The sequence below is a fragment of the Balaenoptera acutorostrata genome, chromosome 18 (assembly GCF_949987535.1).
Source record: "Balaenoptera acutorostrata chromosome 18, mBalAcu1.1, whole genome shotgun sequence".
NCBI lineage: Eukaryota > Metazoa > Chordata > Mammalia > Artiodactyla > Balaenopteridae > Balaenoptera > Balaenoptera acutorostrata.
The window spans coordinates 1,687,550-1,759,234 of record NC_080081.1 but is presented as its reverse complement, the minus strand read 5'-3'; positions in this window follow the sequence as shown (position 1 = coordinate 1,759,234).

Genomic DNA, 71,685 nt, shown 5'->3' with positions numbered 1-71,685 from the left:
CAGAAGCTCAGAGAGGTAGAGCCACTCCCTGGAGTCACACAGCTCATCAGAGGCAGACTCTCAGTTCTTGAAGGGTCCAGACACCAGGCGCCTCCTTCCAGGCCTGTCCTGATGCCTGACCCACAGTTGGTGGGACTCGTGTGCTCGAACAGAACCGAATTCATATTCTCATCCCAGTTTTGCCATTTGAGCAGGTCACTGAGCCTCTTTGAACCCCGTTTCCCTCTCTGTCAGGTGGCGACGGTCGTCCCAGAGGCCTCGGGGGGGAGCGGCAGCGGGAGAGGGGCTGCGGTGGGCCTGAGGCGCCGGCTCAGCCGGGGAGAAATCCAGGCGCCTGGGGCTGAGGTCTCCGTCGGGCAGCCGCCCAGCGGCAGAGACACGGGGCGGGGCTGGGGCGCGGGGGTGACTGGCGACCATTTACTCTGGGCTCCCGCCGTGTGAAGACGGGGCGTCTGTCGTCCGGTCTCCTCACAACCAGCAGCGCGGGATGAAGACTAATCTTATTTTATCCTCGCCTCTGTGATTGATAGTCACGGAAACGGGGGCTCAGAGACAGGAAGGAATGTGCCCAAGGTCAGGGCCGGGTCCACCCAGGTGGACCGACCTCAATCCCGTGCTCCGGCCGTCGGTGTGCCGAGACCTTTCAGTACGCCCGGGTGACCCCTGCTGTGATGCCAGGTTCACTCTTCAAGTCCCTTTTTATATTTTAGGAGAAGTTTAATTTCAGTTCTTAGGTGAAAAAAAATGCTTTCTCTTTACACACACACACACACATACTTCACTCAGTCTAAAGTACGTTTTCCTGTCCCTTGGCCTGGAGGCCACGTGTGAGATAATGCATACAATGGCCTTGAGAGTGCACGGATTTGCAGTATGTCACCTGAAATATTTGAAAAATAAGACTTTAACTTTCACGTTTTGAATGGAAGAATGAAGCTGCTAAAAAAGGAGATCCGCTAAATTTTACAGAACCAAAGGTGTGGATCTACAAATCAGATCTATTAATACCTGTGGGGTCCATGAAAAGCCCCATTTCTGCGCTTCCTTGGGGATGGGGATGGGGCAGTGGGGTTCCCTGCTTGCTCTAAACGCCCAGAGTCCTTCCCAACAGGGACCTGAGAGAAGCTGGGTCCTGACACCCGAGTCACCCACGGGAGTCGGGAATCATGCAGCTGGCCGGCATAGGCTATGCACCATCCCTGGGGAACTGAGAAATGGGTCGCTTTGATCATTTTCTGTGGCTCAGACGGGGCACCCCATGGGGTGGGCGCCCAGAAGCTTGCCATTGCCATCGCACGCTCCCCAAGGCGCACACACTCAGCTCTGCCCCAGAAAGCCTGGTGCCCGGCTTGTTGGGAAGGGAACGCCCTGGCTGCCAGGTAGACAGGTGTGTGCCAGGCGAGCAGCACTAGTTGAGTGCCCCCTTCTCTTCCGACCCCAGCACTGCCCCGGCGTTCAGATGGGGGAGGTGCGCGCGCCTGTGTACGTGTGTCAGTACGTTTATAAAGATCCCGCGTCCCGGTCTGTGTACGTGTCTGTGCATCTATCCCTGGACCAGGTCCCTGTCTACGTATGTCTATGATGTCCTTGTGCTGGGAACGTCGGCAGCAGGAGGATATTCCTCCAGCCCTGGCGTGTCTGTCACTCCTGGTCATTCTTGATGTCCGGGGCGCCCACCCCCTTGGTGTAGGGTTGGGTCTACAGGTGCCCAGGACACAGACTCACTCCTGGGGTCCTGCAAGCGCAGCGTCCGTGCTGTGTGACCCTGGGAGTAGTCCCTCCCTAAACTCTGCTCCCTGGTGCCTGTGATTCTCACTCTTGTGTAGGTGAATCTCGGGTGAATCCAGATCAGAACAAAGGTTATGGTTCACGGCCAAATTTTAAGTTGTAGTTGTTAAATTCTACCGCAGAGGCAGTGTCGAAATCTGCTATCTAAGACATTGACTTTCAAAAGCCAGAGTACTGAGAGAGAAGAGATTCAGGGGAAATTCTGCAGAATTTCCTGCAAATCCTGTCGAAGATGAGAGGCCACAGCAGCCGGGGATGGAGTGACCCCAGGGACTCCAGGGATTCGGGAATAAGTGTCCAGCCCTCGTAGAGACCAGGGAGGGTGCTGCAGAGCTTAGGTGTGGCGGGTCTAGCCGCCCCGGGGCTGCAGAGCTGGGTGGGCTGGCGTCCAGGGCGGGAGGTGGAGGAGCAGCCACTCGCTTAGCAGACAAGGGGTGACCGCGGGAGGGCCCAGGGCAGCCTGCCAACCCGGCCTTGAACCTCGAGCCCCACGGGAGCTGTGCCTCGCAGGCCACAGACCCAAAGGGCTCCAAGCCAGGCTGCGAAGCACGCAGGAACCTTCCACTGACTGCAGGCGGGAAGGGCGAGAGACGTGAGCCTGGGGGTCCCATGGCTGGGGAGCCTGAGGCGGTGACGTTTACCCTGGCAGAGGCCAGCGGGGATGCCGGCCAGCCTAGGATCGGCTTTGGACACCACGGAAGGACACCATGGAGATCCTGGCATCAGGTGACCTCCTGGAGAAGGCGGTGGGCTCCAGTGACCAGTCACGGAAGGACCACGTGATCTTTAATTGGCAAAATTAAGTTTTCTGCTATTGGGGCAAATGCGGCCAGTGTGACGTGTTTCTTTTCAGTTGTGGACAAATAGCATCCGCATGTTTCCACGCATCTTCGAGGCCGCGACTGTGATATTTGCCCCACCTGCTACACTTGGCAAGGAGTTTGGGCAAATGGGTTTTGCACCTGCCCGGTGCCCACCTCCCCGTCGGAAATGGAAGGGGCCACTCGTAAGGCAGTCAGGTGTGTGGATCCCACTGTTAAACTCACACGTGGTCCAAGTGGACCTAAGACGCAGGACCCCCAGGGCGCCCTGTGGCCATGGGCGTATTTTCCGGGGAGCTTCCCCGCAGAGAGTGAGCTCCTGAAAGGCGGCCCAGGGCCTTCTGGTGGAAGCAGCAGGGATGGAGGGAGCCCCAGCGTGGGGGCCAAGGCTGGGGGACGGGTGTGAGGGTGGACCTGGGGCGAGGGGGCTGGGAGTGGCAGGAGGGGAGGGGGCCACGTTCCCCGGAGGGGCCGTCGGGCCTGGGGACCCTGAACCCCGTAAAAACACGAACGCCATCGTGGCCAGCGCCTGCTTCCTGCTGCGTTTGTCCGTTGTTTATGCTTTCACTCGAAAAGCGCTTCCCAGCGTCCACTCTGGTGCCGTGATGGTCACGGGGCTGGTGGCCCCGAGTCACGGGACCCTCCTGGCAGCCACTGTGCTCGGGCAAGGCAGACCCAGGAGAAAGCAGCCCGCCTGGGCGGCGCTGGGGTCCACGCCGGGGTCCCGAGGAGACGGGCTCGGCTGGGAGCAGGGACTTTCAGCCACTTTATACGTTTGGGCAGCAAAGGAAAGCTCGCAGGGTGGAGCCCCGCTCTGTGCAGGCAGGAAGGACGTGATGAGAGATGCATTTCTCTCTGCTTGTTGCAGGGAGAACGGGGCCCTGGTGCAGGAAGGGGGCCAGTGGCGGCAGGAGCTGTCCTGCAACACAGGAAGGTGTTGAAACCTGTTGTCCACACAGGCTTTGTTTCCTATTTTTGTTCTGATAAAAATGACGTATCACCACTGCAGACGATCTGGAAAAACTGTGAGTGTAGAAGGAGGAGAGTAATCACCTAAAGTGACACCTGCCAAACACGACTGCTAACATCTGGTGCATCTTCTTTGAGTGTCTGTGTCACAATGTGTGTGAGCAGCTGTGTCTACTGTTTGCTGTTTGCACTGCCCTGTTTGTCAATTAGAAAGGAAATCTTTCACTTTGGACTGAAAATCCAAACTTTTATCCTTTTGTCCAACTGAGAACTCGTCTTAATTTATTAGGGGAGATTCTAATTGGTGAGTGTAGAGCAACACCCTGTACCGAGGCCTGGTCATCTTTTTAAAGCCAGTCATTGAGAAGCGACTGGTCCATGAAAATGACTTCTATGACACAAATGACTTCTAAGTACTTTTCCCATCGCCCTGGTGTGGAAAGGGAGGAGAACAGGATGTAGTACCGGCCCTGGGGTGTCCCGGTGTCCTGGCCGTGGGGTTCCATCGCTCACACTTGCGCTGTGGGGTCCCCTACGTTTGTCCCTGTGATTTTATGGTGTGGGTGCTGGAGACACCTGCGTGGGACTCCAGCCACCCCAGAGCTGTTGGGAGACCCTCTTGGCCGGAGGAAGAGTGAGAGAGACCAGTGGGCTCAGGTAAACGGCTCTGGGGATCCGGCCCAGGCCGTGGGGTTTGCAAAGGCTTTTGCTGTTAACCCTGGAAACGAGCCCATTTTTGGATTGTTTGTTCGTCAGGAGTGTGTTCAAATCCGTGCTCCTGGCTCCTGATTTATTGTCTTGAACCTGGGACGCAGTGCCTGGGGAATAAGGACAGGGTTCCCTTTGGGAACACGGGGCCTCGCTGCTACTGGGAGTCAACGTCCGGGCGAGAGCAGCCGGGCTCAGAACACGACATCTGTCCTTTTACTCCCCTTCATTCTGGAATCACAACCCCTAATGTAGGCAGATTAAATCTCTGTACTTGATTTTTCAAAAAGTGAATTTTCTTGAATTGCCACCAGATGTCAGTAAAATCCCTCCTAAAATAAACGGACAGCTGGGCAGGTTGATCCCTGAGAAGGCGGCGACCTGGGGAAGCTGATCCTCGGTGAGGCGGGGGAAGGCGGGGGTTCTGCTTTCACGAGCTGCGCAGCTGGCCCCGGGCCCTGGGGTGGGCCTGCCGTCCCGAGAGCTCCCCTGACTGGTGGGTTGCGGGGCTTTGGGTGGCCGCCTGCTTGTGCAGAAGCCACAGCCTTCGGGGAGACATAGTGACAGCCCTTCTACCAGGGTTCAGACCCTTTGCTTTCGGGAAGCTTGGGCCCTTTACCCCGGGCTCGGGGCTGCAGGGTGAGGGACAGCGGCCCTGCCTTGGGGCCATGATGCTCGTTCATGCGACGGTGGAAACCACGCGGGGACCTGCCAGGACCGCTCTGCATGGGGTGGGGACGGCGCTGGGGTGGAGGAAGGGGCTGGTGCTTGAGGAGGAGATGGAAGGACCCACACTCGGCGTCAGTGTTCTCCCTTTGCTTTGGAAACTGTGAGGGGCTCCGGACCGCTCTGTATGGCTCTCAAGGCGTTTCCACACACCAGTTCCATCGGGAGCATGTGGGTGGCATCGATGCATCGATACTTTGTTGTTGACGCTGATTCTAGAAGCTCCAAAGTGGCCAGGGGTCGGCTGGGCGGCGTGGGTTAGGGGAGCGGGCAGCGTGGTGGTCAGGACCACGGGCTTTGCCGCAGCTCAGAGTCGGGGCCAAACCCTGGCTGCCAAAGTTTACTCGGTCACCCAGGGCAGCTTAGGTATTCCCCAGCTTCGCTGTGTCTGAAATGGCGACAGTAGTGCCTCCGTCATCTGGTCTGAGGCAAGCGTCCTGGCAGGCGTGAGCAGAGCGCGGTGAGGACAGGAGTCGAGCAGGGAGGGCCTGAGGGAGGGGGGGGTGGAGGGGGGCCCGCGCTCAGCGTCCCCGCCGGCATCTCTGCGGGCCCTGCGTCTCAGGGGCAGGTGAGTCCATTCCGTGGAGACCTGCAAACTTGCACCTGTGCGTTTATCTCCGCAGAGAAGACTCCCCAGGAAGCGGGCAGCCCTGAGTGGCAGAGGCTCGGGGAAGGTGGCAACGGGAGAGAAGCTGCCTCAGCTCCACTGAGCACGTTTTGGGGGCCACCGCACAAGTCCTGCTTGAGACCTGCCCCCAGACCCGGACTCCACGTGGAGCGGGCATCCCCGGGGGGCACGGGAAGGAGGGCGCTGCCTCAGGGCTGCGAGGATGGGATCCCAGGGGCCCAGGGAGGCCCCGTGACAGTTCTGGTGACAGGGGCGCTCACTACGAGGTCGCTGGCCGTCTGGGCCCGGGGATGCTGAGGAGGGACCTGGACGACCACCTGAACTGCAGGGTCAAAGTATTTTAGGAATAATGTAACGTATCACACACACACACACACACACACACACACACACACACACACACACACTCCAAAGGCTTTTTTCTCTTGCTTTTATCACATTTTGATTTCAAACCTGCAGAGTTTTCTTTTTCTTATATTTTTTAGGAAGGGCAATCTTTGTGCCTCTGCTATTTTTTTCAATAAATTACAGTAAAGACTCCATTCTCAATTTTTTCCTTTCCTTTGGTGATTATAAGGCATTTTTTTGAGATGAGAGAAGATCTTCTCTTCCAGTTTTCTATGAAGTTTCAGATTCTTGCGTGTGGGGCCTTTGGTTTCCCAGGCCCGACTGCATCAGGATCACCATCAACCCTGGAGGTGAGGCCTGGGCGTTGGTGTTTAGAAGTGTATTGGGGTGACTGGGGCTGCTGCTGGGGCCGGGTCCCCGACCACGCGCGGCTGAGGGAACCGCGCCCCTGAGAAAGGACTGCGGTGAGCGTGGAAATCTATTTGCGAAGGCGGCCCAGAGTGAAGGGGGGCCCGTCGGCGTCTGGATCGAAGGCAAGCAGACTCTGCTGCTGTGCTGGTGCGTCACCTGCGCCACCTCTTTATCCCTGAAAACGTAAAAGCACCGGGTAACCAGTAGCCTCCAGAGTTCCCTCTTGTCTCCTGTTTCCTGATACAGAGACGACGACCCACGTGTGACCCCCCACAGGGGCGTGTCTGTCTCTCTAAGCCTCATGCATGGCTCCTAACAAGCCCAGGCTGCACTTACATCTCTACCCGTGCCAACATTCCAGGTGTCTTAGGGAAAGGTTTATTTCAGATTCTGGTCAAAAAACAAAACCCCTAACCATGTCCTTGTCACTTTCCGAAAAACTGTTTCTCCCATTCTTAGTTAATTTATTTTATGACAAATATTATTTATTTTCATTATAGAAAATTCACATTTTAAAGAGGGAAAATCACAAAAATAAAAATTTATCCTTCCTAATGATACCCACTTTTGGAGGCCATCTTTTAAGACTTTTTCCTATGTGCATAACGCTTTGTTATCAATAATGGTATACTTGCCAGTCTTTTTTTTTTAATTTAATTTTATTTATTTTTTTATACAGCAGGTTCTTATTAGTTATCCATTTTATACACATCAGTGTATACATGTCAATCCCAATCGCCCAATTCATCAAACCACCACCACCCCCACCACTTTCCCCCCTTGGTGTCCATACGTTTGTTCTCTACATCTGTGTCTCTATTTCTGCCTTGCAAACCGGTTCATCTGTACCATTTTTCTAGGTTCCACATATATGCGTTAATATACGATATTTGTTTTTCTCTTTCTGACTTACTTCACTCTGTATGACAGTCTCTAGGTCCATCCACCTCACTACAAATAACTCAGTTTTGTTCCTTTTTATGGCTGAGTAATATTCCACTGCATATATGTGCCACATCCTCTTTATCCATTCATCTGTCAGTGGACACTTAGGTTGCTTCCATGTCCTGGCTATTGTAAATAGTGCTGCAATGAACATTGTGGTACATGACTCTTTTTGAATTATGGTTTTCTCAGGGTATATGCCCAGTAGTGGGATTGCTGCATCAAATGGTAGTTCTATTTTTAGTTTTTTAAGGGACCTCCATACTGTTCTCCATAGTGGCTGTATCAATTTACATTCCCACCAACAGTGTATGAGGGTTCCCTTTTCTCCACACCCTCTCCAGCATTTGTTGTTTGTAGATTCTGATGATGCCCATTCTAACTGGTGTGAGGTGATACCTCATTGTAGTTTTGATTTGCATTTCTCTAATAATTAGTGATGTGAGCAGCTTTTCATGTGCTTCTTGGACATCTGTATGTCTTCTTTGGAGAAATGTCTATTTAGGTCTTCTGCCCATTTTTTGATTGGGTTGTTTGTTTTTTTAATATTGAGCTGCATGAGCTGTTTATATATTTTGTAGTTTAATCCTTTGTCCATCGATTCATTTGCAAATATTGTCTCCCATTCTGAGGGGTTGTCTTTTCGTCTTGTTTGTACTTTCCTTTGCTTTGCAAAAGCTTTTAAGTTTCATTAGGTCCCATTTGTTTATTTTTGTTTTTATTTCCATTACTCTAGGAGGTGGATCAAAAAAGATCTTGCTGTGATTTATGTCAAAGAGTGTTCTTCCTGTGTTTTCCTCTAAGAGTTTTATAGTGTCCGGTCTTACATTTAGGTCTCTAATCCATTGTGAGTTTATTTTTGTGTATGGTGTTAGGGAGTGTTCTAATTTCATTCTTTTACAGGTAGCTGTCCAGTTTTCCCAGCACCACTTATTGAAGAGACTGTCTTTTCTGCATTGTATATCCTTGCCTCCTTTGTCATAGATTAGTTGACCATAGCTGTGTGGGTTTATCTCTGAGCTTTCTCTCCTGTTCCACTATTCTCTGTTTCTGTTTTTGTGCCAGTACCATAGTGTCTTGATTACTGTAGCTTTGTAGTATAGTCTGAAGTCAGGGAGTCTGATTCCTCCAGCTCTGTTTTTTCCCCTCAAGACTGTTTTGGCTATTTGGGGTCTTTTGTGTCTCCATACAAATTTTAAGATTTTTTGTTCTAGTTCTGTAAAAAATGCCACTGGTAATTTTATAGCGATTGCATTGAATCTGTAGATTGCTTTGGGTAGTATAGTCATCTTCACAATATTGATTCTTCCAATCCAAGAACATGGTATATCTCTCCATCTGTTTGTGTCATCTTTGATTTATTTCATCAGTGTCATAGTTTTCTGAGTACAGGTCTTTTACCTCCTTAGATAGGTTTATTCCTAGGTATTTTGTTCTTTTTGTCGCAGTGGTGAATGGAATTGTTTCCTTAATTTCTCTTTCTGGTCTTTTGTTGTTAGTGTATAGGAATGCAAGAGATTTCTGTGCATTAATTTTGTATCCTGCAACTTTACCAAATTCATTGATTAGCTCTAGTAGTTTTCTGGTGGCATCTTTAGGATTCTCTGTGTATAGTATCATGTTATCTGCAAACAGTGACAGTTTTACTTCTTCTTTTCCAATTTGTATTCCTTTTATTTCTTTTTCTTCTCTGATTGCCATGGCTAGGACTTCCAAAACTATGTTGAATAATAGTGGTGAGAGTGGACATCCTTGTCTTGTTCCTGATCTTAAAGGAAATGCTTTCAGTTTTTCACAATTGAGAATGGTGTTTGCTGTGGGTTTGTCATATATGGCCTTTATTATATTGAGGTAGGTTCCCTCTATGCGCACTTTCTGGAGACTTTTTATCATAAATGGGTGTTGAATTTTGTCAAAAGCTTTTTCTGCATCTATTGAGATGATCATATGGTTTTTATTCTTCAATTTGTTAATATGCTGTATCACATTGATTGATTTGTGTATACTGAAGAATCCTTGCATCCCTGGGATAAATCCCACTTGATCATGGTGTATGATCCTTTTAATGTGTTGTTGGATTCTGTTTGCTAGTATTTTGTTGAAGATTTTTGCATCTATATTCATTAGTGATATTGGTCTGTAATTTTCTTTTTTTGTAGTATCTTTGTCTGGTTTTGGTATCGGGGTGATGGTGACTTACCAGTCTTCTAAAAATTCAGTGATAACGATTTATAATGAGAAAAATTAAGCAAATTCCACATATAGTTTTTTGTTTTCCATAAGACATAGATGGAAGTAGATTAAAAACACACAGAACCAAACAGTCTGGCAGTTCCTCAAATGATTAAACCTAGAGTTACCGTATGGCCCAGAAATTCTGCTCCTAGTTATACACTCAAGAGAAATGAAACCATATGTCCACACAAAAAGATGTGCATTATTCATAATCGCCAAAAGGTGAGAACAATCCAAGAGTCCATCAACTGCTGAATGGATAAAAAAATGTGGTCTGTCCCTACAGTGAAATATTACATGGCCACGAAAAAGCATGAAGCCCTGGTACACTCTACAATGTGGATGGACCATGAACAAATTCTAAGTGAAAGAAGCCAGTCATGAAAGATCACATACATAGTTCTACTTATATGAAATTTCCAGAATAGGGTAATCTACAGAGACAGAAAATAGACTAGTGATTGCTTTGCGCTTGGCCAGGAGGGGCAGATGGTGATGAAAAGACTCAAAAATTGACTCTGTTAAGGGTTGCACATATGAGAATACATTAAAAACTATTGAATTGTACAATTTAAATGGAAGAATTATATAGTATTTGACTTGTATCTTAATAAGACTCTTAAAAAGAAAACCATAGACCAGAAAACCTGAAAGGACCTTATAGATCTTAGAGTTGAGAACCTCTGCATCAGACCATGTAATGGGTTAGATGACCTGAAAACTATCCTCTTACAAAACACACAGAAATGGTGCATAAAATATAATTGACATTTTAAATGCATAGTTAAATCCAAAAGAAAGTAAGAGAAATCCCCAAGGGCTCAGACTCAAAGAAGAAGCTGGAGATCGGAGTGGTCTGTGAATAAGTGGCACATTGGCAGCCCTAGGAGGCAGGGGGTGAGGCTGACATTGCTGGTCTCATGGACCCAGTGATCCAGAGACCTGCACTTTAATGCCTCCAAGCTAAACAGGTGACTGGCCTGAGGAAAAGGCAATATTGAATGTGGTGTTACTTCTCCTGCACACCTGAAACCAGGATCCTTGCCAAGAGCTTGCATTCTTGGTAAAAGTGTATTCCAAAAACCATCCCCCCACCCGTACCAGCCGGGAAGGACCCTGGACCGTTGGTGGAGAGAACGTCAAGAGACTCGTAGCCCTGGGACTTCCATGGTGGTCCAGCGGTAAAGAATCCACTTTCCAATGCAGGGGACACGGGTTCGATCCCTGGTCAGGGAACTAAGATCCCACATGCCACAGGGCAACTAAGCCCGCACACCACAAACTACAGAGCCCATGCGCCCTGGAGCCTACACGCCACAACTGGAGAGAGAAAACCACACACCACAACTAGAGAGAGGCCCGAGCAGACTGCATGCCATAATGAGTAAATCTCGTATGCCTCAACAAAGATCCCATGTGCCACAACTAAGACCTGAAGCAGCCCCCCGAAAAAAAGAAAATACGGAAAATAAATAAATATTTAAAAAAGAGAATCATAGCCCTGTTTCTGCTCCCACGCTGGTTTAATCCATGCTTTCAGCATAGCCTGGGCGCCCCTAGGTTGAGAAATCAACAGCGTCATCCCGGGAAAATGGCATCCATCTCCGAGCACTCTGGGTGCAAACCTGGAGCTTCTCAGCATCATGGGTGTTCCATAGATAGAGTCCTGCTGAAGATGTGCTGAAATCCCAAATCACCAACCCTGAAAGGAACCAGCTCACCATGAATGGAGGGCACAGGAGCTTCACACAAGAGAACCGAGAAACGTGATAAATAAGACTATAAAACACTCAACAAGAAGGAGGTGAAGTGTAGGGAAATAGTGTCCATGAAAAATTAACCAATAAGTCAATCTAGAGGAGAAATAGAGAATTTTATTTCTGCCAACCTGAGGATTATAACCCGGGAGACAGTCTCTCAGAAGCTCTGAGAACAGTCCAGCCTATTAGAAGTCAAAGGCACAGTCATATACATTTTTGAGACAAAGGATTGGACTTGAAAATGACACACTGACATGTCACATAAAATTCACCAAAGATATATAGGCCAGGAGAGCATGTACAAAGCGAGCAGAAAGTCATTACAACCCCCTACAAGGCTGGGAAATACGCTAATCTTCTAAGAAGTTCCATTGTCAGAGTCAGAAGAAAGGGAAAAAACCCAGATCTTTACGGTCGAGCAGGCACGCCCAACTTTGAGGAGCTCTGGCTAATGCTCAAGGCAGATGCACACCGCACACTAAACGCAGAAGAAGCCCAAACGGACAGAGAGAGAACTTTATACTTGAATTTTCTTGTCTTGCCTTAAAATATAAATTTTATTCCCTCAATAGCAAGACACCACGAAGACAGGAAGATGTGAAGAAGAACCAGGCCGAACTTCTAGGATGAAGAACTGTCTTTAAAATGAAAACATTAATGAATTAAAGAGTTCACTGAATTCAGCTGAAGGGAGAACCTGCCGATGTTTGGAGAGACTGCTCCTGATGTAGCGGTGTGGAGAGAGGAGGTCTGTGGAAGGGCAGCTGACGGGAGCGAAGGCTGGGACGAGCTCCCCCGGCCCAACCTCCTTATTTGCACAGAGGCAGGGAGGTTCCGGGGCTGCGGGCAGAGCATCACACCACCTGCTTGGTCCTACATCCCTGAGGTTTGAGGCAGAGACGCCAGGGCACTTACCAGCGCAGGGGCAAATGTCAGGAAAGCGGTGGGGCAGCGTCCCTCCAAGGGCCCACACGAGCAGAGGGGTCAACACCACGAAGGCGCCTAAAAATCTCCAGAGCGCCTTCACAGGCTTATTCTCATTCCTGCCGCCCACAACTGCCGCCACCCAGGCCTCCCTTGGTGTCACTCACTGGAAAGGGAGCACTGTCAGCAAACGAGGGATTTCCTTAAGTTTCGGGGAAGATGGATTTTTTGGACCCATCACTTTTCCAGAGTTTGAGCAAAACAATGTGTTATAATAACATGTGAGCAGAGAAGATTCGTGCTGAACATCAGAAGTGAAGCACATGCTGGTGACACATTTCGTTCTGTCCCCGCTTCCCTGGCCGCCTCTCCTCCCATCCTGTGGGTGCCTTAGTGCTGTTTTGCCCTGGCTCACGCTCCCTGCCCTGACCTTTCGCAGCATTATTCTGGGGTGGGTCACCCGTGAGGGACCAGAGTGGGCTCGAGACAAGCCAGCAGAATGGTGACCGTGGGGAAGGCTCCTGGGGCCACTCTCAGGAGGGAACGTGTGACTTCACGCTGGGAGCAGCAGGCTGGCTTCACACACGGGGCCACCACGTGTCACAGCCAGGAGCTGCAGGTGGGCCTGAGTGACGGGCGTCTGTAAACGCAGCCACAGAGAACCAGGCTGGCCGGGCCCGGTGTGACAGGTCTGGGCACCCTTCGCACCTGGGGACATACACCCTGGGGACATTGCAGGCAGTGCAAGCCCCAGAGATACCAGGTAAACGGACAGCCAGCTGCTGAGACACAGGGTCACAGGCTGATCCAGGCCAGCTCTTCTGTACACCCAGCTGCACCTGGAAACAGAAGAGGTGATTGTTACTAGCAATGCTCTCGGGTTGCTTTTCAACCTTGTCAGGTAGGGTTTGAGGCACAGACGTGGATGGGTCGTGGTGTGGGGAGAGTGATGGATTCCATTTGATCCACGCTGTCATCCAGGGTAGCTGATCTATGCCAGCCTGAACTGATGAACGCCAAGGAGAGCCTCGGGTCCTAATGAAGCCTCTGCCTGCTTCAGACCTTGCCTTCCTGTGCCCACGTCAGCATGACTTGAATGCTTACGTGCAAAACTATTTCACATCTTTGCTTTTGTTTAGATGTGTGGAGATTTAAGTGCTATATAATGTTTATTTCAAACCTAGACTTTTTTTCTAAAAACTTGAAACATCCTATCTAAACGCTAATGCTGCACACTTTATGGTTTTCGGGGGGGTCAATCAAATGTTACTATAGAACATTTAAAATATTTAAATTCTCAGAGATCTTTAATATCTTACGTGTTTCTTGTAACATTTGGCTTGGACACCTTGGCTTGCTGTGAGGTTACAGCGGTGAATCCTGATTCAGCTTGGGTGGCCCCTCAGTGGGGTGGGCACTCGCTACTTGTAGGGAGAACACTTATCCTCGGGGAGCCGGGGAGGCTAGAAGCCATTGCCATCACCCGAGGGACGCGGGGCAAATTCCATAACTTGTCAGCCTCAGGCTCCTCATTAGTTAGGAGGGGATAATATTACCCATCCGGCGGTGTTGCAGGAGAATTAAATGAGATATTGCAAGAAAAGTGCCTAGGAGGGCACCTAGATTGAGCAATAAATATAGCAACTAATTAGTAATGGATCAGCTTTCGGAAATTGCAAGACTTACAATCCAACTCTGATTCTTTAGTTCTCACTGCACATGTGCTGTATCACATCACCTCATTTCACCTCACTTCACATCACCTCATTTCACTCCACTTCACATCGTTTCACATCACATCCCTGCCCCATAACAAGGAATTCGTCTGTCACTGTGGAGGTCCTTCTCCTGCTCTCCTTCAGGTCACAGATCCAGCTGTGCAGAGTGTTCTCTACCCAGCCTCACCTGAAGCGCCTGTTCTTTGCTAAGGAAAGCAAAAAAGCGGTTCTGCAGGACTGGCCCCCCTGCCATGAAAGCCACTAGTGAGATGTGCTATGTTCTTTCCCCACGTTAGGTCCTGGAGACCTGGTGTGCTCTACCCGTGCGGCCCATCCCTGTTTGCACTGGCCTCATCGCACGCACTCGGAGCCGGGTGGGGCCAGCGGCCACCACCCCAGACATGGGACAGCAAGGCTCTGACCAGCCTCCTACTGTCTCAAATGCCTCTGTGTGGTTCTTGATCCCATGAAGCCCATGATGGTTAGGGAGTGGCCCCTCCCTTCTCTAAGCTTTGTACGTGGACAGACAGCTGCCCTCCCCCCATCAGTGGACGTGCCTGGTGTGCTGACCAGTGGCCCGTTCTAGTGGGTGTTTCTGTGGGAAGCACTGGGGGGCCGTGAAGAAGGGGTAAACCTGCTCCACTCCGGGAGTTTAGGAGTTGGCTGAGAAGGGGGTAATGCAAGAAGGGTTTAGAGAAGGAAGGGATGACTTCGGTCCCCTCTGGAGGCAGGGAGGCTCCAGGGGGGTGTGGAAGGCTGTGCAGGCTCTGAGGGCCACCTGAGGACCGGGCAGCCCCTGGCATCACTGGCTGCCCGTTTAGAGCCTGGGTGGGGCAGCTCCTGAGGCCGAGGCCTTGCTCATCGCCGCTCGGGTCCGGGAGAGTGAACTTGGGGAGATGCTCTGTTCCATCCGGACGTGAGACGGGGGTGGAGGCATGGAGCTGCCTCCCTCTCGGCACCCGGAGCTGGTGCCTGGAGTGCCCAACACCCGCTGCGGGGGAAGGGACGCAGGAGCTCCCTCCGCACAGGCTGGCTCCCCCCTCCCGGCAGCAGCTCAGGGCCAGCTCGCCGCACACAAAGCGGAGGTCTGCTCACGGTGGCTTCCGAAGGCCTTGCTGTTCCTCCCCACATGCCCAGCCTGGCAGCTCCGTGACCCCCACCCCCATAAGGCCCCGGGTGGGCCTATTACTGCTGTTTGTCATGTTGGGACTCTGCTCGGACCCCCGAGAGGCGGCCTGTGTCTCAGGGGAGCGTGTCCTCCCCTCCTCGGGGCCCTGCTGCTGGCGGGTGGCGTCTGGCTGAGCGGAAGGTCCAAGCACAGCCCGCAGAACAGAGTCCAACGGGGCTAAGGGGCTATTTGTTCCTGAGCTACCACCCGTCAGGTACCGCCTGCCTTTTCATGGTGCTGCGGGCCATGGGCACAGTCAGCCGATACGTGACAGGGAAGCTTATTCATTGAACTCTTGGGGGGAAACCCCCAATTTTTCAAGGATCCCAATTTGGGAGGAACGGACCACATATATTGTCACTCAGCATTTCTCTTCTGTTTTTGGATCCAGCGGGGAAAGGGATTCAGGAGTGTTCACAGGGCCTCCAACCAGGGAGAGGGCAGGGGTTCCTGGTCGGCAGGTGTGTGGCGGCCTGAGGGACACACAGGCCGAGGTGGCACGAGCCACGTCCTGTCACTTTCCTATCGTAGTGTTTCCGAACCTCATGACATGTTTTTGAGGACCCGCTGTGGGCTTGGGGATACTTACCTGCAACGTGACTGTGTTAAACTTTCCTTCCTTTCGTAAATCCCGTTGTAATTTAAATCAACTCTAAGAATGTATCATCTCCAAAAGAAACCACACTTATTCTTTTTGTGTAATGAATACTCATCTCCTAATAATCTGGTTTCAGAGTTTACATTTTTAACAGGTTGGATATTCATTTCGATATCAACTCCTCCCCAAGCCCCACGGACATCCTTACAAAAGGCGTTATTTTCAGACTCTAAACAGAAATACATAATCACGCGGTGACTTGGAGCCTCGGCGAACAATAGAGTTAGGAAGTGAAGCAGGCGGGCTCGTTCTCATGGCTCAGGGTATTTCTTATTACAAGTTAAACTATTTTAAATGATGGCTTAATAGGCGCTACCTGGGATGTGGGTGAGATAATGAGGATGAGACGCTTAACTTCTGCATTTCCTGACTTCTTTGTGTTGAAATTAGTAAATGCACTATCATCGGAAAATAGCTTTTTGAATTTAATTTTCATTCTTTCTACGCCCTCTGCCCGAGAGATAAATGGGGAAGAGGTGCATTCTGAAGCGTCCTGTTTTAAATCAGCCTTCGTGGCTCTCAGAGGCCCTGCTGCCCTGAGGGAGGAGCCGGGGCCTGAGGAGGGATGGACGCCGAGAGGTGAATCAAGCTCAGAGATGATGACTTAACCATCGGTGAGCGCTCAGCCGGGGCCTTGATGACATGAGGAGGACGTATTCACTGTCCCAGACGGGAGCTTATGATCCGCCATAAGGTGGAGACTTGGGGGAAGGAGATTCATGAGAACTACGGGCACGCGGGCGGCCAGGGGCTGCGACGCTGGCAGCAGAAAGGGCGGGGGAGGGACGTCCACCCCTAGACTCTCCCCTGGGGCGGCTGGGCCAGGCCACTGAGGTCACTCTGTGTTAGGGTGACTCGGTTTTTACAGGATAGCAGAGTTCTGTTAGCACCAGAGAGCATGGCTGCTGATTTGCCCACTGATTTTTATTTCATCTGCCACCAGGTTTTCTTGATTAAGAAAACAGTTGTCCCAGGTTTGACTTACCCCGTCCAAGCCTTCAGTGCCTTTTTTAAAAAATTTATTTATTATTTATTTATTTATGTCTGTGTTGGGTCTTCGTTTCTGTGTGAGGGCTTTCTCTAGTTGCGGCGAGCGGGGGCCACTCTTCATCGCGGCGCGCGGGCCTCTCACCGTCGCGGCCTCTCTTGTTGCGGAGCACAGGCTCCAGACGCGCAGGCTCAGTAGTTGTGGCTCACGGGCTTAGCTGCTCTGTGGCATGTGGGATCTTCCCAGACCAGGGCTCGAACCCGTGTCCCCTGCATTGGCAGGCAGACTCTCAACCACTGCGCCACCAGGGAAGCCCCTTCAGTGCCTTTTTTGGGAGCTGCTTCAGTGGCTTTCCGGGTCTGCCTGCTTCTGTGTGGCCACTGGGAGCGTTGCCCCTCTGGGGCCTCCTCTCTCAGGCGTCTGCTGGGGCTCTCCACTCTGGTGGCCAAACCCGTGGCCTAGCATGGTGGACCGTGGGCGTTGTGAGCTTCCGGAAGGTGCCTCTCTGCCCCCGGGTCGTGGGAGCACTCAGTGTCGTGGCCTGGCCTCCCCAGGAGGGCCTTCTCTCTGCCTCCTGGCCCGTCTCCATGCACAGAGTCTCAGGGCCCAGCTCCGCGCAGAAGCCTCTGATGCTGAGCCAGCCCTCAACAATGGCTCTGGGGCCGGAGCTGACGTTGGAACCGCCTCTGCTGGTCCCTTGTAGCACATCCTCGGACACGCCACCTGAGTTCTGTGAGACTTGGTCTTCTCATCAGGGAGATGGGCCCCTGCTGGCCGTCAGGGCCCTCCTGCAGGAATTCGGTGAAATAGCACATTTAGCAGTTGAAGCCGGCGGAGCCCTACCACGTGCCAGGCATTCTCTTGGCGCCGGGCATCCTCATGCTGCCTGGTTGGAGGGATGTCTGCACTGGACGGGGACACAGAGAGCGCCTGGCGTTTACAGAAGGCAGTTTACCAGCACAGACAGTCTCTCGAGGAGCTGTCCCATGGGCCGTCTTGCTCTGGTGGCACTGGTGTTTACCGGAGGTGTGTCACACCAGAGCTGGACAGCGGGAGTGTGATGGCGTCGGGGGGGTCCTTGTTTCGGCCCCACAGGGGATGCGTTCAGTGATGGTGCAACCCAGGCACCCACTGACCCGGCTTTTGAACATAGTGTGGTCCCTCATAGAAGGGTTGTCCTTGCCCTTGGTGCTGTCGTACCAGCTGGAGCCCAGGATGCGGAGAGAGGAGAAACTAAAGGTGTTAAATAGGGGCTGGGGGCCTGTCCCTGCAGGCCTGTCTGTTTGCACTCGTAGCATGCTTGTGGTTAAGGAGCCTTTGTAGAGCAATAAAGTCAAAAGAAGAACATATGTGTAACATCCTCCCTCCGTCCCTTCCTTCTCCTCTCCTTCCTTCCTTCCTCCCTCTCTTCCTTCCTTCTTTTTTCCCTTCCTTTCTTCCTTCCTTCCTTCCTTTCTTTTTCTTTCTTTCTTTCCTTTCTTTCTTTCTTACTTTCTTTCCTCCTCTTTTTCTTTCTTTCTTTCTTTCTTTCTTTCTTTCTTTCTTTCCTCTCCCTCTCTCTCCACCTTCCTTCCTTCCTTCCTTCCTTCCTTTCTTTCTTTCTTTTTCTTTCTTTCTTTCTTTCTTTCTCCCTCTCTCTCCCCCCTGTCTTTCCTTCCTTCCTTCCTTTCTTTCTTTCTCTCTCCCTCTCTCTCCACCCGCCTCTCTCCCTTCCTTCCTTCCACTTTCTTCCTTCTTTCCTTCCTTCCTTCCTTTCTTTCTTCCTTCCTTCCTTCCTTTCTCTCTCTCTTTCTTTCTTTCCTCTCCCTCTCTCCCCCTCCTCTCTCTTCCTTCCTTCCTTCCTTCCTTCTGGGTTCCTGCTATAGGATAAAAGACAAATTTGGGGGAACTGCTTGGCTTCTACACACCTAACTCTTCAAACTTTACACTAATATATGTTTTTCTTTATATTTAATTTTTGTGACAGCCAAATTGCATGCCCTTAATTGAATTAACACAAATTAGACCTGAAAGGAATTGAAGAATGAAAATCCGGGATGTTTCTTGAAAGCTTCTTATTGCTTGAAGCACTCTGAAAAATCTCTCTTCCTTAGGGACGACACCAGTTAAAGACATATTAGAGTTAAATCCGGCAGTGTCTTTCCAAAGTGGGGCTGATTCATGACTGCTTCCGATCCTATTATTTCAGAACTCAAATGTCAATATTTAAAAGTACGACTAGTTTCAGGCAGGCTCCTGGATCTGAAAGGATGGATGGAGCCTGGTGAGCTAGGAGCTGACCATTACTGGAGGCTGACCAAGAGCTTAATGGACAAATCAGCATGTCAGGAGACGGTGTGGGAATTGTGACCTCACAGACTCTCAAGGGTGGAAAGATCTTCCAGGACGTCCAGCTCAAACCTCCCCTTTCCCCTCCCAGCCCCTTACTTAAATTCTTCATCCTGTTTGCAAATGACCGTTGCACATCTCCAGTGGGTTGTGTTTACCTCCCGAGAACCCAGGTGCCTGTCAACAGCTGAGCCTCTAAGTAAATGCTTCCTTAGATGAAGCAGGACCCATCTTCCCGTGGCTCCCACCCATTGGTCTTGGCCACACTCCAGAAAGCTTTCATCCTGTTTCCCCACTTGCAGGTCTCCAAGTGTTTGAAGGTGCAGCCCCTCCATCTCTTTAGCCGCCACCCCCGTGTTACGGATTTCTGCTCCTTCACCAGCCCGCCCCTTTTTTCTAACTCTGAGACACAGATGGCTTCTTGAAGGCACTGGTCCCCAAGTGGGGTCCCCAGGCCAGCAGTGTCAGCAGCACGTGGGAACTTCTTAGAAATGCAAATTCTCTAGCCCCACTCAGACCTACTGAATCAGAAACTAGGGCATGGGCTGGGCTCAGGCTCTGTGTTTTAACGAGACTTCCAGATGGTTCCTTCTCTTCTGGAAGCTCGGGGATCACTGGTCTAGTTTCCTGACTGGTCTGATGCAAACGCATCACAAGTGGCCAGAAATACCGCCCCCTCGGGGTGCAGGCTGTAGCTCAGGAGGGCCCCGGGGAGAGACTGTGCATCCTCTGTGCAGAAGGGCCATTTTTAATATTAATCTCAGAAAAAATGCTCTGGGAGACTTGCTTCTGGCTACAAAGGACCTCCTGTGGGCAGCCGTGGCGCCTTCCTTCATGAGGTTGTAATTACCCTTTGGCTCCACTGGAAAATTCAACTTTCCATTTTTCTGGAGGCGGCAAAGATTGAATGGAAGCGGTGACTGTGGGGTGTAAGCCAGACCTCGGCATTGCGTGGCTTAGGGGGAGGAGAGCTTGAAAGTCTGGGGGTTTGGGGTGGGGGTGGAGACATTATATCCAGAGCAGACTGGGCTAAGTGCTGCCGCGCAGCTCGCAAGTGGTGTCCTCAGCAAACTGCACCTGAGGCAGATCACAGCTGTGCCCTCTCCTTGCAGGTGTGACCGGGGTGCCCCCAAATCCCCAAAGGGAAGTTTGACGGGTGATTCCTATACAATGACATATAAATAAGGGAATCCAGGTCAATAACAAAGGAGAAAATACAATCTCCTTTCTTCCTCTTGCTCTCTAGAGGGCACATTGGGTAAGTGGTCTCTTTATGCTTCAAAGATACCTAGGCAGGCAGATGGATTCCCCTCTTAAACCTGCTTCCCAGGTACCCGCCCATCCGCTGGCCCGTCTCCTCCACGTGCACAGAGAGAAAGCAAAATTGTAACCACTGGATTTCTTGCCGGTGGAGGCTGGTGTATTTAACAGGGACTGGGGAAACCTCTGCCAGAATATCGTCTTAAAGATGTTCTTTGTATTCTAATAGATAAAAGTATGTTGATTCCCAAACTCCTAATCTTGGGACTGACATATACACACTCCTATGTTTAAAATGTATAACCAACAAGGGCCTACTGTATAGCACAAGGAACTCTGCTCAATACTCTGTAATGACCTATAGGGGAATAGAATCTAAAAAAGAGTGGGTACATGTATACGTATAACTGATTCATTTTGCTGTACAGAAGAAACTAACACAACATTGTAAATCGACTATACTCCAATATAAAATTTAAAAAGTTTTTAAAGTACATTGACTGCAATGTGAGGCTGGTCCCCCCGTGCAGCCGGTTTTGGTGGTGTTAAGATGTGGTCCTCGGGGTCTGTGATTTGACCTCCCACCTGCCCCACTGGGCAATGCTTCAAGGCCGCTGGGCCTTTCCCTCACCTTCTGTCTAGGGAAGCCGGCTGCTTCTCGGGTGTGTCTCTGGCTTGTTGGAGAAGCCCCTACACCATCCTCTTGCTTCCCTCACCACCAGGCAGTATTAATCTCTGCCTTCCTCACTGTCCCTTGGGGGTTTGCTAGAATGTGGCTCACACCGGGCTGTGCTACCTGCTCCATCTCCCCGGGTGCTGTCAACGCCTGGAAGGAGGCACAGCCAAAGCCCCGGGCTTCGCACAGTGACTGGCGCGTAGCCAACGCCCTGGAAAGAGTGAGAACAAGGGCTGCGTGTGCGTCACTTCACCCCTGCCAGGACAGCCAGGTCCTGGGACGTCTGACTCATCCTTCTGCCCCTTTTCCACTTTCCAAAGGAAGGACACCTTTTTCCGGAGTCTCTGTGCTGTGTAAAATACAGAGCTGAGTGGCCACGGCTCCCTTCCACTGTGCCTTCCTCAGCAGACGGCCGCGATCATTCCGGGCCGCAGGAAAGACGGCCGCCCTCGTCTTGCTTGCAAGAGCATGGCTCTCAGTGCTGGAGCAGAAGTCCCCAAGAACAAACCAGAGCCTCAGCCAGGCAGCTGTGCCGGGTGATTTTTCATTCGTCGGAGGGACTGTCAAAACTCACGGTCCTGGGAGAGTGCTTTTCTCACTGTCACGGCTGAGATAAATTCCCCCAAACGCTACCATGGCCAAGCTGCCAATTCCACATTTGCATTTAGTAGTTTAGTTACAAATTAAAGATGTTGCCAGAACGCTTTAGTTTGGTTTGGGAAGGTAAATTGTAGTAATTATACTGGGACACAGAAAGGCATACTAAATTTTAAGAAAAACACCCTGCCAAGACTCGAATCTGTCGTTCAGGGATGATTTTGCACGTGTGTATTGCACCGAAAGAGGTGTATTTGCAAATTGGTCCTGTCTTCCTCAAGGCGAACATGCCGAAATTAACCAGCTCACTGTTGATCCGAAGCATCTTAAGGATGGTGGGGAACTTTAACACAGTAATTAAATGTTGAAAACCACAGAAGGTTCTCCAGGTCTTGCTGGGGATGTTATCGAGTGTCGCCAAGTCTACACCAGAGGAAACGCAATCTGCTTGAGGGCCCTGCATTCACCCCAACGGTCGATACCGGGACAAAGAAGCCCCAAGCTGGGCTTTGTCTAGTTACCGTTCAATAAAAGTGCTTTGCTCGGAGAAGACAGTGCAGCTCCCAGTTTTGAGGGCTTGATATATATGGATATTAAACTCCTCATCAGAACTGAGGGTCCACTGCTTCTGTTTCCTTTGAGAGACGGGCGAGGTAATTGGAAAGCCATGGCTGGGTCCTTGTGCTGAAGCAGCATAAATCTCCAGGGGCTGACGGGCAGACAATGGTCACCCTCCTTCACTATCAGGGTGGCCCGTGTCTGAACTATTTATTAACCGGGATGTGAATGGGCCAATGAAGGGCCAATTTATATGTTACCCAGAGAGATGTATCACAACTGCCTTAAACATCGATTTCCCTCCTCCGTTTGTTCTTGGTGGCGACGTAGACGCAGAGATCTGCAATAATGTGGGCGTGTCCTTATCAGATCTTGGATACTTCCCCAGACTGTCTGCAACCATTAACCTTGCGTATTATCTGACTTTGGTGATTAGTACAAGGCACATAAACCCGTATTGATGGCCAGTCTTGGTGGAGAACGGTGAGCTGAGTTATTGGGGGCTGGATTTTGCTGACTCTGTGATACAAACGATAGTATTATGCTGGTGTCACAAAACTGCTAATCTGTCATTTCTTTCATGGTGTCGTCCTCGAAGTGGCACCTAAGTGTGTGGTGTGGTTGCCCCAGGGCTGTGCTAAGAGGAGAAGCTCATCAAGATGCACTGGTACCAACTCACAGCCCTTCCCAGAGCTGTGCTGGGGAAGCCGCGTGTGTGCCGATTCTCGTGAAGACCAAGCCACTGCACTCTAGTTTTCCAATCCTAACTCCGTTCCTCCGGCTTTATCTGCCACCTCCAGTGGGCAGACTCGTGGGGTTACACCTTGATCACGTGCACTTAGACTCAGAGGCTTCCTGCCCTGGTGACAACAGTCTGAGCGGCAGCTTCCTGTGTGGTCCTTCTTTGTCTCCAGGAACTCAGGTATCCAGACCCCTGTGAAAGTGGGCTCCCTAAGCTTGCTCATACAAGGGAGCCCCAGACAGTGGCCCCTCACCTAAAAGACAAACGATCCCATGTCTTTGTAGCGTGGGATGGATGCTGAGCCAGGACCAAATTCCCAACCTGCATAAGGCATCAATGAAGGCAACTTAGGGTCATAGCACTTTAAAAGTTGGAAAGGGCTGGAATGACTGTTTTGCCCAGAGAAGCATGACATCAACAGGTGGCTAGTGGACCAACCAGCACACATCACGTCTTCACACTTCTAGCCCAGAGCCTTCCCATCCCTGGGTCATCATCCATAGATGCTAAAGGCAGCAATTTGAGTGCCTGCGAGCCTCGTTCAAAGCTTGGGTTTGCCCAGATGTTGCTGGACGTGGCCAGCTACCCCCCGTTCCATGCCTGTAAGTGTGGTAGGTGTCACCGGTGAACAGCAGCTCGTGAAACTGGGGTGGGTGGACGGGCTCGTTCCCGCAGGCAGTGAGGGAGAGAGAGCCTCCATTAAGGGACATTTTCTTCTAAGAAATTTTCAGTTAAAATAGGCATTGACTGTGCTTTATAAGGTATTAATAAACTCTGAAGTATGAATGATAGCAACATATAAATTAAATATAATTATCTAGGCACAGTGTAAGGCTTCTGAAGAGATTAACATTGTTCATAGTTAGATATTTTAAACTTTGGCTTGGGCACCCACGTCGGGCCTATTCTTGAAGTCAGAAGCCTTCTCTGGACCCGCGTGAAGCTTCTGGGCTCTCTCTATGTGGCTTGCTTCCCTCTGGCCTCATTCATTCATTCACTCGCCGAGCTCCGACCCTGAGCCACTCCCTGCGGTGAAGAGGTAAATGGGATGAGCACGGACCTCCCACCTTCAGGGAGTTTCCCAGCAGGTCAGACGGCAGGTAGCCAGCGGGCAGTCGCCTGAAGGCGAGAGGTGTGGCCTGAGGGGGGGTGGGCGTGAAGAACCCCCCAGGGTTGTTTCCCCCTTGGGACGGTTGGCCCGAGGGCCTTCTGGCCTCCTCTTCCAAGTCTTCTCCATGGCTGCCTTGCATAGATGTAAAGGAGCACGGTAAGGATCTCCTTTTTGGTCCCATCTGGTCACATGCTGAAGTGTATGGGTCCGGTCTGCTCGTGTGAATCACTGCTTTCTTCCTGGGGTGCCCATCCCTAGAGTGGGTGGTAGAAATCCTTCCTGAGTGGCTATCAGAGGCCAGGCATCAGTAAACCAAGCCTGACCGTGCATCCTACACCCACTCTCGGCGGCAAGGCATGCGTGATGCTGGTACCAAGGTGTGGCAGCCGTCAGGGCAGATTTTCCAGGGCGGTTGTTATGGTTAAAAGTCCTCCTAATTAAAAAAAAAAATTTCTGATGGAAAATTTCAAACATATGAAAAAGAAGATGACAGTATAGTGAACCTGGTTTTGGGTATCACCCAGTTCCTGTAAGTAACCATTTGTGGCCAATCTTGTTTCATCCATATTCCTTCCCACTTATCCCATCTCATGTTTTTTAAACAAATCCAAGATGTTATTTTATTTGTAAGCATTTCAGTATGTATTTCTAATATATAAGCACAAACTTTAATATAATAATAATAATAATGACGTTATCACACCTGAAAGGCTACCAATGTTCCCTTAATATCACCAAACATCCAATGTTCAAATTTCCAATAGTCTCCGACTATCATTTTGGACAGTTTTTGTTTGAATCAAAATCCAAATAGGATCTGTAGGTTGGAATTCAGCCTCTTTTAATCTGTATGTTTTCTCCACCATCGTGTTTTTCCCTTTTGCAATTCATGTGTTGAGAAAATGGGGTCGTTTGTTCTACAGAGTTTCCTTCAGTTTGGATTTGGTTGATTGCACCTCCATGGTGGGTTTAACCTGTTCTTCTATCCCCTGCATTTCCTCCAAATTGCTGGTTGGATGGGAAGGTTCTCAGTGGGGTGTGTCACTACTACACAGGGACATGTGGCCGTGTCTAGAGACATTTTGGTTGTCACAACTGGAGGGGGATCCTACTGATATCTAGTGGGTAGAGACTGGGGATGCCACTCACCACCCTAAAATACACAGGACAGCTCCCACCACAAAGAATTATCCACCCAAAATGTCCGTAGGGCTGAGGCTGAGAAACCCTGAAAGCTTGAACAGTTAGGTGAAGACTCAATAAGACCGTTTCATAGGTGGTGGTGCAGTCTTCCATCAGTGGGTGCTGCCTTCTGGCTGCCCCCATGTTTGTGATGTTGCAGTTCTTCCCAAGGCCTTTAGGAGTTACAAAATGATGATGCCCAAGTCTGTCGGTGTTGTCTCCTGGCTGGAATACTTCTGTAAAGAATAACCTCCTTAACCTCTGAAACGCTCTCTTAATTGTATATTTCACCATTCAAGCTACATCTCCAGGGCTGGCCCTTATAGCCAGAAGTGGAGTAAGAATCCTTTGCCAGATTATCTGTTCTCAATATTGGTCTATAACTAGAGTCATTATAACTACGGGACTATGAGGGACTCTCTTCCCTTGCCTTCAAGGTGATTTGTAATAAAAATAAGGTGATGAGGTCGACACAGTCAGTGGGCAGCCATAAAGTGTTTAACAATGCAAAGCGATAAGATAGACATCACTGACCGCACAGATGAACTGCAGTGTGGTTGTACCATCCTGGAGGTGGGTGTTTAAAAGAGAAGCATCAGTTTGGTCTGGGGAGATGAAGCCAGGGAGGGGCGGGGAGGGGTGTTGTCTGGAGACCTGGGTTCTAAACCACAGGTTGTCTGGTTGGTGACAGGGAAAGAGCGTAGATTCTGGAATGAACTCTCTGGATTAGAATAGTGTCTCTTTGATGGCCTGGATGTGCGGCCTTAGCTGAATCCACTTAGTTAATCTCTCTGAGCCTTATTTCCTCATTGGTACACGGGGATAGTACTAGTACTGATCTCCTAGGGGTTCTGATGGTTCCACGAGTTATCCCACACACAGCAAACACCGCCAGCTTGTGTGATCTGTGAAATGGGAGAGGTGAGTGGAGTGTTTTCTACTTTCCCTTCTCATTCTAGCATTCCGTGATGGTGACCAGAGAAAGCTCGATGGGAGACGTGGGATTTGAGCTGGGCCCTCAAGGGTGGGTGGGTTGGGAAGCTGGGAGGCGTGAGGAAGGCCCCCGATGGCCGGAAGGCCAGGCGTCACCCAACATGGCGGCCTTTGGATGGAAGGAGCCCAGGTCGCAGGGGAAGAACACCTCAGAGATGCTCCCCTGCGGGTTCTGTATAAGTTGGAGGTAGCACCAGGCAGACTCCAGTGTCTCGGATGTTCTGTTCGGGCTCGTAGGAGCGTCTTTTTTGTTATGCCTGCCCGGGTCTCTCCTTCCGGCCCCGGAAGAAAGCTTGGACTGTGACATCTGATCGTCGGGATGAAGGAGGGAGCTGTCACGCTGCTGCCTCGCCTCGACCACGGGCGTGGACCCCAGACCCTCCCAGGGGGCAGGGGCCGGCCCTGCAGTCAGAGCAGGCACAGCCAGGACTCACCTTCATCACCACGTACTGAGTGTGTCATTCAGGGGTGAACAGGCACTGAGGTTCTGTTGTATTAGAGACTTGACTTGGGGAAACGCCTTCCTGATTTTACACATGCTGTGAGCCAACCTCATTCCATTGGGGAAGAAACAGAGGCCTGAGTGGTGAAACTACTTAGCCCTTTCCGAGAAGCTAGTTAGTGTCAGAGCCTCTGCTTTGTCTTCCAGTTCTGAGATGGTAACATCAGAGTCAGTCCAGAAAACTCTGTTTTTCCAACTCATTTCCTTTCCAGCCACCCTATTGCCAATGAAGTATCCCATATGTCCCTTTGCTAAGACGACTCAGCTCTTTTGCAGACTGCGGTTTCCTGCCTGCCTCTCTCCCCGGCTGCTCCGGGTGGAGCACTTAGCAACACGGCACCTATTTTAGGCAGAGTCGGCGCAGGTGCAAATCAGTCATTGTTCAGCTTCCTCCTCTTACCTTCATTAGTGGCTTCTCTTCCTGCGCCCGCTCAGCCCCACACTCCCACTTGCCCGAGCTCATTTAGAGTAAGATGTACTTTCTTTTATTTTCACTTCAATCAATCCCCAAGAGTTCAAGATTTTTGGAAGTGCAGGAGGTGTATAGTGTTTTCTAGAAAATGTTGAAATTTAAAAATATTCATCATTCATTAATTTTCTGTTTAATAGTATGTGTATTTGCACCAAAACGCTCAATGCCGCATGTAATGCAGGTAGGGCCAATCACGAACACACATTTCTTCGAGGATGCTTGGTCCCTGGAGATGCTTGGGCTGGAGGAGCTCTCACGTCCACTCCTGAATTGCGAGCTTGCTGAAGACCTGGTTTGCCGAGGGAGCCTCAAATGCACCATGAGACCCATGTAAAGTTGAGCAGGCTGTTTCACGCCTCTGTGAGATTGTTCCTCTGAGCTTGGAGCCTGTGCAATGGTGTGCTGCATTTTGGGGGTTAACCTTCTGGAAGTGTCTTCAGTTTGGGCTTACCAGCACCAAGAACTTAATTTCCTGATCATGTAGGACCCCAAATGGCCAGGTTTGGCTTCCTTACCTCCCTCATCCTTTTTTTTTTTTTTAAGATTTCTTTTTTTTTTGGTTGCGTTGGGTCTTCATTGCTGCACACAGGCTTTCTCTAGTTGTGGCGAGCAGGGGCTACTCTTCGTTGTGGTGCGCGGGCTGCTCGTTGTGGTGGCTTCTCTTGTGGAGCACGGGCTCTAGGCACGCGGGCTTCAGCAGTTGTGGCATGCGGGCTCAGTAGTTGTGGCACGTGGGCCCAGTAGTTGTGGCTCGTGGGCTCCAGAGCGCAGGCTCAGTCGTTGTGGCGCACGGGCTTAGTTGCTCCGCGGCATGTGGGATCTTCCCGGACCAGGGCTCGAACCCGTGTCCCCTGCACTGGCAGGCGGATTCTTAACCACTGTGCCACCAGGGAAGCCCCCTCATCCTGTCTTGATTTGGAATGAAAATGCTTCAACATGCTTATTTTATGTTAGAATTTGAGAGGATAAAAACCTCCTTGATGGGGAGAACTGAATTTCAACGATAGAATGAACCACAAGGAATTTATTAACACATCTTAGGTACAGATATTAGGCTGGGGATATTAGTTGGCCATATTTGACCACTTTTGACCTATGAAAATGACGGCTCTATCAGTCTGATACCTGTAAGTATGTGGTCACTGTAGATTTTCTTTCTCTCCGGTTAGAGTGAAGTTCTGCTTTGCTCTCATCACTAAGATACAGGGAAAGCTCGAGCCAGGACTAGTGGGCAATAATGGCCCCTGGTGGACCAGATCCTGTTTCTTTCCTTGGTCCACTGATGGGATTCTGGTTTCTTTTCTGGCCCACGAGCCAATTACGCCTTGTTTCAGGGCTGATGTCTGAACTGCGAAGAGCCTCCCCAGGCAGCCGACCTGCCCAATGCCTGGCTTCACCTCCCACTGGCCCGGGGATGATGAGTCTATCTTAATATCCCTATGACCCCATTTCCTCGCAGCTCAAAGGGGGTTACGAGTGCTTCCAGCCTCGGGACGGCTGCTGTGAGCAGACAGAGAGATTAACATATGGACCTTTTCGTGGTACCGGCCACCCTGATAAGGACTTGGTCTGCGTTAGCTGCTATTACTTTTATTATTAGTGAGGTCAGTACTTGAAAGTGATCCCAGGCAGGTTTGTGACCTGCATGGCGAAGGTGAAGAGAGCTCAGGAATCCTGCCAGGAGTTTCCAGGCTCCTTACTTCATCTGGATGCCGAGCTAAAGGAACTGGGGCCCAGAGAGGCTGACGATGGAAAGAGCCACGAATGCTAATAGCGGCTGTGCTGCGGGTCACTCACCTGCGGCCGGGCTCCGTTCCAGACTTATTTCTCCAACAGCTGTGAGGGGGCCACTGCCATCACCCCCATCCGTCGGATTTGGAAGTCGAAGCACGGAGAAGTTACGGAGCTTGTCCGAGGTCACACGGTTGCTAAACGGCCAAGTGAGGGTCTGCATACAGGGTGGTCTGACCCCAAATCCAGCGCTGTTGCCTCTCTCACGTCCTCACGTCCACCACGTTCCTCTCTGAGGCTGAGTTTGTTCTGCCCAGCGGCCCCCAAATCTGGGACATGTCATCAGAGGGGCTCTTTTATCTTTGATGACACACCTCACAACTCCACAGGGATGCATCTGAACACCTCTGTGCTCAGGGCAGTGACTGGGGAGGTGGCCACCGTTCTCCTTTGCTTTTGCTGAGAAAAGGGTGACTGGAGTCTGCACCATCCCTGACGGCCGCGCCCTTCTACCCACGACTCAGAGCTTTGACTCAGAGCTTCTTCCTGTGTGTGTTTCCTCCCCACAGACTATCAGGATTTAAACACCTAGATCCTTGATTCTCCTGGGCGCTTACTTTACATGAATGCCAGCAGGTGTCATTGAATACGATGGCTACCTGTAGAAGCATTGCCAACCTAGAGGCGTTCAAATTCAAAGGGTTAAAAATATTATAGCAGCCACATGGAGAACAGTACGGAGGGTCCTTAAAAAACTAAAAATAGAGTTGCCCTCTGATCCAGCAATCCCACTCCTGGGCTTATATCCCCAAAAGACAAAAACTCTAATTCAAAAAGATACATGCACCCCAATGTTCATTGCAGCACTATTTACAACAGCCAGGACATGGAAGCAACCTAAATGTCCATGAACAGATGAATGGACAAAGAAGATGTGGTATATACATACAGTGGAATACTACTCAGCCATAAAAAGAGCGAAATAATGCCATTTGCAGCAACATGGAGGGACCTAGAGATTATCATACTAAGTGAAGTAAACCAGAAAGAGGAAGGCAAATACCACATGACATCACTTACTTGTGGAATCTAAAAAATGATACAAATGAACTTATCAAACAGAAATAGACTCACAGACGTAGAAAATAATCTTATGGTTACTGAAGGAGAAAGCAGTGGGGAGGGATAAATTAGGAGCTTGGGATGAACATATACACACTACTATATATAAAATAGATAATCAACAGGGGCCTACTGTATAGCACAGGGAACTATATTCAATATCTTGTAATAAGCTATAATGCAAAAGAATCTGAAAGAGTGTGTGTGTGTGTGTGTGTGTGTGTGTAACTGAATCACTTTGCTGTACACTTGAAACTAACGCAACGTTATGAATTAACTACACTTCAATTAAAAAAAAAATTACAGAGGTCAGTTAAAACAGAGCACACGAACAGCGAAGCCTGCCTCCGTGGTCTCCGGTTTCAGGGCGTTGGGAAGCGGCCCTGCAGGCTGGCCCTGGCTTGTCCGCGACGTGGGCTGGAGCTCTGCCGAGCGTCCCTTCCCTGAGGTGCGTGGAGCCGCGGGCCCTCCATTAGAGCACGTGCAGCTGTTACCTGAACAGAGCCTCCCTGGTGACTGTGTCCGCGGGGCGCGACTGTCCCTCCGCTGTCGCGGGAAGCCCTCGGCGCACGTGTTCTATTTGTGTCGGGACCTCCCCGACCCCCTTCACCCCTGCTGCCTCCTTGAGGACCCGCCTGTGTTGCTCAAGTTCAGGGCGTCCCCACCTCGGATGCAGAGCTGCCGGCTCCCTGCCTTCCAGCTGCCCCTCCACCCGCCGTCCTCCGTCCTCCGTCCTCCGTCCTCCGTCAGAGCGTTCTGTTCAAATGAAACGTGCACGGACCCCCAGCTCCCTCCCCGACACACCCCGTTCAGACGCCACTGGCTCTCCTGCCCCCCAGAGGCCCGCAGGCTCTGTCGTTTTAACTGCGGTTACACACACAGAACGTAAAATTTACCGTCGTAGCCGTTTCTAAGCACGCATTTCAGTGACGTTAAGTACGTCCACAGTGTCGTGCCATCACCAGTGCCAGGACTTGTTCCTTCCTCCCAAACGGAAGCTCTGTGCCCATGACGCGCCGGCTCCCCGTGCCCTCGCCCAGCCCCCATGACCACCATCTACCCCCCTGTCTCTGTGGATTTGACGACGCCAAGTCCCTTGGATGAGTGGAGTCAGTCCCTGTCCTGTTGTGTCTGGCTTATTTCACTCAGCATATTGTCCTCAAGGTTCTTCCATGGCGTAGCATGAGTTGTAATACCCGCTGTACGGATGGACAACGCCTTTTCTCCATCATCTGTTGGCGGACACTGGGCTGTCTCCACTTTCGGCTGGTGTGGATGCTGCTGCCAGGAGTATCTGTTTGAGTCCCGGCCCGTGGCTCCTCGAAGGCCATGCCCCTCCCCCAGGCTCGCTCAGCTGCCGTCCCACACGGGCGCCAACTCCACCACCTGCCTCACCTCCACCGCCCTTCCAAGGCTCCACACAAGTTTCTCCATCCACAGGGGGCTCCTGGACCGCCTGGTGAGTGTGTGCGCCCCTTGAGTTGCCATCACGCCCTACCCCATCGTCGTACGCTTCTTACTTGTTTAGCCCCACGTCCCAACCTCAGGTCACTGAAAGATAGGATTCGGTGTGAACCCTTTGTGACCCCAGCAGATAGCTTGGCCTTGACTGGATTAACAAAGAGAGAATCAGACGCTGCGGACAGCTTAGTGATGCCTCATCTTTTTTTTTTTTTTTTTTTAATTAATTAATTACTTTATTTATTTTTATTTTTTGACTGTGTTGGGTCTTCGTTTCTGTGCAAGGGCTTTCTCTAGTTGTGCCAAGCGGGGGCCACTCTTCATCACGGTGCGCAGGCCTCTCACTATCGCGGCCTCTGTTGTTGCGGAGCACAGGCTCCAGACGCGCAGGCTCAGTAGTTGTGGCTCACGGGCCTAGTTGCTCCGTGGCATATGGGATCTTCCCAGACCAGGGCTCGAACCCGTGTCCCCTGCATTAGCAGGCAAATTCTCAACCACTGCGCCACCAAGGAAGCCCGATGCCTCATCTTTAAACTCATTTTAACCTCTACTCTCACCGCGTCCCTCCTCAATATCCATCCCTCTTTTCTCTTCGGAGCCCCAACATCTATGACACCCTTGTTCAGGAGGAATCCTTGGGGTGCTCCAGTTCCCAACCACGGCTCCTTTCTGCAGACGCTGAAAATATTACCCGACGTCCAGCGGTTGGGTGGGCGAGCTGAGGGCATGGGGCTCCATGGGTGGGGAACTTGCCCTGGGATGACCGTGATGCCTTTGTTTGAAGAAATTCCAGGCTTTTATTTTCATACAATAGAATGTGAACCCATTCACATTGGGAGAAATTATGGCAAAATAAATAACGGAAACCACTTTTCATTGACTTCTCAGGTCATTTGACCTGACCCCTCATCTCAGTGGTCAGCTCTTTGGCTAACTACTGATGGTACAAAGAGATTAGTTTTGCAGTTTCGTGCTGATTTCCTTAGTCGTCAATTTCTTGGTTTTATGTTCTCAAGTTTGCCCTGGACCCACAACAAAAGTTTGATCCATCAGGACAAAGGCACCTATTTGTCACTAGCCAAACCACATACCCAGGAGAGAAGCAGTCACAGGTCAGCTTCTTTGGGGACCACAGCCAATCAAACAGATATTTGTTTGACCAGCACTCTTCCCGGCGGCCCCCATCCATCTGCAAATCCTGCCATCCCACGCAAAACAGTATCTTCGGCACCAAGGCTGGAAGGATATTGCCAACCGTTATGAGAAATCTACCCCGGATGGTTAACAACTGTCACTCCGGTAACAACCTCCCACCTTCCGCCCCCATCTCTCTGTCCCTATTTTTAAACCGATGAAAGCAAATGGAGTGCACTCTGATTTTCCTTCAGTGCATCTGTGGGTGGTAGCTAAGGTGACATATTAAATGACCTCCCTGGGAGCCAGTTTTGCAATAAACCATTTAGCGACTCTCAAATCTGTGTGTCTGTGCTGGGTAGTTATTTGTTTCACTGAGATTAAAGAACTCTGAACTTTCAGTGTGTGCTATTTATTGCATTGAGCTGTGTTTAAAGGACATCTACTGCTTTTCCATTGATGGGAGTCTCTAGCTAACAGCACTTTAAAGAAGTGGAAAATGCTCAGTTATCACCCAATGTGAGCGGGATCAATAGTAGTTTAGTAGCGTCTGATAATTGCAGGAGCTGTTATACACAAGAGCTTGTGTCTCCTTGAGTGACTCTCTGTTGTCCATCATCATCTGATAATCAGACCGAAAATATGGTGGGGAATTTTCCTTTTTTAAATCAAGCTTGTGAAAAACATTTGAAATAATGATGAAAAAAAAAGTCCTCATTGTTCAACTCAGCAGGGAGGAAAATCCAGGAGTAGCTTTCTGCGAGACAGACGAGAAGCAGTAGGTATGCACAGCATCAGGAGATGCAGCCAGAAAAGATCATGTATTGGGAGGGCATCTGAGAAATTTGGTGTCAGAGCCTGCAGTTGCCACTGTTCTCCGGCCCTCCCCCCATCCCTTCCCCATCCCTCCCCCCCATCCCTCCCCCCTATCCTGGGCAGGGGTCACGGCACACGAGGAGCTGTGGTCAGAGCCCGGCAGTGGTCACTCCGGCATTCTGACCACGTCATGGGGTTTCTGCGAACACTCTGCCTGGGTCTAGGAAGGCCTTCAAAGAGAAGAGTTCTATGGCGTAGTCAGGAGGCATTAGAATTCCATGTGAAAGCACATCCTAGCCTGTGGTTGTGGTGAAAACTCTGGAAATTTCCAAGTTCTTCTCTTGGTTAATCCTTCACCCAGTCAAGGGTACCTCAAGCCCTGCTCTAGGGGAGACCCTCTTTGGGGGGAGATCTCAGCTGTGATCCTCCACCATCTGGGGCCCTCATGTCTGCTGATGCACGCCTTTTGTTCTAGAAAAGCAAGGAGGAAGAAGTATATGATGCAGGCTCACTCTCCAGGCCTATGGGGTGGAAGCCGTGTCTGGGCTGTCTCGACCTGGGGGCCCACGGGGGGCTCTAGGGGACTGTCTGTCCTTATAGATCGATCTTGTCCAGTTACCTCCGGTCACACCAGGCCGGGGTGAGACCCCGTCCAGCTGGGTTTCTGCTAGACTCCATGAAGTCTCTGAGCGTTTCAGAGTCCCGCCTCCTCGGGACCAAACGCCCAGTGCCCCCGGGATTTGAGAGCCTGTCAGCAGGCCCGTCTGCATCAGCCCCTGCTGGACCATGAGCTGGTGGGGGACCAGGACCGCGGTCCAAGCTCGTGTGCTCAGGGCGCCATGTGCTTTGGGTGCAGGGTGCGTGGATACCCAGCGAGCTCTAGGGCGATAGAACTGTTCTCTAGAATTGCTATTTTCTTGAGTATACATGTTCGTATTACTAAATAACTTCGTGATTGAATACCTGTCCATTTGTGCTGGAGTTTCTGCAAGGATATTTTAGATGGTGACCCCCCAGAAGACATGCCAGAGCTTCACTCGATAACCTAGGTATTGACTCTAAGGACAGACCCCATGAAGTTTGTGTTCAAAAAGATGCCAATCTGCTTCCTAGCCCCAAATCCATTATGACAGGATTTGCTGAGAATTTTACCCGAAGGGCTGTCCTAGCCTAGAGCCCTTCAAGACGATTAAGTTGCTGAAGTTCTAATAAGACTTTCTAACAAGTCAGATGCCCATAAAGAAACCCAAGATCCCACAACATGCAGCATGATTTTCAGAAGAGGAAGCGTCCCTCATCTTTTCAGTTGGCAGCAAAGAGGTGCACATTTACTTTTCCTTTGATGTGTTATTCTATATTTTTGAAGGTGGGAAGGCATTTAGTAATAGGAGCCTGTGCTTTTTCTACACCATCCCCTCCTTTGGGGCTCCCCTCTCCCCGATTCCACACTGACGTTTCCTCTTGAGCCTGAATTAATCTCTCCCTTGTGGTCTCTTGATAATTGCTAACACAAAATGCCTTCCATTCACCTCTGGTCTGTGTCTCACAGGATGACCACTCTAGGGGTCCTTAGCCCAGTGCCATGCAAATAAGGCACCCCATCACAGGGTCGATGAAGTAATCAGTAAGGCTTCCCAACCTGCTGCGTTCAAATGGGGGGCTGAAAGGCCCCACTCAACTAGGGTTTTCACGTAGAGAGTTGTACTTCTGACTACTCTTGGTTTCCTGTCCCCTCCATGGCTAGCAGGAGGGTGGGAGGTTGTGAAGGATACGAGTGTGACGGAGGTTAGGAAGACTATTGTGAGGGAACCAGTGTGAGGGTACCAGTGTTAGATACTATTGGGAGGGGTACTGGTTGAGCGGCACTAGTGTTAAATCCTATTGTGAGAGGTAGTGATGTCAGGGGTACTAGAGTGAAGGACACTAGTGTGAGGTATGATCGTGTGTGCCGGTAGCAGTATGAGGGGTACTGGTGTGAGGGGTACCAGTGTGAGGGGTACCGGTGTGAGGGGTACTACTGTGAGGGGTACCAGTGTGAGGGTACCAGTGTGAGGGGTACCAGTGTGAGGGGTACCAGTGTGAGGGTACCAGTGTGAGGGGTACCAGTGTGAGGGGTACTAGTGTGAGGGTACCAGTGTGAGGGATACTAGTGTGAGGGATACTAGTTTGAGGGATACTAGTGTGAGGGATACTAGTTTGAGGGGTACCAGTGTGAGGGATACTAGTGTGAGGGATACTAGTGTGAGGGGTACCAGTGTGAGGGTACCAGTGTGAGGGTACCGGTGTGAGGGTACTGGTGTGAGGGATACTAGTATGAGGGGTACCGGTGTGAGGGGTACTGGTGTGAGGGATACTAGTGTGAGGGGTACCAGTGTGAGGGATAGTAGTGTGAGGGATACTAGTTTGAGGGGTACCAGTGTGAGGGGTACCAGTGTGAGGGTACCGGTGTGAGGGTACTGGTGTGAGGGATACTAGTGTGAGGGATACCAGTGTGAGGGTACTGGTGTGAGGGTACCGGTGTGAGGGTACTGGTGTGAGGGATACTAGTGTGAGGGGTACCAGTGTGAGGGATAGTAGTGTGAGGGGTACCGGTGTGAGGGATACGAGTTCGAGGGGTACCAGTGTGAGGGGGACACATGTGAGGGATACTGGTGTGAGGAGTACTAGCATGAGGGATACGGCGTGAGGGGTACCCGTGTGAGGGGGACACACGTGAGGGATATGGTGTGAGTGGTCTCAGTAATGACAGTTCATTCTCTGGTGCTAGTTGTCCAGTCGGAGTCATAAAAACAGCCAATGGCCGTTTTCAGGTGTGTATTACTGAAAGGAAGGATATTTCCCAGTCTCTGCCTTTGTATCCCTTGCTACAGAAAATCTCAATTTTTTCATGCATATATGAACAGGTATAACGCAGTTCCTTTTATGGGTAACTTTTAATCTTAGGTCAATTCTGTTTGTTTTTTCTCTTTTCTCTGCTTTTCTTGGAAGAAATGCATATATTTATGTATTTTGGAACAACAATAGAATAACATACTTCCAATGAATCTCGTGTTCAGGAACTATTTATATCCGGTAGAATCATTCTTCTGTGATCCCATCTTAGGATTATTAGTATGAACTGCTTTTACAAGATTTTACATAGTTCGCCAATTACTGCCTTCAACAACAATCCGGCGGGCCTGTCCCTTAGTGATATTTCGAGGAGAGAAGGATGCCGAGGAGGGCGGCCGGCGGGAGCGCCCAGGTGGGGTGTTCATTGTAGGGCCTGCCACGCTCTGGACCCTCCTTCCTGGGAGGGGTCTCGCCAGCTGTTCGCTCACTGCGTGGCCGCCACCATTGCAGGAGACCCGCTGGAATCGCCTGGTTTCACGTGGAAGCCTCAGCTCTGAAAGCCCAGGACTGGTGTTAAGGGTGATCGTGTAATCCACTTGGCGAGAGTTTCCTGAATTTCACCGACTGGGGCTCTGACAGCCGGGCAGCTTCCGGGAAGCGGCGTCCAGGGGGCGGATACGATGCGAGTGAGCGCGCCCGGTCTGGCCTCTTTGGGAAACTCGGTAACAACCGGCAACGAGTTTCTTAACATGCATCTCACAGCCAGGAGCCTCCCCCGGAGCCGGTCCAGATGCAGGAATAGATGAGTAATTAGGTGGTTTGGAGACAGTGGGGCAAAGCTGACTCTGGAGGCGAGAGTAATTAGGGGGATTCGGAAAGGTACCGCATCATCAATGGGGATTCGGCAGAGTCAGTGTCATAGATGTTAAAAGGCAGTTGAATGAAGATTGATCTGCATGGCCCAGCCTTGCGTGCAGGGCCCACGTTCTGCCGGCCGTCATCCTGAGCGCACCTTCCGCACCGTCGCCTAGGTGTTCTCACTCACGCTGCCGGATTCTTAGCTGAAGTGCTCAGCGGCTCACACCGCACCCGTGAAGTCAGTGTATGAACGATTTCATGTCCTGTCGCACTTGAAACTAGTGTTAAACCTCGTGGCACGGAGGAGGGTGTGTAGCAAGCGCCCTACCTGTGACTGGGCTCCGTCCTCACCTGGGGCATCTCCCTGTGGGGTGAGTGTCTCCTCTGTTCTCCCTGAGTGACTCAAGTGTTTCCGATGGTTCATTCGGTGGAATCAGTGTCTGTGTTTATGGGATCAAACTGGGGAAGCATGTACACATGAGTGAGTGGCTATCATTTTACAGACATAAGGTACAAGGAGGTAGAACATCGCTACCTAAAAGGAAACCATTAGCCCCAGGAAACTGACACGGCAGCACACGGAAAATTCCTTTCCCTTCTCACCCTCCCCGTCTCCCTCTCACCCCTTCCCCCAGTCACCTCCATCCTCCCAGCCCATGTCAGCCCCGGCCTCATCCTCTGAGAAGGCTCAGACTCCTTGGACTGGGTTTGACTGGACCATCACTTTGTGCCTTCACTGTGCCCTTCTCCCCTTCAGCACACATCACAGCTGTAATTCTGCATTTGTCCGTGTGAATATGGTTATTTTCTGGTTCTCCTACTGGATGGCAAACTCTATGAAGACAAGGGCTCTGCTTACATTTTTGCTTTATGTCCCTGTTCTGAGCACAGGCTCTGGCAGTTGGGGGCTGCTCACTAAATGTTTGTTGGATGGATAAGTGGATGGATGGATGGATAGGTGGATGGATGGATGGATAGGTGGATGGATGGATGGATGGTTGGATAGGTGGGGGAATGGATGAATAGATAGTAGGTAAATGGATGGATGAATGGGTGGGTGGATGGGTGGATGGATGGATAGGTGGATGGATGGATGGATGGTTGGATAGGTGGGAGAATGGATGAATAGATAGTAGGTAAATGGATGGATGAATGGGTGGGTGGATGGGTGGATGGATGGATAGATGGATGGATGGATGGATGCATGCATGCATGCATGAATGGGTAGATAGATGGATACATGGGTAGATGGGTGGATGGATGATTGAAAATGAATGAAGAGGAGACTACTCTATGACTTTCTCAACACATCACTAAATGTAATTCTCTTTTCCTCTGTGCAGCTCAAGCACACCAGGTTCTCACAGGCTTTCTTTGAAACCTTGAAAGAGATTTTATCTAGCTTTTGCACATAGTTCCCAGAAGAAGCTTGTAAATTGTGTGCTGCCTCCATTTTACAGATGGGAACACTGAGACTGAGTGTGACCTGCCCACAGTCACGTCCGGGCTTCTGTCCATGCCCTTCACACCCACAGCCATACCCACTCCCCAGCGCCCGGCCACGGGAAGGTGCCCACAATGAGAGGGCAGTTGTGGTGGTGGGGGTGGTGGTGGTAGGGTCTGGGCAGCATCTGGAATCCTCAGTGTCTGTGTCCTGCCTGATGCTGAAGGCCTGTTGGAGGGCTCGGTTGCCCCACTGGAATGTTCTCCCCGCTCCTCACACCCTGTGAAAGCGTCCCCCTTCTGGCCTCCTCTCTGCAGCAGATCCGTGGAGAATGGGTTTAGCAAGACTACCGGTCTCCCATTGTCCTGGAATCCTCCCCAGGGATTTAGCTGCGAAGCTGCGTGCTTGGCTGTTGCTCCCTCTGTAGCCTGATAATAACAGCGACTTTATTTCTTGGGCCTGTCATGACCCACTTAGACTTTGCAAAATGAGTTGAGAACCGATCTTTACCCAGACCCCTAGATATCTTTCTGTATTCTTCGGTGGCATTTTTCCAGAAGTGACCAGAAATTTATGAGCGTGTCTGTAGAAAATGGAACTTCCAGATGGTGCTAGCCAAGTGAAGCCGCCAGTGTCCACGCGAGGTCTCGGCGGTGGGCGCGTAGTCAGAACCCAGCTGGGCCTGATGTAACCGTGGGTTCATGGGCAGGGCCACCATCTTCCTCCCAAAGACTGCCCTGGCAGTGCGGCCCTGAGGAAGGCATGCTTTTGCTGGGCCCCCGGGATAATAATACACCTCCTACTTGTGTGAAATATACTAGGCATAAGGACTGAGATTAATGATATGTCCAGTCCCGGCGTAATCACTAAAATTAGCAGAAGCAAGTTGCATGATGCAAGTAGTAAAAGTCCTTTTTCTGGTGCCCCTGAGGTGAACTGAATGGTCCGGTTAATGAATAATGCCAAGCCTGTTAATGAGAACAAGGATGCTTAAATGGGGGAGGCTGGAGGTTGTCTGCTGAGTATTACCCAGCACTTGCGGATGAATGGCGTTTGGGGGGAAATGTGAGAAACGGCCCTCTGCCTCCTTCTTTCTTGTCCTCCTTCCTCTCTCTCTGCTACTTCACTAGGCATCTTACAAAGCGTGATCGGCATCGAGGGACTTAGAAAAGTATAACTCTCAACAGAAAGTAAGAACGGCGACGGCGCCTAGAAGAACACGCCCTAGGCCCAAGGTCCCACGTGGAAGAGGAGGCGGCCTTGTTTCTTTTCTCTGCAGTGGCCGCAGGCACCTGGCACAGGTACAGAGTCGACCCGCCCAGCTGCGCCGGCCTGGCGCTTCCTTCACCTGGGCTTGGTGTCCCCGTCAGTTGCATGGCAGATCATCAAAATCAATTCCTTGCTGATGTTTGCGACAGCCAAGTGGGTCAGCTAGTGAATGACAGGCACCATTCACAGCAAGGTGGTTGTTATGTTACATGTACGATTTTGTAGGGATTTAACACCAACCAAAATAACAGGACTTCCCTGGTGGCGCAGTGGTTAAGAATCCGCCTGCCAAGGCCGGGCACATGGGTTCAAGCCCTGGCCCGGGAAGATCCCACATGCCATGGAGCAACTAAGCCCATGTGCCACAACTACTGAGCATGTGCTCGAGAGCCCGTGGGCCACAACTACTGAGCCTGTGCGCCTAGAGCCCGTGCTCTGCAACAAGAGAAGCCACCGCAATGAGAAGCCCGCACACTGCAATGAAGAGTAGCCCCCGCTCGCCGCAAATAGAGAAAGCCCATGCATAGCAACGAAGACCCAATGCGGTCAAAAATAAATAAATAAATAAATTTATAAAAACAAACCAACTCCTAACCAAGAACACAATTTTCCTGAGTTAGTTTTACTGAGTCTCCTGATGCAGCATCCTCTCAAGTGCTACAGAACCCAGCCCTGAGTCTGTCTTCAGAGGAGATGACCATCTTCCCAAAACAGCATCCGTGCCCATGCCCAGCAGGACAGGTGCATTTCCAGCTGTTTCACGGAAAGCTTCCAGCTTCCTTCCACCGCCCTCCCCTCCCTTGTTGTCTTGGCCCCTGAACAACTGTGTCAGAGTCACATCTGTGGAGTGGCCTTTGTTGCTCTCATCCGTCTTTCCTTCCCTCCTCCCTGCTCTCCTTCCACATGGGAAGCAGGTGGGGCAGGTGGAGGTGGGGGACCCGTGTCAACAGCCCGTGACCTACTGGTGCCGCTGTCCTCCTGGCCTGTCTGTAGGGCCAATGCGACCAAAAGTGCAAAGCTTAGGATGAACTTTGAAATCTGCTCTACGGAATGGGAGATTTTTAAAAATTAAGTTTTATTTTTCGTAATTACCTTCCAAATCTATAGAAAGTGAATCAAGAGGATATCACACATCTTTATATTTTTCTTTCAATTCTCTCCAATCTTAATAACATCTCTGATGGGGGCAATGCCGTCTTACTTGTACTTCATTTATTCTAAAATAGATATTTCTCACGTTTGACAGTGTAAAAATCAGACGCACCTGACCATCCGTGGCACCTCGTAACGACAACAGGCCGCATTTTTCTTCCTAGCGGTGCACAAGGTGTTGGTGTATCTTGTAACTGATGAGGTCCTACATTTAATTTAAAATATTTTTATGGGTGTGCCGTCTCGTGTCCCTGGAGACAGAGTTGGTTCCTGCCACTCCACCCTGCCCTGAGCTCCTGGTGCCACCTTCCCGGGACAGGGACAGGGCAGGGGCGCAGACCAGCCTGATCTGTAATCCCTGAGGCTCGCGGTCAAGGACAGGTAAAACACCACCGTCCTGATTTTCTAGGATTCAGTATTTTTCTGCAGTGAGTGTGTGTGTGTGTGTGTGTGAGATTTTTGGGGTCGATGGTGAGTGAGTAGATCTAAATTTCTTTTTTGGAAGCCAAACAGGTTAATCTTTTAATTTTATACTCCGTTTGCTATTTTGAACAGATTCTGGTCATTTCTGGCTTTAATGCACTGGATGCCTTCCCCCTCCCTCCCTCCTCCCGCTTCATTTCTTGTCTTTCCCCTCCTCCCCCTCTCTTCCCGGGTCTTTGCCTGCATCAGCTGGGCTGTCGCTACTTCTTAAGCTCACTGCCCAAAACAGCTCTCCCCTGCCCCTATTTGGTCAGAATAAAATGTGCGTCTTCCTGGTGTTTGATTTGGAAATCTGACTGAAGCTCTTAGCTGCTTCCCCTTGAAGTTCAGCTGCCTTTGCTGCTGGGTTGTTGTTCGAGAAGGTTTTGTAGGCACCCTGACTTCCTGTCTCCTTCGAGTCACAGCCACTTGTCACGCAGGGTCCTTGCTCCTTGGGCACCAGGCTCCTACTTACAAAAGTAACTTCAGCCCCAGTTCTTTTGGGAGCTCCCTGGGCAGTCATCTTGGGCCAGTATTTCTCTTGAGGGGTGCGGTAAATGAACACTACCCGGACCCTTGCAAGCCCTCCTGGCTATGTCCTGCCCCTAAATCCCCTTCCTTAGCTGGGGTGGACAATGAAGGCAGGAAGGAGCCGGGTCCTATTTCTGCTGAAGTAGCAGAGAGTAAGCCAGGGCAGGAAAATGCACCCTGGTGAGTTCTAGGGGCTCTCGTATTAGCAGCTGAGATAGCTCGCCCTTGGTTGAGCTGGCGGTGGACCAAAGGCCCACTCGAGATCCCGTCTGGCCCCATGGGCATCTGGGCGGCACAGAACACACTTGCCCAGTGACTGGCACAGCGGGCCCACCGGTCTTCAGCTCTCCTGGCTTCTCTCAGTAGAGAAGAAGCCCACCGCACCTTTCAGGAAGGCACTCCCACCCACCAGGTGAGGCAGAGGACCAGGGAGGAGGGCTCCTTGGCCCACAGGGTACGTGTGGAAGACAGGGTTGGGGTCTCTGCTTCCCCACGACAGGCAGATTCTGCCCCCAGCTCGGCGGGAGTCCCTGCACACAGAGCTGCATTCAGTACTGTACTGAACGCAACACTGTATTCTCCCAGCGTTGATTTCTGACAGATTGGCCACTGGTGGTTTTCCTGCAGACCCCCTAGTGTGCATTGACTGGCATAACTGCTTGCACAGACCTGCAGAGGAAGTTGGAAACCTATGTCCAGGTTTACTTTTGGAACCATTACCGGCGATGACAAGTTGACCTAAAATTTGAGCCTGCTTTTACACACCTGGTTGAAGGTGGTCAGGTCTGCTCCTGGCCCACCCCACTGGGCCAGGCAGCATCGGTGGAGGCGGGCTACCACGCTGTTGAACGACTAGGGATTGGATCTGCCGGCCTTGCCTCTCAACACGCCTCCTCCTACGTGTGTGGACACTGCTTCTGTGCTTGACGCTACTTACAGAGAAAACCATTTTTAGGGATGTGGCTTCCATCCTGCTTCTGGGCCTTAATTTTATGTAGGTGGAATATTAGAGTTTGGGATTCACTGGGGGAGATCTTGTATTTTGCAACAGAAGGAAAAATGTGAGGTTAAATAACAATAGAAAGATTTGGAAGAATTTCAGCTCCATAAAAGGGACTTCTGCTTTCCATTCCCAGAAGAAAGAGGTTTCCTTTCTCTTCAGAGTATATTCAAAATCAGAAAGCATTAGAGTTGGGGAGCTTCCCTGGTGGCGCAGTGGTTGGGAGTCCGCCTGCCAGTGCAGGGGACACGGGTTCGGTCCCTGGTCCGGGAAGATCCCGTGCGCCGCGCCTGCCCGCGCCTGCGCCTGCGCTCTGGAGCCCGCGAGCCACGGCTGCTGGGGCCTGCGTGCCTGGAGCCCGTGCCCCGCGGCCGGGGAGGCCCCCGCAGTGAGAGGCCCGCGCACCGGGACGGGGAGTGGCCCCCGCTCGCCGCGGCTGGAGAAGGCCCCAACACAGCCCAAAATAAAAACATATATAAATACATAAATCAAATTAAAAAAAAAAGACAGCATTAGAGTTGTAATTTTGATTTTACCTCTTTTCTTATTGTTGTTTTTTCTCCAGCAACGGCTGGAGGATTTCTACTGTTAGTATTTTGTTCGAGACGTAATTTCTCCTATTACTTAAAAGATTATTAAATAATGTTTTAAAAATCTAAAGGTCAAATACATTCACTCTTAGGTAATGGTTTACATGACACATTTTTTTGGAACTGGATACCGCTCTTGTTTTTACTAAAAAATGCCTAGAAACAGCTTTAAATAGAGTCTTGGCACCAGCCTTGTAAAATATTTTACTGTGTGCACAGGATAGGAGTGCATTTTCCTTTACGTATTTCAGTGTGGTAGTTTTTCTTCCCCTGCCAAGCCGATCCACTTCTGGGTCTGTTGTTAGCAATGTCAGAAGCTGCAGGGCTGGAACTGGGTGGGGGTGGAGGGATTTTTCCATTCTGAGTGCCGTTGCACTTCCAGATTTTGCAAATAGATGGCACTTTTGACTTACCCAAGAACAGCCTGACCAGAGCTTCGCACAAGGAGCACTTACAATAGTCTGTATGTCACACATGTATTTGCTACTATTCACGTGGAGGCTGGAGAGATTAAAATTAAGCCTCTCCGAAGACAGCAGTATTGCATCTCTCTTAACTGCTAAAACCTTACACACACAACAACCCCAGGTATGAAAATTAGCACATTTTATTATCTGTTTCTATGATTTCTATTCTGCATTGGTGCATGGCGATCTTTGATCCGGAAAAGCAAAAGAAAATGGTGTAATGAAAGTTTGATTGGAAATAGCATTGTCTGTGGCTGTGAATGTTTTTAGTGACTAATTTCTTACAAAAGGCCCTTGTGAATATCTTGGTTTCCTCTCCTTTTCTACCATCCGCACACGTGTGTGCAGGTGCGTGCGCACGTGCGCACACACACACACACACACACACACACACAGAGGAGGTTTACAGCCCCTCACACATACACAGAGGGGAAAAAAATCCGGCTGTTGTCTTGCAAGTGTTACTTATCATATTAATTAAAATCTGGTGACACGATAACACCACCAGCTGTGTGGGAAAGCGAGGGAAATTAACAAACGTTTGATTTGTTGTCTTGCTAATGTGACACTTATTATACAGGTCAGAGTAAAACAATACCTCAGCCAAAATATGCTAATGTGTGCGGAACTGTTGCAGTTGTAAAAACATTGGTGTTTATTATAATGAAGCAAAATAGCACATTACCTTTAAGAGAATGAAGTGATCTTTGAATCTAATGGCATAACTAAAATTTTAAACATTAAGTTGTTGGAAGTAAAAAAATGCATTTAAAAACTTTTCCTTAGTAAGTTTTGAAAAAAAAATATGAGAACTTGTTTTAAGTAGTTTGAGTTCCAATAAAACACATTTGCTGTTTCGTGTTGAAAGTAGTTTTATTAGGGTAAGAGACAGTGAATTCTATGGAACATGAGCAAATTGCAAATGCTGTTGGTGCTTTATCATCAATTAGTCAAATGCATAAAGATGGGGGTGGTTTAAAATTGGGTATGACTTACAGAGAAATAGTAAATTCACTTATTCATCATGGAGTTTATAAATGCTCCTACTAAGAATAACAGTTGAAATTTTTAAAAAATAGTATAAAACAGTATAGTACAAAAGAGTATAATTTTAAAGGAATTTGTTACGGCTACATGCCCCCTTCTTCCTCATTTGGCTCCACCCACCCCCATCCTGCAATTAAAAAAAAAAAAAAAAAAGCACACTTTTTCAAAACACTAGGCAAACTTTTTCCCTCCTCCATCACATTCTGAATCAGCAGTTAGAACCCGTGTCTATATGTCCGGGCTGGGGTGGGGGGGTGGAAAAAAGGAAAGATAATTCATATCATACATTCCTTGGAGATCATATTCAGCATTTTGCATCTACATTCTCACAAGAATATCTGATTTTTACCTTCCTCAGCACTTTCTCATCCCAGCACTGTATCTTTTCCTTCTTTCCTTCCTTCCTCCCCTTCCGGTGTTTGATCATGGGGTATAGGAAGTCAAACATTTGTTTGACAATCTTTGATGGCAGATTATGTAGATTTTGCCCAAGAGAACACCAGTCATTGGGAACTGAATTTTGAACAAGCCGTGTAGATCAAGGGTCAGTCAGATGGCGGGGTCAGACGGGGTGGGGAGCACTTCCCAGGTGGGAGCATGATGGTGGGAGACCAGGAAAGGTCAGGTGCTCCCAGAACAGCCAAGCTGTGTGCAGATTCAGAACCTCTTGCTTCCCTTGGGGCCCTGTCCTTTGAAGTGTGAATACTTTCCATAAAATGGGTCTAGAAGCCACGTGAGGTGTTGTGCGGTTCCCTGCGAGGCCACCTTGAGTCTCAGCACACCCTGTGGGTCTCCACCGTGATGAATACAGTTTCTAACTTGCGTCACTGTGGCTTCCTTTGGCAGGGGAAAAATTGTTTTGTATCTGTTTATCACAATATCCTGAATAATTTCATTCAAAAAGCAAAGGGTTGATAATTAAGTCAAAATGGCAATTTCCGAATGCCGAGGGCTCTGGTACGGTTTGGGCTCTAAGTTGTAACTTTAGAAATGCTGCAATAACACTTGGCTTTCGAGCTACCTATTCGAGCTCCACTGAGAGGGACCCTTGTCGCTGATTAAATCTATATAAATAAACACGTCTGCTTCTGTGGAGAGCACAGCGCGATTAGGTTCAAAATATGATACTGTGTACACATATTCTCAGCCATTAGGAGGTAATTTTCAGCTCTGTTCAAATTGACAGAGCACAGAGAGGTTAGCTCGCCAACAAAACTTCCTTTTCTCTAAATCCAGTAGCTTTAATTAAGCCTGCACGACACAACGGTCATTTCAAAATACAAAGACGTTTAACTCTGGCAGAAAAAAATAGTTTATTTAGCTTTGAATGGATTTTTTTTGGGCTTTGAAGAGCTTGTTTTTCCCCAAACATTAAATTATTAATGAAAGAGCAAAAGCAATAAATCGGGGACAATAATAAATGTTAGAGACATGGCTGCCAGATACACACTGGAAGCAGAAGAAAATTTCCAGTATTCTTTAGGTTTTTTCCCTCGCGCCCTGGGAGATATGTATAGATTCAGTGAGCAAGCTTTTGTGTAAACTTCCCACCTCGGGCTAACCTGGAGCAGACCCAGAATACGTTCAGTCACATTGAGGAGAACCAAATCAATAACAGAGATATCCAGAGGACGATTTGAATCTATTACATAAATGTCATCCAAACACCATTATATATATTAAAAAAAACACTTAACGTTGATGAAAAATCAAGGTATGTTATTCTATTAGGGTAAGATGATTGAACTGGGAAATACAGCATTCAGGCAGCATTATTAAATAATTTCCGAGTCTGATCTCGTCAGCAGGCCCCTTGCCTACCCCCACGAGGAAGCCAAGGAAAAGAAAAACCTATTTGCAGTGGTCATCGGAGTAAGGTGAGCCCTCGGCATCATAAGACAGGCTGATCTGTCGAGGCTGTGTTAGAATTTATGAATGTATGTGAAAGCCAATGGCTGGTTAATATTATCTGCTTTAAAAAAAATAATTGCAAATCACCCGGGGGACGGCTGTTGAGACTTTGGATGTCTCTCTGCTCACCTTACGCGCGTGCTTTTCTCAAGGTGCCCAGCCAGAAACCCTCGGGAATATTCCAGGGCAGGAAGTGTGCAGATACACCTTAGAAAGGAAGGACCTGGCACGTTTTTGACCACATCTTGTGACCGATTAACACCGTCGTGGCCGAATGTGTGGAGCTACCAATAATAGCTGTAACCAGCATATTTGCATCATGTGTTTTACACTCTTTCTCCATCTCGGGAGGGAAAACAAGCAGCCTTAGGCTGATGTATGCCCCGATCTGAAAGAATTTTGTCAACTGGAGAGAGCCCTTGCTTTTGCGCGTGTGTCTGTCTTCTTTTCTAACATTCTCCCTGTCTTGTTATTCACCCTCCCTCGGCTTTCCAGGCCCCCTCTTTGACCCAACTCAATTAACTGCAGCGAAGGCCGCCCGCTTTTAGAGCGCATTGTTCTGCACTCCACCTTGCTTCTCAGGGAGGTGTTAAGATCCGGCTACTGTACCTCCTTCTAATTACATGAATCTGTGTAATTGTGCTCACATTCATTTGAATTGTTCTTTGCATGAGACCTAAAACAGTTCCTTCTCATGACACAGCGGATTGTGTTGTGGTTTTCAATCTGCCTAAAGACCTGGGAAAACTATGATGTGAAAATGGACACTGTCCCAAGCTCTGGTCCTTGCTGTGGTAGCCGTTCGTCTCACAGGGCAGCTACATGCTGCAGTTCTTGGAGCTACAGTGTGCTATTCTGCTTTGATCCCATTTAAAACTGTATAGAACAGACGAGCAGGTGACACAAACCTGCTCTGGTGGAAATATGCCTCTTGTATAATTGAGAAACGTGTTAATTCTCTCGTTCCCTTACCCAGAAGTGAGATAAGGAAACATTTCTGACTTTCTGAATGTTAACTTTTGCTATTTCGTCTGCCTTGGTAACTGCCTAGCCCTGAACTAACCTCCTTGTGTTTCAACGGTAGTTAAAATAAGCATTATCCCGGTGGCCCTGCTCCTGTGCCGTGGCAATGTGGCATTAATATTTATTTCCTCTAATTCTCCACAAATACTGGGGAGGGTGTGGTGTAAAGAAAAGAAATTCAAAATATACCATTTGGATTTTAAAGACAGTTTTTGAAAAAGAGCAATTTCCATATATCAACACTTTTTGGTGTGATCCATGAAACATTTTGATATGATTTAGCAAAAACAGTTTTTGCATCAGGAACGTTCTAGCTACCTCATCTGCATATGTAAAGAATGCAAAATGGAATCACATTAGGTATAAATTCAATGCAAAAAAAGATGCGCTTCGTTAATGCAACATTACGGTAGGAAATTCAAATGCCCCAAAGTCATAAAAGCCAGCGTTCCGGTTCTCACAGCAATTATACCTGGGTGGCTTTGCATGGTTGGCATTGTGTGTGTGCTGTGAGGTTTCCACCTTGAGAGGGAAGCTTTGGCTCTTTGCTCAGCCCAACAATCGCAGGAAGGAAGGACTGGGGACAATGAATAAATTGCAAAATGTGGTTTTTCTCAGTCGAATCATAGTTTGTATTTCCAAACTGAAACTGTGGGTAGATGGATCTTTCCTTATGAGAACAAATGCCCGTTATGACACTGGGTAGAACATAAGCCACAGGACAAAATGGACGAGTCCCTCTCTGTCCAAGAGAAAACGCAGACTCTGGTTGGGGTGTGATGCCTGGTCTTGATTCTCTGTCCAAACCGAGTGACTGTTGTGATTCTCTGGTAAGGTCCTTGAGGAAGGCTGTTGCCTTGTTAACAGATGGTTTGTAAACAGGTTCGCCAGGCCCCCTGAGGTCACGCATCGCCTATAGCACAGCCCCTTCGGGTGCTGTCCCTGCCCTAGAACTGACACGTATGAGACGCTCAGGTGGGGCGGAGCAGTGGACCGTTAGGACAATCTGTGCCATCTCACGTGGTCTTCACCCTACTCACGTTTCCATTTCAAACCCGGGGAAACTGAGACCTAGGGGCTGTGGAACGTTTCGGGGACATCATCCAGCGGGCCAGGATTTGATCTCAGGGCTATCACGTCTCCTTTGTGCTACAAGATTCTCCCTCCCTTTCCTCCTCCTACCCTTCCCCCTCCCCCCTCCTCTCCCGTCATCCTCTTCCTCCTCCTCCTCCTCCTCATACGTTCAGACGGTGCTTTTTGAAAGCATCATAAAAGGCTTTCTGCTCCAACTCCGTGGTAACTAGAAGGTATTGTTACTCTCGTTTTTGACTTATCCAAGATCACGGCTGAACCAGCCTTGAATGTCTGAGTTCTGACTCCAAATTCCTCCTGCTTTCAGCCTCCTGCTTGCAGGTGACAAATGGTACCTTTGTTTTGCAGAGGTGGGATCTGGAAGGCTCACGGCAGATTCGGGTGGGAGCAAGGGTAAGGGAACTGCAGTGTTTAAACACCTGTCTCACATGGACTTGAGCCCGGCTGCTCAGAAGGGACCTCATAACTGCTCTGGAGAATTCCATCTTCTTTTACAACTTCTCCGAGGTGCCGAGAGGGAAAGGCCTGCACGCCCACATCAGGGAGAAGCTAGGGGGCCCCTGGAGCTTGCAGGTGATTGAAATCCTCCAGAGAGCCCTGCAACCTCAGGTTCGGATGCTCGGACAGTTCTTTCCCTGGAGGGAAGCCAGGCTCCCCACTAGCAGATTAAGGGCAGGTGGGGATCCAGAGGCTGATGCCAGCAGATCCTCATGCTGCCCGGTGAACTGCTTGCAGCTCCCGCTGAGCCGAGCTGCCGGCTACCGGAATCCTGGCCTCTCTCCCCACCTCCCCTCCATCCCGGCCGTTCTAGCCCATTCCGCTCAGCCCTCCACACCGAGCCCTGGTTCTGTGCTCAGTTCCGAGGGGCGTGGGGAATGCCTGCTGCCAGTGTGTGCGGGGTTACTCTCTCAGATTCTTCACGGTGCCGGATTTCACGAGCAGACTTCCCTTTGCTGACTCCAACCACAGGGCACAGCATCTTGGCTGCATTTTTCCGGTGGCAGAGACTCACTTCTGGGTGGAAGAGAACGGAGTCGAGGGTCAGAAAACCCTCTCCTTCTCCAAAACCAGCAACCAACGAGCCACAAGACCCTGATACCCTCCCTGGTGCTGGGCTTCTAAACATGGAGCCCGAAGGCCACCTCCTTCACCTCATGGCCCACGTAACCTCTGCTACCTCTGCAGCCACTAAAAAACGTTTTAAAAAGTGTGTGCAGCTCAGGGGAGCCGAGGAAAGACAAGCATCCCTGCGTGACCCTGAGTGAGCAGGTAACCTCTCCCTGCACCTGGTCTCCAGCGAAAGAGAACACAGGGAGATTGAGACCAGAGATCTCCCTGAGGACCCACCCAGATGGGTGTCATTTGTGGAGGGATTCAGGCCTCCGACTGGGGGGTGAGGCAAAATCATGGGGAAGCTGTGGGAATTTGGGGGCGTGAATAACGGAAGTGTAAAGTCAGTTGGTCTGGGTGACATCCGAGAAGCACAGGGGGCCTTAGAGGCAGGCTGGTATTTACAAAGTGAGCCTTTCATTCCTTCTCTTCCTTCCACCCTCCCGGGAAGCCACGAAGATATGGAGATCCCACTCCACCCCATCCCACCCCTGGAAGAGATGCTATATAAGCATTTTTGTGTTCTTTTGTTTTAAAAATTATCATGCCAAAAAGTTAGTTCCCCCCCCCCCCTTTTGGTGTACAGAGCTATGAATTTTAACACAGGTGTGGATTCCCATAACCACCAGCACAGCCAGGATGCAGGACCATTCCTCTCCTCCAGGCTCCCTCATGCTGCCTCGGCAGTCACACCGATAGCATCCAGTGTCCTGGTGTTCCCGGGATGTGGGACTTTCAGTGCTGAAACGGGGAAAGTCCCAGGGAAACCAAAACAGGCGGTCACCCTACCACATCACCCCTGACTCTGGGAAGCACTGGTCTGTTTTCCATCGTTAGTGATTTTTGGACAAGTTGAAATAAATTGGCTCGTCCAGTAACCTCTGGGGCTGTGTCTCTCAGCGTAGAGCCTCTGAGCTTCATCCAAGTGGTCCTGTCCCTTGGCGGGTGGCTCTCTGACCACGGACAGTATTATTCCCTGGTGTGGATGCACCGCACTTTGGTCGTCCACTCACCTGCTGAAGGACATGTGGATCGTTTCCAGCGTTTGGGTTTCACGGGTACAGCTGCTCAGAACACGAGGGCAGGTGGACGTGAGCGTTTGTTCTCGGGCGTCACATGGGAAGCGTGCTCAGCTTCCTAAGATCGGCCGCACCAGCCCGCTTTCCCACCAGCCCTGCAGCAGCGTCCGGAGGCTCTGTTCCTGTGCTTTAAGCCCAAGCGGCCGCGCAACGCTCCTTCCTTTGGTGGCGCTCAGCTTGGGGCCACTGCCCCCGGGACACGGCCGTTGCGGTTGTCACGACTTGGACCGTGCTCCCTGCACCTGGCGGGTAGAGGCCTGGGGTGCTGCTGAAACCCTGCAGCGCACAGCACGGCCCGCCGACAGGCCGTGTCCACCTGAACCGCGAGGGATGCCCCGGTTAAGGCAACCTCCACTCAGCCGAGACCGCGGCCCCACCGCTTGCCCACGATGAAACGGACACTTGCTCGGCCGGCCCTGCACGGTGTCGAAGGACAATGACCCCATCAGCGCAGAGTGCCTGGCCCCCACCTGTGGGCCCCGTGAGGAGGACACGGGAGCCCCGCTGGGGCCTTCGGAGGATCCAGTGTGTCCTCAGCACCCTGGGAAGCTGCCCTTTCCACCTGCAGCCAACCAACCGCGGATGGAAAATATTAGAAAAATAAATCCCAGAAAACTCCCCCAAGCAAACCCTGAATTTGGCACACGCATGTTATCGACCCATTCGAGTGGGGCCTCAACAAGGGTGCTGCCGGTGTCGTTGGAGCCAAAAGGACGAGGCCGGGCTGGGTTCAGAAGCAAAGGGAAGCTTCCCTCTGTGCTCAGAGAATGGACGGGGGCCAGCAGGCTCTGGAGCACGTACTCCCAGCCGAAAGGCTCGCCGCTGGGCTCCTTTACGGCCCCGGGCCCCAGCGGTGGGCGGGCTTCTCGCGGGGCGGGGCGGGGCGGGCTTCTCGCGGGGCGGGGCGGGGTTCTCGCGGGACGGGGCGGGGTTCTCGTGGGACGGGGCGGGATTCTCGCGGGACGGGGCGGGGTTCTCGCGGGGCGGGGCCCAGGTCTCTGCACGCGGCCCGCCGCCGCCATCTTGAGTCGCGGTGTGCGGCGCCCGCTGGGAACCGAGGGGTGGGCGCCGCCCTTCCACACCCGGAACTGAGGTCGCGGGGTGAGCCGGGAAGCTGCACTAAGCACAGAAGAGGACAAAAAGGTTAGACTTTATCTTATTGCCCAGATTCTGCTTTTATTCCCCGGGAATGGGCTTTGCAGGTGACAACTGGGCAAGTGTGTCTGTAGGATTTACATTGTATTTACAACTATTTACGGAGCGCTCACGTTGTATTAGGAACTGTAAGTAAGGCAGAGATGATTTCACGTCTGGTGGGGGAAGCGGGATGTGCTAGGTTCTCTGCAAATACTACATGTTATACCAGGGCCTAGAGCGTCCGCGGATTTTGGTGTTTGCGGGGCTCCTGGACCCAGTCGTGCTCGGCCGCCGAGGGCCGACTGTGGACACACGCGGTGCTGTCCTGGGGCTGAAGGAAACGTGTGATCAGGGTCCTATCCCAGGCTGCTCTCTCCCCACTACCGCCCCGTTCACATCACTGCGGATGCTGGGCTCTGGGGCCCGGCCTCCTCCCGCTGCCCTGTCCACCGGCTGCTGGTGGGGACACTCGCGCCCACACCCGGAGTGCTACCACCTCCCGACGCCGGGGGACTGTCCCGCCCACCCCGTCTTCTTATCTTCGAGGCTCCCACGTTCTGCCAGCTTTTTCAAGTGCCAGACATGCCATAACCCTCCCGCGTGGTCCCCTTTCTGCATCCCGCGCCCCGCAACCCCCCAGGGCCCGCAGGGTCTCACCCCCCCCCCCCCGCCGCGCCCCCTCCCATCCCTGGGCCTGGGCGGCCTCCTGGAACCTCTCCTTCCTTCTCCCTCCGCCAGGCCTCGTGGCCGATGCTCCCGGGAGCGAAGAGGTCGCTTCTCTCTCGGATTCTGTCCGCTGCCGTCTCTGGAGCCCCCGTGCCGGGGGCCCCCGGCGGAGAGATGGCAGCGCCGGCAGCGGGGGGTAGGGGGGTGGGGTAGGGCTCCAGTGTCCGAGGAGACAGAGCTCTTTTGTCAAGTGACAGTGGGGTGACGCGGTTCCTGTTTCATCTATTATTGATACCATATAATGTTTAAAATAAATTCTAACTGACAAAAGTGGACAGGAGGCTGGGAGTCAGGTTTAGCCTCTGAAGGACCAGTCAGCTGGGTTGGGCGGGGGCTTCGGGGGAAGGGGCGGGCGAGCCCTGGAGCAGAATCCCTTTCCCGGTGGTGGCTGAGAAAGAAGAGGAAACCATAATAAAATAACAAAAGCAGACGCTTACCTAGACGGAGCAGGGCTGGGAGGAGCCTACAGGCTTAACTTCAAAAAAAAATTTAATTATAATTTTTAAACAAAAATTAATTCAAATCTTAATCTAAGTAAAGTGGATGGAATACTGCGAGACAAACATTTTGAGGACACGTAGTAAACTTTGGCAGATCAATCCCTGCAAAGGCCCAGGATGGGAGGCATTTTGAGGCGATGCAGGGGTTTTGTGTTAATATGTGGAATATTCTGGATTTCTCAGATCCTCTTCACTCTCCAGCCAGGGATCCCGTGGATATGGAAAGTGGCCCAGGGGCTTCTTCTTTTTTTTTTTTTTGGTTGCGTTGGGTCTTCTTCATTGCTGCGGCGCAGGCTTTCTCTAAGTTGCTGCGAGCGGGGGCTACTCTTTGTTGCGGTGCGTGGGCTTCTCATTGCGGTGGCTTCTCTTGTTGCGGAGCAGGAGCTCTAGGCGCGCGGGCTTCAGTAGTTGTGGCTCGCGGGCTCAGTAGCTGTGGCGCACGGGCTTAGCTACTCTGCGGCATGTGGGATCTTCCCGGACCAGGGCTCAAACCCGTGTCCCCTGCACTGGCAGGCGGATTCTTAACCACTGCGCCACCAGGGAAGTCCCCCAGTGGCTTCTTAATTGTTGTGTAAAACGTAGCCAAAAATTAACAAAAGTAGCCAAAGGAAAAAAAAAAAAAGATGGGGTATCTCAATGTTCTTCTCTAAAATGGAATTGATTCCCTGCATTTTTAGTCAGTGTAACGTGGGCATTGGAAAGAAAAGCAAGTCTTTATCTTTTAGAGGCTGATCAGTGGTAAAATAATTCACTTAAGGATTTTGAACCAGAGGAGTGCACAGAAACAACAGGCATTATATTTACTAAACATGTAGGCGAGAGCTGATTAAATCAGCAAGGAAGAGAAAAATTTTTGGAGGAGATAAACACAGGTCAGGAATCTCCTCCAAGTTCCCTTGGTTCGGCTAAAATGTATGCGCTTGAATGCCTGGTAGGATCAGTTCGAGCTGGTTTCTGAAACAGCCGGTACACACTCACCAGGCCGCAGCACTCGTGTTTTCAGACACGGGTAACTGAGAAGACAGGACTCACCGTTTGGTGCCTAAGGCTTTACGTACTGAATCCAATCACTTATGGTTTTTTCCTTGAAAAATGTAATTTTTAAATAACAGCATATTTATTCATTTGATTGTAATTTCCAATGATAACCAAAGCGACATCCAATTTAGAAGGCCATGCCAAGTGATCCAAATACCTAAGTGCCCTTGTAATTAAATTTACTTTATCAAGCGCTGCTTAATTGACCGTTGACTCTCTCTCAGCTGCCCGGGGGCACCCGCAGCTTCCAGCTGGCTGTGCAGCCCCTTATCAAGGGCGGCTGGTGGGGGTCTCTCCCTCCGCCTGCTGTGCTCCGGTCCCCTCGGGGGCGCCCCAGGCACGGGGGAGCAGTGGGCGGGGCGCCATCTGCCCGGCCGTGGTGGGCTGCACGTGGGGGCCCGTCCTCGTGGAAGCTGGCGCGTCTGCTCCTGGGGAGGCCGGGCGGTGGGACGTCCAGCAGGACAGGAGGAGCATGTGGGGGGCGGGGGGACAGACAGGCCCTGAGCCCTGCTAAGAATTTTTATTTTATCCGAGAGCAGCGGCCGCCACTGACACGTTTCGGGGTTGGGAAGGCCCTGGTGAGGTACGCTTTCCTTCTTTCTTTTATTTTTTGAGAGATTGCGTTGGCCAGTTGTGGAAGTTGAATTGGAGGACACCAAAAGCGGATGCTTGTTTCTGGGTCCTTCTCTGGATTTTGCAAGCATGGCCGAGCACCGTGCTTCTCTCTGGCCTCAGTCTTTGACTTACGGCTCAAAGAAAACTCAACATCCCTTCATGAGCCAGGGAGTCCCTAAGACCGTGCGTCTGTGGCTCAGACTTCAGTGCATGTCGGGCATCCTGGGTGCACGTGGGCCCTGGACCAGCCCCGGGGTCTGCTGGTCAGTGGCTCTCGCGTGGAGGCCTGGACAAGGGGGCTGTCCTGTTCTCGACGAGGTGTCCTGGAGCCTCACTTTCGGCTGGACAAGGGAGCTTGGGAAGATAGGTTGACAGGAATAAAGCTACCTTTGCCCCGTCACCACAGCCTCAGAACCAGTGCCACGTCTGGGCGGGAAGCAGGGAGGCCGCAGCCCCAGTGCCGCACGGTGGTCCCCTGGCATGAGAGGGCTCCAGGGTCGGCGCGCGCTGTGCTGCTGTGAGAGCCTGGGAGGTCAGGCCCCTCTGCTGGCCCTCTGCTGGCCCTCGACAGTTCCTAGAGCAACGGAAACCACTGCCTCATCTACACACAGGCTTCAGTGAAAGGTCTGACATAATCTCGAGAACAAGTATTCAACGTTCAGAACAGATTAATCATGTCATGTCCAGGATACCTTAGTAACCTCTTGGGAGAAAGATGTGGTTTGAGAGGGGAATGGAAATACGTGTCTGCACACGTGTGCACATGCATGTGTGTAAACGCGTGCATGTGCACAGTGTGCGTGCAAGCGTGTGCATACATTTATGTGCTTGTGTGTACGCGCATGCACGAGTGTGTACACATGTAAGTGTGGGCATATGCATACACGTAAGTGTATGTGTGCTCTGTGCAGCATGTGTGTACACACATGTGATTATAGATGAAGAAATAACGGGAGGGACCCAGGCCGGGGCTGTGGTGGTGAGTCTGGTAGTTTCTTAGCGTCCGCCTTGCAAGGAGCCCAGTGCTTTGACGATGTTGTTTTGGACCCGAGTGTAGCTGCTGATGGATGACGGTTTGCTGTCAGTTGTCCTCGTGGTGATTTTGGCAGGTGGCGAAGCCAGGGGCTGGCCAGGTTGAGTGGCCCGACTGGGGCGAGGCCCGAGGCCGAGACGGTGGGGTGGTGCCTTCCTGCTCTGGCCCTCTCTGCAGAGCCCTGCGCCACCAGCATGTGACCTTGCTGTCTGAAGGGCAGCGTTTACTCACTCGTCACAACGCTTGAGGATAACTGCCATTGACTCGGCCGTTAGCCTCATGGCGCTCGGCTGTGGGGAGCACATGAGACCCGGTTCCTGTGGGGACCACGCTCTCTGTGAAGGAGACAGACACGCTCAGAGCAGGCCATGGCAGCAGACCCACGGCTGTGGGTAAACTTCTGGACCTTCAGGGACGGTTTCCCAAAATGACATTAGGTCAGGGGAGGTGAGTTCGTAAAGCAGAAAGTGGTAGATTCATGAAAAATAATTGCTCTTTAATTTCTAGAATGTGGATTAGAATTAGGTCCTCTCTTTTAAATGACACTTGGCATTTTATGTTGAAATATTTTGGGCAGACCTACAAAAAGAAGACATTATGCTGCAAATGCCATGTGCCCATCACCAGCCATAACAAGTAAGCCACCACAGACGGTCCCTCTGAGTCTCTGCTCTCCTTCCCCAGAGGTAACTGCTATCCTGAATTGGATGTTTTTAAGACCAAAGTGCAGTATTAACATGCAGTTAGGAAATATTATGTAAATAGAAGCACAGATATTTTTGTGCTTCTTGGTGGTGCTCAGCGTCGTGTTTTAGAGACTCACTCATTGTGGCAGGTAGCTTTAGCTTGCTCATTTCACTGGTCTAGTTTTCCATCCTACGAATGGGCCACAGCTTGTTTGTCAATCGGCTAATTGATGGACATATAGGTAGTTCCAGCTTTTTGCCAGTATCAGCAGTGCTGTTTTGAGTAGCTTTGTATGTACAAGTGAGTTTTGCTGGGTATAAAACTACATGAATTGCCAGGTCTTGGGGATGTACCTCTTCACCTTTTCTGAATATCACCTCTGTTCTCTAAATCCTTGGGAGAACTTCACTGCTGGACAGTTTGCTACACATCCTCACTGGAGTGTCCCGTACGTCTTACCCTGTCAGATGAGTAATCTCACCAGCTGTGGGCACCGGGGACCCTATTCCCGGTCAACACCGAAGGCTGGTGGTTCGTGAAAATCCAACTCACAACAAACAATGTGACGCTCAACTTTCAAACCAGTGAAAGATCCTGGGTCACATCACTGCCACTCCCTCTCTTCCAAAGCGGTTCACATGGGTGGGAAAGAATGCGAGTGCAAAATGGAAATTAGGACTGGAATCCCTCAGAGTTCATAGTCGTTTGTTGGAAACATCCTAGTAGAAAGCTGTCTTCATTGTAAATATTCTTAAATACAGTCACATGTGGGGATGTTACTGTTAATCAGGTTAAAGGGGGCTCCGTAGACCCATCATCCCCTTGGTGGATGGACATTTTTCTGCGAACAACAAAAAAAATACCACTCCTGGGTATATATTGGGAAAAGACAAACACTCTAATTCAAAAAGATACATGCACCCCAGTGTTCACAGCAGCTCTATTCACAATAGCCAAGACATGGAAGCAACCTAAATGTCCACTGGCAGATGAACGGATAAAGATGTGGTACGTACATACAGTGGAATACCACTCAGCCATAAAAATGAAGGAAATAATGCCATTTGCAGCAACATGGACGGACCTAGAGATTATCATACCAAGTGAAGTAAGTCAGACAGAAAAAGACAAATATCATATGATGTCACTTACATGTGGAATCTAAAAAATAATACAAATGAACGTATTTACAAAATAGAAGTAGACTTCAGACATAGAGAACAGACTTGTGGTTACCAAAGGGGAAAGGAGGGTAGGGATAAATTAGGAGTTTGAGATTAACATATACACACTGCTATATATAAACTAGATGAACAAGGACCTACTATATAGCACAGGGAACTATACTCAATATCTTACAACCTATAATGGAAAGGAATCTGAAAGAGAATGTATAAAATATTTTTTTAAATATATATATATAAAAATCTGAATTATTTTGCTGTACACCTGAAACTAACACAACATTGTAAATCAACAATACTTCAATTAAAAAACACAAAAAAAGAAAAAGCCTAGTGGTCTGATGTAGTTTAGTAAGATCAATACCCTCGTTACATGAAAGTGCCTCTCCAATAACGTAACTTCCGGCTGAAATCTTGAGAATATGGTTTCACCAGTGGTGCCGCCTGGAGGTCGTGAAAACAGGCGAGTTTGGGAAGAGCCCTTGGAAGGTGGCCTGTGTGCGAGCTTGGATTTCCGCTTTACTCTTTCAGTGCCGTGGTCTCTGTCCCGTTCTTGTTCCCTGTTGCCCACATTAACGAAGGGCTTTCCTCTACGGCTTTCCTGCGCAGAACCCAGACGATGTCCACTCAGCACTGATTGAGCGCTTTTTGTATGCGTGGTGTCAGTACGTGCAAAGCTGTGGTGAATGTCAGAGCATCAGCTCCGGCTGGGGGTGAGGAGAGGCTGAGACAGTGCTGGCTTGCGACACCCACAGGCAGGGGCAGCGGGAGGTCAGGTGCCGGAGCAGGTTGCTGGCCGAGCGGGGTCACAGCCAGGGAAGAAGAGGGGGCAGTACAGCCATGGTGGTGGGGTGGACGGGGAAGGGAGGGGACATGGTTGGGGAACGGGCTTGCCTGGAGCAGAGGGCCTGTTTTGGAAGTAAAAATAAAAATCTAAAAATGAGGAATATAAAACCGAGGATGACTGTGGATGGGCGAAGGTGGTCATACCTTTGGCCTTTGGTTTCCAGTCTGATATTTACCTCTTGGTGAAGAAGTTAATTTTTTGCTTTCGTGGATGCCACCCTCCGAGCAAGAGGTGGGTCTGTGTCCCCTCCCCTTGCCTTGGGTGGACCCCTGTGACTTCCTTGGCCAGCAGAGTAAGGTGCAGCGATGCCCGGGACTCCCAGGGATACATCATAGAAATGGTAAGCACTGCTGCCGTGCTCTTTCGGGATGCTCGCTCTTGGAAGCCCAAGCAAGTGTGGACGGGGCCATGTAGGGAAATGGGGTCCCTGCCCACGGCCCCAGCTGAGCCCTGGGCCTGCAGCAGCACCGCTTGCAGGCCATGCAGTTGAGCCACCTTTTAAAAAAAAAAAAAATTATTTATTTATTTCTTTATTTATTTTTGGCTGTGTTGGGTCTTCGTTTCTGTGCGAGGGCTTTCTCTAGTTGCGGCGAGCAGGGGCCACTCTTCATCGCGGTGCGCGGGCCTCTCACTATCGCGACCTCTCTTGTTGCGGAGCACAGGCTCCAGACGCGCAGGCTCAGTAGTTGTGGCTCACGGGCTTAGTTGCTCCGCGGCATGTGGGATCTTCCCAGACCAGGGCTCGAACCCGTGTCCCCTGCATTGGCAGGCAGATTCTTAACCACTGCGCCAGCAGGGAAGCCCTGAGCCACATTTGAAGTGAAGCATCCAGTCGCAGTCGGGCCGTCCCAGCTAAGGCCACACAGAGCAGGGGGCTGTCCCACCCCGCACGAGCTGCCCAAATGACAGGTTAATTAGCAAGGAAATTACTGTCGTCTTAGTAAATGTTGGGGTGGTTTTATCACGTTGCAATAGATAACTGACAAGATACCCTCCACTTTGCCCACCTCTGCTGACCTGTCCAGAGATGGAGGAGGCGTGTGACCTCAGAGGCTTGTCCTGGTGGTGGCCTCTGTGCCATCGGCATGTCCGCAGGAACCTCTGGGGTGGGGACCTGAGCACCGGCCGGGTGGTGCTGGCCTGGGGACACACGGCTCAGCCCAGATATCACTCTCTTCTAAGACCTGGAGCCCAGGGCTCACCAGCTTCAGTCTCTCTCAACCCCAGCACATCTCAGAGAAAAACTCGTGATAGTGTCGGTAACAAACTGCCGAGACTCAGAGGGAGTCTCGGGGCTGGTTCGAACGGCCCCTCCCTCTCCCACTGTGAAGGGGGCATCCCTCCCCTGCTGTTGGCTCCGTGACAGCCGAGCCATCCCCACCCTGGGAGCCCGAGTTTCCTTAGATCCAGTGCAGGAGCACCAGGTGCTTCCCTGGGTGCCGGGAGCGGAGGCGGCTGGCATTCAGGGCTGGGCTGGCTGTGTTCTGAGCAGAAGTCAGGGCTCCTTAGCTGTGAGGCAGTCGGTGGAGTTCAGGGCTTCTTGCCCCAGCAGCGGAGGACACTCCAGCATAGAGCCTTGGTCTCATACTGGTCCAGCTGCATCGGACTCACTGGGAGCCGTCAGAGATGCAGAATATCAGGCCCTCTGCCCTGAGAAACCAGGCCGTGGGTGTACAGGACCCCTCGTGACTCACAGTGGGAAGCTCAGAGGGGCATGGCCTAGAGCAGTGATCCCAAATGTTCATGGGCAGTGGGGTCACCTGAGGGCTTGATAACGCACAGATTGCTGGGCCCACCTGAGAGTTTCTGATCTGGAAGGTTTGCGTGTCTAACAGGGTCTTGAGCGCTGCTGATGTGGCTGGTCCCACCTGGAGAGCCCCCGTTCTGTCGAGAGAGGCTCCCCAGTCTCAGCTCACCGGGGGACCACCTGGGGGCTTCTAAGGCACCAGGCCTGGGTCCCACCCGAGAGGTTCAGAGCTGGTCAGGTGGGCTGAGGCCTGGGCATCAGGAGACGGGAACGCTCCCCAGGGGGGTCTGACGTGCAGCCCACACTGAGAACGTGGTTTAATGTAGTGGCTCTACACGTGGTCCCCAGACGCATCGCTCCTAACGCTGCCAGCCACCCCTGACACAGCACTTCAAGCATGTTCATCGTCTCCCAGGGTCTGTGGGTCAGAAGTCCAGGCAGTTGGGCCCGCTGCTTGGCTGGGGGTCTCTCTCACCGGGCTGAAATCTCCATGTGGGTCGAGCGCCATCCCACCTGGAGCTCAGGTCTTCTCCAGACTTGCTCTGGGTGTTGGGAGAGTTCAGCTGCTTAAGGCTGTGGACTGAGGTTCCTTTTCTTGCTGGTCGTCTGCCCTTGCGGGGCAGTGGGGAAACCTCTCTTGCTCTGAATCCCCCTCCTCACCCAAGGCCTGGATCCTTCAGGGGCTCATCTGATCAGGTCAGGACTGCCCGAGATAAACTTCTCCTGGATTAGCTCAGTGCCAACTGATCAGGGCCCTTGATTTCATCTGCAAAATACCTTTCCCTGACATAAGGTAACCTGGTCACAGGAGAGAAATCTTGTATCTGTGAATCCTGCCCCTGCTCCCTGGGAGGTTATACAGGTTCCTTCCCCAGGGGCAGGGGGTCTTGGGGGCCATTCTGCTGACCACACCAGGCCTGCGGCCTCAGCATCACCTGGGAACTTGTTGGAAGTGCCGACTCTTGGTGCCACCCCGGACCTGCTGCATCAGGACCCCTGGGGCGGGGCCCGGTGGTTTGCTTTCCCCAGCCGCCCAGGTGGCTCTGATGGGCGTCCCCAGCACGGTCAAGGTGGAGGCTGCAGAGACGTTAGCAGTGGGGCTGAGAGGCAGCAGTTTGTGCCAGTGTACTTACACGTGGCATCTTGGAGCAGCCTTAGGAAGAGAGTCCTTAATTAGTGACATTTCATGAATGACGAGACAGGCGAAGACAGGTTGTGTCACAAGCTGATATTTGACAGAGCTGGGGTGTCCCCGCTTGTCTGATTCCCGACAGTGAGCTCCTAATGGCTCACCTGCTTCCCCAGACCCTGGGTCTGACCCCGCAGCTGAGTTACTCTGCAGGGGTGGTCACCAGCCTTTCCCTGGGGCTGACGTTGAGGCTCTGCCAGCCTGGCCCTGCCCTTCTCCCGGGGCCTGGCCCTCTGCAGAGGGGAGTAGCTAGCAGAGGGAGCTGAGCCCACGCCCATACCCCACCGTGGGGAGACTGAGACGGCCCCGGAGCAAGGCCTTGTGTTTGCTGCTCTCGTCTGTGTGTTTACACGGGCCGCGTACTGTTCTGGGTCGAGTCCTAGCCTGGTTACTCGCTCTGTGAGCACAGGAGTCACTGGCTGTTTCTCAGCCTGTTGCCTCAGCTGTGGAACGGGGCCAATAACAGCATCTCTCTTGGTCATTTTTGTAAAGAGTAATTGAGATAACCCACCTCAGCACTTAGCAGAGGGCCACCAAGTATGCTGTCACTACGTTTCAGCTGTTACTGTGATAATACTCAAATTGCAGGAGACTTTAGAACAGCCTGTCCCGTCCTCTTATGGGGAAGGAAAATGAGAAGATTAAGAGGCTAGCCGGCGACTATAGAGTTAGTGGTGGGGCCTCAACCGGCCTTTTAACGCCATCCCTGCACGCTTCATCCGCCATCCAGCCATCTCCCCACCCGCTCTACCCATCCCTCCATCTGTGCGTCACGCATCCGTCCCTACATCCCTCCATTCAAGAAACATTTATTAAACATCTGGGTGTCAAGTGTTGTCACTGGTAATTCCTAGATGAAAAACTCATGGTTCCCACGTTCGGGATTCTCTTGGCTTAGTGGGGTGGGAGCTGACAAACAGCTAATCGCAATGCCGTGTGGGAACGACACTGACACGGGCACAAGCTGGACCCCAAGGAAAGAGGTAGCCTACTTGTCCAGCCTGTGTGGGGTGGGTTAGGAAAGGTCTTCTGGCTCTCAGAGGATGGGCGGGTGTTAACTGGGGCCAGGAGAGTGTGTGCATTTGTCAGGCAGCGGCAGCATCCCTGGGAGGCTTTTAGAAATGCAGAGTCTCAGGCTCCATCCCAGGTCCCCTGCGTCAGGATCTGTATTTTCACAAGACACCCGGAAGATTCGTGCGCACATTCAAATTCAAGAGTGTCTGCTTCACACTGTGTGCCGTGCTCCCCCTTGCTCCCGGCTAGACCTGCTAAATATGAGGGCTTTGCAGGATTCTGATACAGATACTTGTTTCCTCCATGTTTATTGGGGGGTGCACGCATGGTCTCCCCGCTAGTCTAACGTCTTGCCTAAATCATCACAGGCCCCGGGGGCAGCTGAGGGGCTTCCTCCGCGTGCTGCATGTTCATTAGAAGCAGCACCGTGAGCAGAACAAGGGCTTTGTTCTCATGAAAAACGGTGTGACTGATAGACAGCCAAAACGGCCTCTAGTTCCTTCATCGAGGCGCGAGAACTCCCCCCAAGGGAGGGAATGCGCTAACACATTTTTTTTGCAGCCACATGGTGGGGAGGTCTCAGCCTGGCCTCGCCTTCGGGCTGTGTTGGGCGCATTCAGAGAAGCCTGGCGGGATGGCCAGCGAGTGGGCTGGGATCTGCGACCTCAGGCCTTGCAGACCTGCCAGCTCGGGGCCTACGTGTTCCCGGGTACCTCACCCGGGCAGCTTCCAGGCTGCAGGCGGAAGCGATTTAATTAGAGGGCGACCAGGGCTTAGCTGAGCCGAGCTGTGTGACAGAAGACACGTTCCCATCTCTGACTCACTTGGTTGCGGTGACAAATGCACACCCCAGGGTGTGGGCGGCCCGTGTGCCCTTCCCCAACCCTGCCCTCTCTCCCGTCCTCACCCCACCCTGCCGGTGACTGCACCACAGGAGCCAAGAAGCACAGGGAGTGAGGGCAGGCAGCTTACAGTGTGAAGGCGCGTCTATAGTGACATTCCGTTTTTATCAAAAAGTATGAAGTCATTAATTAAATAAAAAACAGGGGCTTCCCTGGTGGCGCAGTTGTTGAGAATCTGCCTGCTAATGCAGGGGACACGGGTTCGAGCCCTGGTCTGGGAAGATCCCACATGCCGCGGAGCAACTAGGCCCGTGAGCCACAACTACTGAGCCTGTGCGTCTGGAGCCTGTGCTCCGCAACAGGAGAGGCCGCGATAGTGAGAGGCCCGCGCACCGCGATGAAGAGTGGCCCCCGCTTGCCACAACTAGAGAAAGCCCTTGCACAGAAACGAAGACCCAACACAGTCAAAAATAAAATAAATTAATTTAAAAAAAAAAAAAAAAAAAAAAAAAAACAAAGCAAAAATCACTAGAGAAACTCTATTAAACCCAACTTCTCTTTCCACTGCATGTACTTTATAGAATCTTCATTCCAGACCTCACTCTTGAATTACAGACACATTTCTGTTACCTAATGTGGGACATTTTGAGTTGACGACTTGCTGTCACCCCAAAATCAATTCAAAGCAAATTCATAACTTTCTACTGCAAAACCCTGCTTTGTCTCGTCCCGGTTTCACCTGCTGGCATTTCTATTCTAGCCACTGCTGGAAGACATCTTAAACGCCTTTTCTTCCTTGTACTAACCCACCGAAAAGTCACTGTCAACTCTTGTCAACTGTACTATCTCCATATGTATTAAAATCCAAAAGATGTATTTTATGTACTATTTTCTCCTTGTTATAAATGGAACACGGGTTTACTGTAGAACAGTTAGAAAACAGAAAAATCATAGGAAGATGAAAATCGCCCCAAGCACTGTTCGCTGTTGTTTTGTTTCCTTCTAGTCTGTTTTCTGCCAGGAGGCATTGCCCCGTTCGTCTGTTTCTGCATGGGAAACGCCCTCTGAGTGTCTGCGCTTCCCCAGTCCTTGTGCATTTCCTGGGTGGCGTTCCAGCTCCGGCCAGCGCACTGGCCGCCCTGTCTGTGGTCTTGTCCCTTCCCAGTGCAGGCTCTGCCGTGCTCTCAGGGTGGGCTTTTGAAAGTGCAGTCCCCGTCCTGTGGGTCCCTGATGAAAATTGTACCCCTTCATCCTCCACGAGACGGTGTCCATGTTTCTTGTCCCAGCAGGGAGATGGTTTTGAGCCCATTCCCTCCTCCCTCCGGCCTGCGCCCAGCACTTTCTGCTCCGGGGGGCCGAATCACTCGCAGTTCCCAGGTGAGTCAGTGCCTTCTCCGAGTGCCCAGTCGCTGCATTTCCTCTGTCTGGAGGGCCATGCCCTGAAATCCACCCGCCTGCCCCTCCCACCTCTGTCTGCAGGAGGTGCCCCCGGAGCCTTGCAGCCCCCTTCTGCCTGGCGCGCTGAGGACCCCTTCCTCACGCCGCGCCGGCGGCCCTTGGCGCCCAGCGCCTCCCCGCGGGCCGCGTTCTGTATTTGTTGCTGTGCTGCCAGCACCTGGCCCTGTGCCTCCACGTTATCTGGAGCCTCAACGAGTGCTACGGACGCGGGAAGGAATGAATGGGTGGAATCCGAGGCTTGTCGGCACTGGTTCTCCCCAGACGTAACACATTTTCTGTTGCTTGACGCTTCAGTCACCCGTCATCCTGGGGCACTTTCTCTCCGTTCCCCATCTCCTTTCTCAGAACAACGCTCTGATTCCTAAACTGTATCTTAACGAGTGGCTTGGCACACCGGCTAGGATTCCAGGTCGTGTAGGAACTGGCTGATGATCCGGGGCCCTGCTCCTCTGTCAGCTCAGCTTAGGTGCAGTTGCAAACCTCTCACAGCAATGGAACGAGGCCTTGAGGAATAAGACATTATTGACTTTTGCTGAGAACACACATCAGATGCATTGACCTGAAAACTAAATGTTGACCAATGAAAGGCTGTGGTCAATATTTCACCTTGAAGGACAACACGCTTGGATGGTTCCCAGAAATATGTACGCTTCCACACATGTTGAAGGTATCTGTTAGCGACCCTGAGAAATAGTTCGTGTGCTTGTGACCTCACAGCGAGGGTTGTCATTTCTGTGCTTAAATCCTCTGGGAAGGGAAGTCGGAAGACTGTTCCGATGATGACCGCTCACTGGGGCCAGGCGCTGTCCAGCTGTGCTGTGCTAATCACCCTGGGGAGACGCCTGTGCTCTGATTCAAGGACACAGAGCCAGGTTCTAGGGAAACCAGGACCGGCCAGCTGACCCAGAGCCTCTAGGGTGAATATTCAAGTGGGTCATTTCAAGTTCAAGTTGACACTACATCCGAATTACTTACGCTTCAGTATCATGCAGGTGACGACTTGGCAGCATGTGATACCGCATCTGCACACGTGGGGTCGGGGGGACCAGGTACCTGACCCGGCGGAGCAGCGCTGGGCCCGAGGAGGACGTGGCGGTGGGCGCTGCAGAGCTTCCCTGGGGCTGGCTTGTGCCTTCCGTGGCTTCTCAGGTGCCCAGGGTGACGTGTCTCAGACTCAGCTGAAGTCTGTGTCTCGGCAGCGATGTGTGGGGTAGAGGTGGCCTCTGTTTTTCACGGGGGCCCAGAAACCAGGGGGCTGTAGCCCCCGGGAAGGGCTTTCATGTGTCTCCGCTCACCCCTCTGTCCTGAATTCATTCCTTCACTTTGCCTTTTTCGACTCCAGCTTTCCCAGCAGGACCAGAACCAGATCAGTCAACACCCTGCCTGCAGCGGAGGGGCTTCTGAGGAGCGTTTCAGCCGCTATGCGGGAGGGGCGGTCGCCGTGGGCAGTCACTAGGCATCCCACACAGCCAGGTCCCCGTCACACGTGGCTTTCCCGTTCCTTGGTGAAAACCCTTCTTCTAAGTATCTGGGCCTTGGACCCGCTTCTTTTTCCACAGCATTTTCACATAGTCTAGTTCATGCCAAAATTTCCAGAAACACACACGTGCTTAAAAAGAGGGAACGTTATTCTTGATGTTATTTGGAGCTTTACCAAGAGCTGGTCACCGTTTCGGAAGTTCACCTCTGAGTCACCACGTGCCTCTCTGTCTCTGTGGCTGTCACGTTCTCAACAACCCGAACGTCAGCACAAATGTGGGCTGACCTCACTATGCCTTTGGGTAGGTCACACCCAGGAACTTACATGTTGAAGTACATAGTATTTACATGATTATTATCTTCTTTTTCATTCTATTAGGGCATTATGTTGATTTTTGAAACTATGACTAATCAGGGTGGATTTTATTATTTATTATTTCTTTTTAAGATAGCACAGAAGATTGTAAAACATTTTAATAAAATAGGGCCTGGGGTCTGATTGGGCTGAGACCCTCTGTGTCAGGTGCCCTCTCGTGCAGGCAGTCAGTTCTCCTCTGCTTCCTAATGTCCTGCCCTCGGCCCACCTCCTTCTGGAAATCAGAATCTGTCCAGGGCGTTAGTCAGGGTCAGACATCCCCTCCCACTGGGATTTAATTCATTTTTAGGTCCTTCTGACTTTGCTCTGCTCTTGCCTAAGCCTCTTTCTTCTTTTTCACATTCCTACCGTCACTCTCATTCAAATAGATGATGAACCGGTCTTCCGTATTATGATGTCATGTATCATGATATCACGTAACAGTCATATTCTTTTAGGTCTGTGCGGTCACATACGTTATTACAGAATATGTATGTATGGTTCTTCTGTTATTTATAGTTTCAGGCATTTATTTTCTGTTCTCTTTGACCTTATCATTCAGATTATGTCCATCCTAGGAAACATATAAGTAAGCATTTAGTTTATGACCTAAATCAGAATTTAAAATCGTACTTTACAATAAAGTGGCAAAAATGTAATCTGGCTGACTCATTATAAAATTGCCTTTGATTTTACTCTTATATGTAGCAGTGGATATTTTTAACTTAAAAGGCTTGCTTTGATTCATTTTTTTCTTTCAAAGCACATAAGGTTTTTAAAATGGATCTCCTATAATTATCGAGACAGTAGGCTGTTTTGGTTCCTTGAATTCCAGTTGTCAGTAAATAGTACCCTCTTCAACCTCCAAGCCTGCGCTTCCATGTTTGTGGTGGTGGGGAGAAAACAGCACTGTAAATAAAACAAAACGGCATGGAGAAAGCACGTAGGAGGCATTTTCTCCAAGAAGAGAATCGCTGCCCCACCTCCTACTTGTCTGAAAATTCGGTTCCTGTCACTTTGTCCTCTATCATCAAAAAAGAGGACCCCTCCTATCACCCCCTCTGCTTTCCTGGGCCGGGTCGTCTCGGATGAGGGAGGAGCCGGTGGAGAGTGGTAGGTTAGGATGGCCTCCTGTGGTGTAGAAGCCCTGGGGGTCTGACTCTGGGCCCCTCATTAGCCTGTAATAACCTCCCCCCCCCCCCCCCCCCCCCCGTCCGTGCGGGGCAGGCGGGAGCAGAGTAGAGTCAGATGATTCTCCCCAAGCCTCTGGCCCAGACCGCGAGGTGTGGTAACCGTGGCGTCAAGAAGGGCTCAGGAGCCTGGGAGGAGCACCCAGAGCTGGGCGAGTCAGGAGATGCACCACGTGTGTGGCTGATTTTAAAGATAAGCAAGGCTTTTCAGGCAGAGAAGGCGCATGGAGGCACACAGGCGGGAGGCGGAGCGGCCAGTGCAAAGGCCCGGCGTCCTGACCAGGGCAGGCGCCTGGTGAGCGGCGAGAAGGAGCTGGTGCGAGGCGGTGGGGGACAGTGTGGACGGGCGGGGACCCGGTAGGAGGGAGTCTGCGTGTCAGGAGGAGAGTTCAGGTGACCTGGGGACCTTGGAGCAGGAACACATCCACATGGGTTTGTGTTCATTAGATGGTGACTCTGGCCCCTGTGCTGCGGGGCGGGGAGAGCCCTTAGGAGGGGCAGGAGTTGGCCGAGAGGACGGCGAGACCAGGGCTGCTGGGGTCGGTGGGGAGAGAGGTGGGTTTGGAGATATTTGTCACTCGGGATCTGCAGGTCACACTGGGGAGACAGGGGAGAGAAGGGGGGAAGGGAGGCAGAGAAGGGGGAGATGTGAATGTTCTCAGATTTCTGGGTTGGCCGACCAAGGAGGGAAACTCGAGACAACACGTTTAACTTAGTCTTTGCACTGCCTTTCAGGTTCTGGTTGATTCTGTGGTTTCTAAAGACTCAGTAGGAAATGAATCATCGATCAATGATAACCCCACTGCTGAGCTCATAGGAGGAACGGGTTCTCTGTGGAGGGCGGGTCTGCTGACGAGGGGCCAGAGCTCTGCAGGGTGGGGAGTGTCAGCGACAGATGCCAGCAAACCTGTTCTCTGCAGGTCACACATCCCACAGGCCTTAAAAGACATTAGATCGTAAACGTACCATGACTGACGTAGAGAACAGTAGACGGTGGATGCACTGGGGGTGGTAGGCATCCTCACACTTCTCTAGTCTAATCTTCCCATTGTGTAGATGAGAATATTGGCCGCAAGACGTTAAGTAATGCAGCTACTAAGTTAAGAAGGTCACGCAGCTAGTTAAGGCTCAGGAATGAGATTGGGTCCCATGGTGGTGGGCCCCGAGTTTTACATTGTTTTCACTCTTCCAAGCTGCTGCTTCTTGCGTTATTCAGAACTGTTGTGTTTAAAAGTGCACACAGATTCCTTAATATGAGAACTTTAATGTCAGAGAAGATCCTTGTTCTTAGGAGACAGACATTCAAGAATTATGAGGCAATAGGGCATAATGTATGCAACCTGTATCCAGTGGCTTAGGGGTAAAATATATGTTTATACATGTGTATTTCTCTCTATGTATATCTATCTATACACATACATCTCTAGAAATATATGTATATATATGCATACATCTCTACTGATGAATCAACTGTCCCTATCTATCTATCTATCTATCTATCTATCTATCTACCTACCTACGTGCCTGCCCGTGTATTGAGAGAGAGGGAGAAACAGAGGACTATGTGGTCACATTCTGGTTTTTACATATATATTTTTTATATACATATATAATATATATATATATATATATGAAATCTAGTTGTATCTATAAAGCCAGGTAGTCTGGTCCAGAGCCCGCACTCTTAACCTCCGTGTTGCATTGTGCCTTTAACGTGGACATGTGCTACCATTTATAGCCTGGAAGCAGTTCATGGTAAAGCTTCCTGCCCCATCTTCACGGTGGATCAGAGATGATCACGCGGTGGTTACCCACCGTAGCATTCAGCAATTTTCAGATTGCTCTGACGGACGTGACCTCCTCCCATCTGAGGGCAGCCATCCCTAAACTACCCCCCTTGTGGACAACTTGTGACGTGTTCTTCCACGTGACGTGTTCTTCCAACAAACCTTCTCAGGTGGGTAGGACAGGGTTGCTATCTCTTTCGTCTGTGAGGAAATTGGAGAAGCTGCTTGAGACGTTGCTGAGACACACACAGCTAACAGGAGACAGAACCAGCTGTTAAACAAGGTCCCTCGTGATTTGTCCTGCTCCGCACGCTCTCCCTACAGAAGCCAGTTCTGCACCCTTTCAGGGGAAGCCTGCAGTGGGATCTGTTTGGCTGCCCCGTTTGACAGTGTTCTGTAACAGGAATCTCAGCAACAGTGCCTGGGGCGGGGGGGAAGAGTCTCAGCCCTGGGGGAGCGCTGTGTCAAGAAGGAAAGTGCCGCATCTTCCACCAAGGACACAGCCCTACGGGGTCTGGCTCAAAGAGCCACCCTTTATTTTGTACCCAGCTTCCCTCAACAGATATTATGGGGTCACAGTGAACAAGGTGCTTGATGCCAACCTTCCTGGTCTTCCTTCTGGAGAAGAACTTGGATGCCGTTGCCAACTTCGGTTCTCTAACCAGAGAGAAACCTGCCCCATCTGAAATTAAAGAATTATTTGTTCAGAAGCATTAGAAAATCTGGAAGAAAGGGGAGTGAGGGTGTTTTTCCGGCTGGGCTTTGTTCGTTTGCGCACTTTGAGAAAATCTCGACAAGTTGGTGAGGATACTTGCTCCCAGTCACTTATTCCTGGCGGACCTAATTCAACGTCAGAGCTTTTTCCTGTGGTAACTTGATATCAACATTTTCTGAACTGTGTTCTGAGGAACATACTTCTATAGTAAATCAGTGTTCTATAAAAAGTGTTTTGAGGGCAAATAAACTTATTAACTAGTCTGCCTTACTCTTGGAAAGTCACAGGCTCTCCAGCTCATCTGGGTTCAGGAAACATAGTAAATAGAAAGATTGGCTGGACTTTGTTGAGCTTGGTATTTCCAAATTCATGGACCACAGAACTCCCTTTTTTCATGTAATAATTACTAACATCTACAGCGGCAAATGTCTGTGTACTTTTAGGGTAATATTTGCAATAACACTTAGTTTGAGCAGTTGGAAAAACAAAGTTACCAACTCCATTTTCTACTTGGGAATATTCTTTCTGAGCTTTTTTCCAAAAAAGATTCCAAGGGCATATGTGTCGTTTGCAGATGTACACATTTAGAAATGCAAAATGCTTTGAAAGTGTTGATTTTTTAAAAAAAGCCTAAACTACTTGCTGGGGAGCGCGAATCTGCGCGGTTCCCTTCAGGCCGGCCTCTGATGCCCCTAGAGGGCAGCCGGGCCGCGGGGTGAGGGCTGGGCTTGCCCTTCTCTCCCCACGTCTGCAGGGGCCTGCTCTCAGCTGCGCTTTGTTCACCTTCGCTGGCTG